Source organism: Leptosomus discolor, chromosome 10, assembly GCF_034619465.1.
Source record: "Leptosomus discolor isolate bLepDis1 chromosome 10, bLepDis1.hap2, whole genome shotgun sequence".
In the NCBI taxonomy this organism is placed as follows: Eukaryota; Metazoa; Chordata; class Aves; order Leptosomiformes; family Leptosomidae; genus Leptosomus; species Leptosomus discolor.
The window spans coordinates 1,454,502-1,518,680 of NC_141400.1; the positions used below are offsets into that span (position 1 = coordinate 1,454,502).

Sequence of the window (64,179 nt, forward strand, 5' to 3'; positions counted from 1 at the left end):
CTAACCACCTTATAATATGTATCTACTCTTAGGGCCATAATCTAGAGGAGTATGTACTGGTCCTTTCAATTCTGCCTTGGGCCATTGTCTTGCATAATGTGTGGAAGATGACATCTGTTATGTTTCTCTGACCTTCCCCTGTGTGCCTCATTGTGACCGGTAACCCTTAAAAATCTCTGATAATTGTTGGGCTGGGGGAACAGTCCATACCATGAAGGTGCACAGCTGCCAAGACAAAGACTTTGATCTCCTTCTGTTCCCATAAAATCTTACTGAATGAAATGCTCTTTTGTCTGTGGTCAAAATACCGATTATCACCTCTGGATATTACTGTGGAGTAACTAAAGGCTGTGAATGCAGATCAAGGAAGGTGAGAGGCTGGCTGTGAGCCAGGAAACTAGGTGGGTCAATGTTATTTTGGCTGAGCAATGTTTTGATGTCATGCCTGTTGCCAAGGCCTGTGCTATTCATGCTGTGACTCTGGTTTCCCTGTACGAAAGGCAATAATGGTCCTCCAGCAATAAAGTATTTGTGCATTAATTATGCCTGTAGATTGATGATGCCTGGGTAGAAAGGCTTATAATTCCTGTGTGAAACTTCCTTTACCCATTTGTATCTCGTTGTGATATTGCAATGCAGAGTTTCTTCGTAGTTGCAATCACAGTTTCTTTCAGGCCTTTGTTTCCTGGAAGCTCATGGTTCATTTTCCCCATTTCTGGACAGTGATTTTTGCATTAGAAAATGTGGGTGTTGTTTTGTGGCACATAGTTGCTTTGGCCACATTAAAGTGCATTTGCTGTGTTAGGAAATTGGAGTGAGAATCTGCTGTAATTTCTCAGAAGACTGAGCTTGAGAAAGAGACCCATGATAAGGTGTTTACACTGATGGCTTCATGTTTGTGGGAGATGAGCAGGCCACAGAGCGGGAAAAAATTGCTGAAAGCTGATGAGTATTTCTTAAAATGAAATCCCTACTATGTAGCGCAGGGGAAAACTTTGGGGCCACACTTACAGCTTGAGATGTGAATGACTTCCAGGTGCTCTCAGGGATGAATTTCAACACCTGCAGTGAAGAGCAGGAAGACTTCCCAGTGAGTCTCTCTGACAAAACTTCGTGTTCTAATGCTTCCTTGCTTTGGTTGTCTGCTTTATGTTTTTTCCTTTCTCAGTTTCCTGTGCATGTAGGTTTACTTGTGATTGTCAGCATAGCTTTGTTTAGCAACGGGTCGTGTATTACTGCATTTTATGCTTGCTATAGTGCATGTGAAAGGCAGGAGATATGAGGGTATCTTTGAGTTCTGTTTTTGTGAGGGGGAATAGAAGTAAACAGGACCTCACAGAAGTGGCATCTCTGCTGAACAGTGCATTGATGAAAGAGGGGAGGAGATTCCCCCTAAGCCGTTAGTTTTATGTCCCATTCTCTGTTGGATGACCACTCCTATTTTCTCAGAAAGGTGGTGAGGAGACAAATGTACCTCCTGTCTTGATGTGATCATGGTGTGTCATCACCTCATGATATGCTTTTGCCAATTATTAGAAGGTCAGAAGCAAACCTGCCAGTTGTGTATGGCAGGAGAGAAGACAAGGGAGCTGTGAGTGTGAGTCTGTAGAAGAGATGGTCATTTCCTTGCTTGTCATAATTAACATATCTAATGTGCCTAGTAGAGTACCATGCAATTTGAGTTGTTTCTGCTCAATATGTTTTGCCTCAGAGTTAGGATTCCACCTGATCTGTTCATTTCTATAGGTTTCTAACTCTTGTCTTGCTTGTTGTCATAAGCTGCAGCTCAGTCTCGGGGTGTCTGATCAGATGGGGAAGGTCCCATCTGTTCCAGGGGTCTGAGTGCAGGGGCCGTTCCCCCCCACACCTTTGATGTTTGCAGCTGTACAGAGGAAGGCTTTCACAGACACACGTGTGCTCATCTATGCACACTTGTCTGTAGAGTAAGAACGCAAAACCACCAATTTTGATTGCAGTTCTCCCAAATGGAGAGTGACAACCCAGCCCAGGCAAGGTTTCCATGAACAGACTGGGGGCCAGTGGGAGAATAAATGCAGGGTGTCCCCCACATAGCCCCCATAACTTGCTGTCTACTCAATTGGAGTGACATGGGTTTGCCAGGTGGCCTGTTAGATGGATAAGGAACTGTCTGGATGGCTGCATTGAAAGAGTTATAGTCAATGGTTCGATATCCAAATGGAATTCACTAAGATGTAGTGTCCCTCAAGGGTCCATTCTCAAGGTCTTTGAGAATCCTGATCTTTTGAGGAATGTCCCTGCCCATGGCAGAGGGGTGGACTTGATGATCTTTAAAGGTCCTTTCCAACCTCAAACATTCTTTGGTTCTATGAAAGGGTCAACTTGGCTTTGCATTTTCTAGTTGTCAACCCCTAAAACATGGAAACACAAATGAACGAACTTCTGTGAATCAGAAAAAAAATGGTGAAGGCTATTCTGCTGTCTTCGTATAGAGCAATTGCTCTTCTCCCTACAGTAAAAATCATCAGTGGGACAAACATCAGAGACTGGCATGAAAGGATTGCAAATTGGTTTATTCTGATTGTGATTACGTATTGATTAGTCCAACACGAATATTTCCTTCTTGATATTTCTGACAGGTAAGGAAAATAGAACTGAAAACAAAGTCCTCGACAACTATAAAACTGTGTATTGCAATTATACTTCTATTTAGATTTTATAACAGTAGCTGAGGTCCTCTCTTTATTACTCTGCCATGAGGATTCACTCCTGACTACTCACTGCAACTCAAGGAGATGACCTAAAAGCACTTGAGAGCGTGTCTGAGTTTTAAACGCCTTTGGAGTCGCATATAAGCAAGTGCCTCTGCGCTTCCCGATTCGAACAACAGAGAGACCCCAAAGGCGGGTGCGGGCAGCGAAGGCCGGGCAGAAGCGCGGCCCCTGTGAGCGCGGCCACGAGGCGGCTGCGGTGGCGTCGCGGCGCCTCCGGGTGCCGCTGTTGGCCGAGGCGGAGCGGCGCTGGAGCCGCAGCCGCCGCCGCCGCGGAGCCGCCGCAGCGTCCTGCCCCCGCGGGCTGCTCGCTCGCCCGGCGGCGGCCAGAGCGGCAGCGGCGCGGGCAGCAGAGGCGAGCGGCGGCGCGGCGCGGGGAGCGGCGGCGTCCGAGGCGGCGGCGGCGAGCTCGCAGCCCTGCGGCGGCCCCTGCGCGGGCTGCGGAGCGCGGCGGAAGGCCGGGCGGAGGGCGGGCAGCGGCGGAAGGAGGAGCGCGGCGCTCGCTGTGCAGAATGGCGGGGAGGCAGAGGCAGAGCCGGCGGCGAGCAGCCGGGCGAGTGCTGCTGTCCGCTCTGGTGCTGGGCTTGTGCTGCCGGGCGGCGCCGGAGCGGCTCCGCTACGCCATCCCCGAGGAGCTGGGCAGAGGCTCGCTGGTGGGGCCGCTGGCGCGGGACCTGGGGCTGAGCCCGGCCGACCTGCCGGCACGCAAGCTGCGGCTCAGCGCCGAGAAGCCATACTTCGGCGTGAGCGAGGAGACCGGGGAGCTGTACGTGAGCGAGAGGCTGGACCGGGAGGAGCTGTGCGGCGAGGCGGTGTCCTGCTCCGTCAGCTTCGAGGCGCTGGTGCAGAACCCGCTCAACGTTTTCCACGTCGAGGTGGCCATCCAGGACGTCAACGACAACGCGCCGACCTTCAGCAGGGCTGCTCTGGACCTCGAGATCGGTGAATGGACACTTCCCGGTGCTCGTTTTCCGCTGGAGATGGCCCGAGACGCGGACGTGGGCAGCAACTCGCAGCTGACTTACGAGCTCACTAGCGACCCATCCTTCACTCTGGCCATGACGGAGAGCCCGGTCGGAAAGAAGCAGCCGGCGTTAGTGCTGGAGAGAGCGTTGGACCGGGAGAAGCAGAGCTCGTTTCAGCTGGTGCTGACGGCGGTAGATGGGGGGGACCCGGTGAGGTCCGGGACTGTGCAGGTTCGCGTCAACGTGACGGACGCCAACGACAACGCGCCCGTGTTCAATAAAAGCGTGTATGAGGCTCGAGTGCGGGAGAATCTGCCGGCGGGGTCGCTGGTGCTGCGGGTGCGGGCCACGGACGCGGACGCGGGCTCCAACGGGCGGGTGTCCTACGGCTTCGGCAACGTCCCGGAGAGCGTCCGCGCGTTGTTCAGTGTGGACAGCGAGAGCGGCGAGGTGAGGACGGCGGCGCCCCTCGATTTCGAGGAGAAGAGCAAATACGGCTTCGGCCTGGAGGCGAGGGACGGCGGCGGGCTCACGGCTCACAGCGAAGTGCAGATAGACGTCACGGACGAGAACGACAACGCGCCCGAAATCACGATGCTGTCGATGTCGAGCCCGGTGTCCGAGGACGCGCCGGTCGGCTCGGTGGTGGCCCTGGTGAAAGTGCGGGACCGGGACTCCGGGGAGAACGGTCAGGTGTGGTGCGAGCTGTCGGGCGAGGCGCCGCTGTCGCTGTTGTCGTCGTCGGGCGGCTCGTACAAGGTGGTGACGGCGAGCTCGCTGGACCGTGAGCAGGCGTCCGAGCACCGCGTGACGGTGGTGGCGCGGGACCGGGGCGCGCCGGCGCTGTCCAGCGTGGCGGCGCTGGTGCTGGAGGTGTCGGACGTGAACGACAACGCGCCGGTGTTCGAGGAGGCGGCCTACAGCGCGTACGTGCCGGAGAACAACGCGGCGGGCGCGGAGGTGGTGCGCGTGCGGGCGCAGGACGCGGACGCGGGCGCCAACGGGCGCGTGAGCTACTGGCTGGCGGGCGGCAGCGCGGGCGCGGCGGCGTACGTGTCGGTGGAGGCGCGGAGCGGCGCGGTGTACGCGCAGCGCTCCTTGGACTACGAGCAGTGCCGCGAGTTCGCGGTGGCGGTGCGGGCGCAGGACGGCGGGGCGCCGGCGCGCAGCTCGACGGCGACGGTGCGCGTCTTCGTGCTGGACCGCAACGACAACGCGCCGCGGGTGCTGTGGCCGGCGGCGGGAGCGGCGCCTGGAGCTGGGGCGTCGTCGTTCGAGGTGGTGCCGCGTTCGGCCGAGGCCGGGTACCTGGTGGCCAAGGTGGTGGCGGTGGACGCGGACGCGGGGCGCAACGCGTGGCTGTCGTACGAGCTGGTGCAGGCGGCGGAGCCGGCGCTGTTCCGCGTGGGGCTGCACAGCGGCGAGGTGCGGACGGCGCGGGCCGTGTCGGAGAGGGACGCGGCGAAGCAGCGGCTGGTGGCCGTGGTGAAGGACCACGGGCAGCCGGCGCTGTCGGCCACGGCCACGCTGCACGTGGTGCTGGCCGAGAGCCTGCAGGAGGCGCTGCCGGCGCTGAGCGAGCGGGCGGCGGGCGCCGAGCCGCCGGCGGAGCTGCAGTTCTACCTGGTGCTGGCGCTGGCGCTGCTGTCGGCGCTGTTCGTGCTGAGCGTGGCGCTGGCCGTGCTGGCGCGGGTGCGGCGGGCCGGGCCGCCCGCCGTGCTGCGCTGCCTGGGCGCGCAGCGCTTCTCCGTGGCCGGCGCCGCCTTCCCGGCCGACTTCTGCGAGGGCACCTTGCCCTACTCCTACAACCTGTGCGTGGCGCCGGGCCGCGCCGCCGCCGCGGCCGCTTGGCTGCCGCCGCCGCTGCCCAGCCTGCCCGCGGAGGAGCTTCTCGGCGCGGAGGCCTGCGGGAAGCGGAGCCCGAGCGGCAGCGCCGACGCGGGAGAGCCGCCGGCGGACCCCGACGCCCCGCAGGTCTGTAAGCCCGCGCAGTCCGTGTCTCTGAGCCTTTCCTAAACCATCGCTGCCGGTAGTGGGGCTTTGTTTGTCTGCTTGAGCGATCTATATATCCATGAACGAAGGAAACAATCTGGTACAGTTTCTTTTCTTGCAAGTGCGAAATGGCGCTCTCTGCGTCGTCAGCTGTCACTCATTTAGAGTCGTGGGGAGGTTCTTGCCATTCCACTTGTGCTGGATAGATGTGTCGTGCACCTCTGAGTTTTAATGAACTCTGCTGACGCTGGACGTCGACAAGGCAAAAATTGTCTAGAAAACCTGTGCTGTCTAAAATGGTGTGTGGTAGTAGCGGTAACCGCGTAGCCTTCCTGTGCTGAACGAGGTACTTTACCGTTGTGAAACTGCGTCCTGTTTCTCCTGGGTTTCCCGGGTGTGTGTGGATGGGAATTGCGGACCCGTGTATTCATGAATGAATACAAGATGAGTGGTCAGTAGGCGTCCTTGTTTCATGGGAGGTCACAGGTACAGGTTCGTCTGAGAAGTTATGACTACGAAGCTTGTGTTGTTGGAATTGTTAGTAACGCTGAAGGCGGATCCTTACTCTGTGTACTGTGTACAGTGAGATCCTGTAATTCTATACGACGGGGTCGGGAAAATCGACGTGACGCTGAGTTCTGGAAATTTTTTCCTTCCTGATCCCTTTTTCCTAAAGTGATGTACCTGGACTTAGCTGACGGCTGAACAAAAATCTGTTGGTTAATGCTGTTTTGGTGTTGGACTGCCCAAGGAGGGTGGGCGTGTAACAGATTAGAAGTTACAATTGCTGCTCCGCCTTTGTCATGTGCACTCCCATCTTTCGAGGGACGGCGGGTGCAGAAATGATAGCACTAATGAGGCTGACTAATATTTCCAGGTAGTATTTCTCTGAGGTTTTTGTGCAGTTATTTTTATTTTTGTTTCCACCCCTCTATTTAGTGTTCCTGATTTGTGTTTTCTACAAAGGTTATGGCGTTGAATGGGATCGCAAAAAAAAAAAAAAAAAAAAAAAAAAGTCGAGACTTGTATTTCAGAGCCTGTTTTCTTCTTGCATCCCCCTTTTCCCAAAGAGATGTTCTTTGTTTATCGTGAAGTTTGCTTTGTGCTAATGTAGTTTTGTGCTTTGCTTTGTTGTTTTGTTTTGGTTTGGTTTTTTAATGACCCCCCCCCCCGGACAGACCATGCACATGCATCACGGCTTGCTGCTGGGTTACTCTAGAATGGAGCACTAAGTCCCAAGTGTAAGCACGGCCTGTAGTGTAAAGTTACAACAAAGAATTTTAAAATGGTGGTTGGAGAAAGGGGAGAAATGGAGGATGATTGAGAGGAGCCTCTGATGTGCCAGTGAAAAGTAACAAAGACAGGAGTGAAAGGCAGCCTTTTGGGAGGACGCTTTTTAATGGACCATCTTCATTGCTCCCTCGTTCTATTGGTCAGGATTTGGAAAATCAATATGGCCAATAACGTTCCAGTATGACGCAGTATTCATCTGCAGAAAGGGTGAGAAAGAAATCATTCAGACTCGAATGATACAAAATGCTCTGCAGTACCTGGTGGAGATTATACTTTCGACTACTAGGGTTAGAATCGCAATATTCTGTATGTCATATTAAGAGAACTTTATATCACCGTTACAAGAAAAAAATCGTGGTATGGAAATAACACAACCACGGGAGCCTTCTTATTTTTTTCTGGTCTTTCTGTGATCTGGAGGATCACAGAAGAGCTGGGCTGGAGAAAAGCCAAGGCAGGAGATCAGCGCTGGCCGGGGACCGGTGTGTCGCTGGCGGCGGTGCCGTCCCCGCGAGCTGCCCGTGGGCAAGGCAGGGCGGGCAGCGGTGGGCAGCGCTCGGTGCCTGCAGTGCCGGGAGGAGGCTGCGGGCGCCGCTGTTGACCGAGGAGGAGCGAGAGGAAGGCCGGAGCTCTGCAGGCAGCCCCGCCCGCTGCAGCCCGGCTCACTCACTCTCTCGCTCGCTATCTGTCTGTCTGTCCGTCTTCCTCGGCTTTCGGGCGGTCTGCGAGCGTCCCCGCGGTGCGGAGCCGTGCTGCAGCGAGGCGGAGGGTCCGGCAGCAGCGGCCGAGAGCGGAGAGCCGGAGCCGTATCGTGGGTGTTCGGCGGGGAGGTGCCGGCCGTGTTGCGGTGGCGGCGGCGCCGCGGCGGCGATGAGCGCGTCGGGGAGGCGCTGGGTCCGGCGGGAGCGAGCCCTGCTGTGGTGCGTCCTGGTGGCGTTGTGGGAGGCGGCGTGTGGGCAGCTGCGCTACTCGGTGCCCGAGGAGCTGCCGAAGGGCTCGTTCGTGGGCGACGTGGCCAAGGACCTAGGGCTGGAGCTGCCGGCGCTCCGCGACCGAGGCATCCGCGTTGTCTCCGAAGGTCGGAGGCAGTATTTGGCCCTGCACGGGAAGACGGGACATTTAGTGACGGCGGAGAGGATAGACAGAGAGCAGCTGTGCCGGCTGGTGGAGAAATGCGTGCTGCGGTGTGAGGTGATAGTGGAGGGGGAAATGCAGGTTTATGAAATCGAAGTGGAGATCACGGACATTAACGATAACGCCCCCATCTTCAAGGACGTTGAGCTCGAGGAGACAATAAGCGAGACAACAGCGCCGGGTTCGCGTTTTCCCCTGGCCGAGGCTCACGACCCGGATTCGGGGTCGAACGGCCTGCAGAGCTACGAGCTGAGCGGCGACGAGCACTTCTCGCTGGCCGTGCAGGCGGGCCCCGGCGGCGCTCGTCGTCCCGAGCTGGTGCTGGCGAAGGCGCTGGACCGGGAGGAGGCGGCGTTTCACGAGCTGGTGCTGAGGGCGAGCGACGGCGGCGATCCGGCGCGGACGGGCACGGCGCGGCTGCGGGTGTCGGTGCTGGACGCGAACGACAACGCGCCCGTGTTCAGGCAGGCGGAGTACCCGGTGCGTGTGCCCGAGGACGTGCCCGTGGGCTCCACCCTCGTCACCGTCACGGCCACCGACGCCGACGAGGGCCTGAACGGGCACGTGAAATACTCGCTGAAGAAAGCGACGGACCTGGCATCGGAGATATTCCTGTTGGATGCCGAGACGGGATCGATCACGCTGTTGCGGAGCCTGGACTTCGAGGAAGGCGACTCGTACGAACTGGAGGTGCAGTCACGGGACGGCGGCGGCCTTTCTGACACGGCAAAAGTCGCGATCACGGTGACAGACGTCAATGACAACGTTCCCGAGATTTCGGTGCGGTCGGCGCTGGACGCAATCTCGGAGGACGCGCCGCCGGGGACGGTGGTGGCCCTGTTACACGTGCAGGACCGGGACTCGGGGGCGAACGGCGAGGTGCGGTGCTGGCTGGACGGGGGCGTCCCGTTCGTGCTGCAGAGCTCGCAGGGCAGCTACTACCGCGTGGTGACGGCGCGGGAGCTGGACCGGGAGGAGGTGTGGGAGTACAACGTGACGGTGCGGGCGGCGGACGGCGGTTCGCCGTCGCTGCGGAGCAGCGCGGTGCTGGCGCTGCGCGTGCTGGACGTGAACGACAACGCGCCGGTGTTCGCGGAGGCGCGGTACAGCGCGCGGCTGGCCGAGAACAACGCGGCGGGCGCGCTGGTGCTGACGGTGCGGGCGACGGACGCGGACTGGGGGGCGAACGCGCGCGTGCGGTACCGGCTGGGGGAGGGTCTTGTGCGGGGCGCGCCGCTGTCGTCGTACGTGTCGGTGCAGGCGGAGACGGGCGCGCTGTACGCGCTGCGCTCGTTCGACTACGAGGAGGTGCGCGAGGTGGGGCTGTGGGTGCGGGCGGAGGACGGCGGCGCGCCGGCGCTGAGCAGCAACGTGTCGGTGCGGCTGGTGATCGTGGACGAGAACGACAACGCGCCGCAGGTGCTGTACCCGCCGGCGTCGTCGTCGTCGGCGAGCGCGGGGTTGGGGTCGCGATCGGGGTCGGTGTGGGGCTGGTCGGGCGTGGAGCTGGCGCCGCGGTCGGCGGAGCCCGGGTCGCTGGTGGCCAAGGTGGTGGCGGTGGACGCGGACGCGGGTCAGAACGCGTGGCTGTCGTACGAGCTGGCCAAGGCGACGGAGCCGGGGCTGTTCCGCGTGGGGCTGCACAGCGGCGAGGTGCGGACGGCGCGGTCGCCGCTGGCCCGCGACGCTTCGCGGCAGAGCCTGGTGGTGGTGGTGAAGGACCACGGGCGGCCGGCGCTGTCGGCCACGGCCACGCTGACGGTGGTGCTGGCCGAGAGCGTGGCCGAGCTGCTGTGGGAGCTGGGCAGCGCGGCGGCGGCGGCGGCGGCGCCGGGCGAGGCGGCCGGCGGGCTGACGCGGTGGCTGGTGGTGGCCGTGGCGGCCGTGTCCTGCCTGTTCGTCGCCTTCCTGCTGCTGCTGCTGGCGCTGCGCCTGCGGCGCTGGCGCCGCTCGCAGCTGCTGGCGGCGGGCAGCGGCGCCCTGCGCGGCGTGCCGGCCTCGACCTTCGTGGGCATCGACGGCGTCCGCGCCTTCCTGCACTCCTACTCGCACGAGGTGTCGCTCACCGCCGACTCGCGCAAGAGCCAGCTCCGCTTGTCGGGCGCCAGCTGCTGCGACACCCTGCCGGCCCGGCCACCGCCCGACGAGCCCGCGCCGCTGCTCGGGGAGGACCCTGCCGGCGCCCGCCGCGCGGACCCGGCCGCTGCCCCGGTGAGTGCCTCTGACCAGGCTTTCCCCGCCACGCTTCCCTCTGCTGCTTCCCGGCCCTTTCCCGGCAGGTTCTGCGTCCTGCGGAGTGAGGTCCCGGTGGTGCCCCTTGCTGCCGGGCAGTGAACGTGGGCTTGTGGTTGAGCGTTGCAGTTGTGGGGGCAGGAGAAATGTGGGGCTGGAGTTTCGTTGGAGCGGGGCTTTGTGGCTTTATCACGTCGTTTCTGTGTTACACGCTTTTCACTGTTCCGGTAACTCCTGGAGGACTGCTGCTGTTTTATTTTCAGAACTTGCAGTTTTCTTCTCTGAAGTGTAGTGAGTGAACAGAAGTATCTTCCATCTGAGTACAGAGATGTAAAGATTTATATGTGAAGTCCGTGATTTGATGGTGCTGCATTTTCTAGAGAAATGGCCTGGTCAGCTGCCCCTTTAAAGAGAAGTGCTTGCAAATGACGAGGGTCAAAGAACACCACGCAAGCTGTGAGTAGCTGGATATGAGACGTGCGTGTACCGTGTTTGATGGGCTGTTGAAGGATAGAAGAGATATAATTAGTTTTCTTCCTGTGTAATGCCTTTCTGTAATATCATGCAGTGTGACTTTTGGCTTCTCGAGTATGTTTGCCAAGTAGACATCTCAGTCCAATTGTATTGGGAGCCCTGGGAGGTTCCTCCTGTGTTTTTGTATGTCACTATCAATGCTTAACTCACAGCTTGCTTAGGAGAAATGCCATAATGGGAGCTTTAGTAAGAAGAAACCATTTATTCAATACCTACTAACCAACTTCACTATCTATCTAGTCTAAGTGCCATAATCTAGAAGGCTTTGCACTGGTCCCTTCATTTTTGCGTGGGATTAACTTCTTGCCTTGCTCGTTGTAATGATCTGTAGTGCGATAAGCAAAGTAGCATTGCGCGGGTCTGTGTTGTGATCTTTGTTCTCAGTAGGGAGTTGTGCGTGCAGCCTTTCTTTCAATGGTGTCTGTCTGCAAATGTAGCTGTCACGTTGCGAAATGTTTGGGCAGGGTGAAGAATTCTGTCTATCCAGAGACAGGGCAGGTGAGAAAATTTGCTCTGGTATAATTGGAAATGTCTAAAAGATGTGAAGATGAAATAAAAGTTCATTCTGTGCTAGTTGTTGGATGAGGCCCACAGTTGTTCCACATATTTTCCCTTTGTTATTTTCCAAAGAAATTACAGTGAGGAACTGTGGCTACGGTCTTTGGTGTGAGTGCCTGTGTGAACCTCCTGTGGAGCTTTACAAACTAGCTATCTTTCTTGTGTGCCTACTACAGTTGACATAATCTGAAACCTTAAGCTACAATTGCTTCACTTCTCTAGGTTTCCCTTTCTAACCTTGTTTGTTAACCAGGTCTGTAGCTTGGCCTCCTTGTGACTGGTAGCCCTTAAAGTACTAAGAATTCTCTTAGAATTGTTGGTCTGGGGGAAGAGTTTCCATCCATACCTTGAAAGTGTTCAGCTACTGTGATAAAGACCTTGCTATTCTTCCTTTTTCTTAAAATGTCACTAAATCACATGCTCTTTTGCCTCTGGTCAACATAAGGCCAAAATACTGGATATTTTCTGTGGTGCCAGTAAAGGCTGTGAATGCAGAATGAGGAATGTGAGCGGCTGCCTGTGAAGCAGGAAAATAATTCGGTCAAATTTGTTTTGGTTGGACAATGGTTTGATGTCATGCCTGGTGCCAAGGCCTGTGCCATTCATGCCCTGATCCTGCTTTCCCTGTCCTGAAATGCAATGACAGTCCTCCAGCAATAAAGTATTTGCACAATAAACGTGCCTGTGAAGCGATGATGCATGGGTAGAATGACTTGTAATTCCTATGTGAAACCTCTTTTACCCATCTGTATCTCCCTGTAACATCGTGATGTAGAGTTTCTTCATAGTTGTAATTACAGTTTCTTTCAGGCCTTTGTTTCCTGGAAGGTTGCAGTTCATTTTCCCTATTTCTGGCCAGTGATTTTTGCATTTGAAACTGTGTGTGCTGTTTTGCACCAAATAGTTATTTCAGCCACGTAAGGCAGAATTTGATGTGTGAGGAAAATGGAGTGAAGGTAAAAGAGAATCTGCTGTAATTTCTCAGAAGACTGAGCTTGAGAAAGAGGCTCATGATAAGCTCTTTACACTGATGGCTTCATGTTTGTGGGAGATGAGCAGGCCACAGAGTAGAAAAAAATTGCTGAGAGTTGGTGACCATGGCTTAAAATGAAACCTCTGTTACATAGTCCAGAGTAAGAGTTGAGGGCCATTCTTGCAGCTTGAGATATGAATGATTCCACATGCCCTCAGGGATGATTTTCAACACCTGCAGTGAAGACCAAGAAGACTTCCTGGTGAGTGTCTCTGACAACACTTTTTTTTCCTAAAGTTTCCTTGCCTTGCTTGTCTGGTTTAAGGTTTTTTTCTGTTTTCTTGGTTTCCTATGTATGTAGCTTTACTTGTAATTACCAGCATCGCTTCGTTTAGCAGTGCATAGGATGTGTCCTGTGCATGCTACAGCGGGTACAGCTGCGAGTGTATCTTTGTGTTCTGTTACTGTTGGGGGGGAATAGATTGAAACATGACCTTAGCAGAAGTGACATCTCTGTGGAACAGTTTGTGTGACAGAAGAGGGGAGGAGGTTCCACCTAAGTGGATAGTTAGGTGGCCCTTTCTCTGCTGGATGACCAGTTGTCTTTTAGTTTGTCTGATTATGATTGGTGTGCTTTAGAATCCTTCTGTTTCTTCTCGGAAGGGTGGTGAGCAGAGAAATGTACCTCCCTTCTTGCTGTGATTGTGGTGCACCATCAAATCATGATATACTTTTGCCTATTATAAGAAGGTTAGAAGCGAATGTGCCGGTTGTGTATAGCTCGAGAGAAGACAGAGGAGCTGTGAGTGTGAGGCTGTAGGTGACAAGGTGGTCATTTCCTTGCTTGTCACAGTAAACACAATCATGTGTCTAATGGAGTATCGTGCAAGTTGAGTTTCTTCTGCTTAATATATTTGGCCTAGGAAATATTATTCCACCTGTTCCTTTCAATATTTTTCTAACTCTGGCCTTGCTTGTTGTCATGAGCTACAGCTCGACCTCAGAGTGTCTGATCATGTGTAGAGGGTCCCATCAGTTCCAATGGTCTGAGTGCAGGGGCAGATCCCGTACACACCTGTGATGTTTACAGCTGTACAGAGGAAGGCTTTCACAGGCACACGTGTGCTCCCAGAGGCACACTTGTCAGTAGTGAAAGAATATAAAACGGTTTGCTGTGTACATAGGTTTACTTGTAATTATCAGCATAGCTTTTTTTAGCAATGTGTTGTGTGCTATTGCCTCTTGCTCTTCCTACAACAGGTGTGAAAGGCCATGGATGTGAGAGTATCTCTGTGTTCTGTTAGGGTTGGGGGAATAGATGTAAACACGACCTTAGCAGAAGTGGCATCTCTGTGGAACAGTGCCTGTGGTACAAGAAGGGAGGACATTCCCCCTAAACGGATAATTTGAGGACCCATTCTCTCTTGGATGACCCCTCCTCTTTTATTTTGGACGTTTATCATTCACGTTCCATAGAATCCTTCTGTTTCTTCTGTAAGAATGCAAAATCTTCTCTACTGAAGTGCCCGAAATGCAGAGTGGCAACCCAGCACAGGCAGGGTTTCCATGAGCAGACTAGGGGGCCAGTGGGACAATGCGTGCAGCCTGTCCTCCACATGGCCCCCACAAGATGTTGCCTGCTGTATTGGAGCAACACGGGGTTTACATATGGACTGCCAGATGGATAAGGAACTGACTGGGTGGCCATGTCCAAAGAATTCTACTCAAAGGCTAAATATCCAAGTAGAAACCAGTAATGTGTGGTGGCCCTCAAGGGTTTGTACTTGGACCAGTTGTGTTTGGTACCTTCACAGGCAGTGGGAAGTGGTCCTACATGAGAACGCCATGAAGTTCAATAAGACCAAGTGCGAAGTCCTGCACCTTTGTTGGGGCAATCCCCAGTTTCCATAGAGAACATGGGATGAATGAATTGAGAGCAGCCTTGTAGAGAAGGACTTGGGGATACTGGCGGGTGACAAATGGGACATGAGCTTACAATGTGCACTTGCTACTCAGAAAGCCAAGCATACTCTGGTCTGCTTAACAACTAGTGTGGGCAACAGCTTGAGGGAGGTGGTTCTCCCCTTTTACTCCGTGTTGTGAGACCACATATGTAGTATTGAGTGCATCTTTGGGGTTCACACTACAAGAAAGACACAAACCTGTTAGAACTTATCCAGAGGAGAGCCTCAAAAGTTGTCAAAGGGCTGGAACATCTCTCCTATGAAGGAATTGAGGTCCTTCAGCTTGGAGAAGAGAAGGATTTGCGGAGACATTATTGTGGCTTTTCAATATATAAAAGAGTTTTAAAAGAAAGGGAGAAGAGGATGGTTTTAAACTGAAAGAGGGTAGGTTTCCATTGGACATGAGGAAGAAATGTTTTAGAATGAGCATGGTGAGACCCTGGAACAGGTTGCCCAGAGAAGTTGTAGATGCATCACCATTCGAAGCGTTGAAGGTCAGGCAGGATGAGGCATTGGGCAACCTGAGGCAGTGAAAAATGTCCCTGCCCATGGCAGAGAACTGGACTCAATGATCCTTACAGGCCCTTCCCAACCCAAACCTTTCTTTGGTGCTATGAAAGAGCTGACGTAGCTTTACACTTTCACATTGCCAGCCCGCCAAGCACACAGTTAAAACAGAAAGAATTTTGTGAAGCAGAAACAAAATGCTGAAGTTTATTCTGCTGTCTTCACATAAAGTAATTGCTCTTCTCCCAAGAAGAAAAATCAACAGTGGGACAAATCAGAGACTAAAATGCGCATTTGGAAGAAAAGCAGGGAGGATGGTAACCCTTTGCAGGCCCACTGTGAAAGGACTGCAATGACTTTTTCTTCATTGTATTTATGGCTTCTTATTGATTACACCACCACAAATATTTCCTTCTTAGTATTTCTCACAGGTAAGGAAAGCAGAATTTAAAATAATGTCTTCCACAACTGTAAAACTGTCTATTCCTCTTATACTAACATTTAGATTATTTAAGAGCAGCAGAAGTCGATTCTTTTTGCTCTGCAATGAAGATTCACTCCAGAGTAGTCATTGTGAACCAAAAGTACCCGACAGCGTATGTCAGTTTTAAACGCCTTTGGAGTCGCATTAAGCAAGTGCCTCTGCGCTTCCCGATTCCAATAACAGAGAGACCCCAAAGGCGGGTGCGGGCAGCGAAGGCCGGGCAGAAGCGCGGCCCCTGTGAGCGCGGCCACGAGGCGGCTGCGGTGGCGTCGCGGCGCCTCCGGGTGCCGCTGTTGGCCGAGGCGGAGCGGCGCTGGAGCCGCAGCCGCAGCCGCAGCCGCCGCCGCCGCGGAGCCGCCGCAGCGTCCTGCCCCCGCGGGCTGCTCGCTCGCCCGGCGGCGGCCAGAGCGGCAGCGGCGCGGGCAGCAGAGGCGAGCGGCGGCGCGGCGCGGGGAGCGGCGGCGTCCGAGGCGGCGGCGGCGAGCTCGCAGCCCTGCGGCGGCCCCTGCGCGGGCTGCGGAGCGCGGCGGAAGGCCGGGCGGAGGGCGGGCAGCGGCGGAAGGAGGAGCGCGGCGCTCGCTGTGGCAGAATGGCGGGGAGGCAGAGGCAGAGCCGGCGGCGAGCAGCCGGGCGAGTGCTGCTGTCCGCTCTGGTGCTGGGCTTGTGCTGCCGGGCGGCGCCGGAGCGGCTCCGCTACGCCATCCCCGAGGAGCTGGGCAGAGGCTCGCTGGTGGGGCCGCTGGCGCGGGACCTGGGGCTGAGCCCGGCCGACCTGCCGGCACGCAAGCTGCGGCTCAGCGCCGAGAAGCCATACTTCGGCGTGAGCGAGGAGACCGGGGAGCTGTACGTGAGCGAGAGGCTGGACCGGGAGGAGCTGTGCGGCGAGGCGGCGACCTGCTCCGTCAGCTTCGAGGCGCTGGTGCAGAACCCGCTCAACGTTTTCCACGTCGAGGTGGCCATCCAGGACGTCAACGACAACGCGCCGCGCTTCCTGCGAGACAATTTCCAGCTGGAGATCAACGAGTTGACTTCTCCCGGCGCCCGGTTTCCTTTGGGCATGGCTGAGGACGCGGACGTGGGCAGCAACTCGCTGCAGGGCTACGAGCTGGAGGCCAACGGGTACTTCGCGGTTGAAGTGAAGGAGAGCCCGGACGGCAGCAAGTTCGCGGAGCTGGTGCTGCGCCGAGCGCTGGACCGGGAGAGCGAGCAGAGCCTGCGGCTGGTGCTGACGGCGGTGGACGGCGGCGACCCTCCGCGGAGCGGCACCGCCCAGCTCTGCATCAACGTCACCGACGCCAACGACAACGCACCCGTGTTCACGCAGGACCGGTACCGCGCGAGCCTGCGGGAGGACGCGCCGCCGGGCTCGCCGGTGCTGAACGTCTCCGCCACTGACGCCGACGGCGGCACCAACGCCCGCATCTCCTATGGCTTCGGGGAAATGCCGTCCAAGGTGCTTCAGAAGTTCGTGGTGAATGCGGAGAGCGGGATGATCACACTGCAGGAGGCGTTGGACTTCGAGGACACGCGTGGGTACACGGTGCTGGTGGAGGCGAGGGACGGTGGCGGTCTGCTGGCGCATTGCGAAGTGGAGGTGGAGGTGCTGGACGTGAACGACAACGCGCCCGAGGTGACGCTGACGTCGGTGTCGAGCCCGGTGCCCGAGGACGCGCCGGTCGGCACGGTGGTGGCCCTGGTGAAAGTGCGGGACCGGGACTCCGGGGAGAACGGTCAGGTGTGGTGCGAGCTGTCGGGCGAGGCGCCGCTGTCGCTGGTGTCGTCGTCGTCGTCGGGCGGCTCGTACAAGGTGGTGACGGCGAGCTCGCTGGACCGTGAGCAGGCGTCCGAGCACCGCGTGACGGTGGTGGCGCGGGACCGGGGCGCGCCGGCGCTGTCCAGCGTGGCGGCGCTGGTGCTGGAGGTGTCGGACGTGAACGACAACGCGCCGGTGTTCGAGGAGGCGGCCTACAGCGCGTACGTGCCGGAGAACAACGCGGCGGGCGCGGAGGTGGTGCGCGTGCGGGCGCGGGACGCGGACGCGGGCGCCAACGGGCGCGTGAGCTACTGGCTGGCGGGCGGCAGCGCGGGCGCGGCGGCGTACGTGTCGGTGGAGGCGCGGAGCGGCGCGGTGTACGCGCAGCGCTCCTTGGACTACGAGCAGTGCCGCGAGTTCGCGGTGGCGGTGCGGGCGCAGGACGGCGGGGCGCCGGCGCGCAGCTCGACGGCGACGGTGCGCGTCTTCGTGCTGGACCGCAACGACAACGCGCCGCGGGTGCTGTGGCCGGCGGCGGGCGCGGGGGCGTCGGCGGGAGCGGCGCCTGGAGCTGGGGCGTCGTCGTTCGAGGTGGTGCCGCGCTCGGCCGAGGCCGGGTACCTGGTGGCCAAGGTGGTGGCGGTGGACGCGGACGCGGGGCGCAACGCGTGGCTGTCGTACGAGCTGGTGCAGGCGGCGGAGCCGGCGCTGTTCCGCGTGGGGCTGCACAGCGGCGAGGTGCGGACGGCGCGGGCCGTGTCGGAGAGGGACGCGGCGAAGCAGCGGCTGGTGGCCGTGGTGAAGGACCACGGGCAGCCGGCGCTGTCGGCCACGGCCACGCTGCACGTGGTGCTGGCCGAGAGCCTGCAGGAGGCGCTGCCGGCGCTGAGCGAGCGGGCGGCGGGCGCCGAGCCGCCGGCGGAGCTGCAGTTCTACCTGGTGCTGGCGCTGGCGCTGCTGTCGGCGCTGTTCGTGCTGAGCGTGGCGCTGGCCGTGCTGGCGCGGGTGCGGCGGGCCGGGCCGCCCGCCGTGCTGCGCTGCCTGGGCGCGCAGCGCTTCTCCGTGGCCGGCGCCGCCTTCCCGGCCGACTTCTGCGAGGGCACCTTGCCCTACTCCTACAACCTGTGCGTGGCGCCGGGCCGCGCCGCCGCCGAGGCCGCTTGGCTGCCGCCGCCGCTGCCCAGCCTGCCCGCGGAGGAGCTTCTCGGCGCGGAGGCCTGCGGGAAGCGGAGCCCGAGCGGCAGCGCCGACGCGGGAGAGCCGCCGGCGGACCCCGACGCCCCGCAGGTCTGTAAGCCCGCGCAGTCCGTGTCTCTGAGCCTTTCCTAAACCATCGCTGCTGGTAGTGGGCTGTTAGCCTTCGTTTCTCTGCTCTTTTGGTAGCACTTAGTGCGAGCTGGACCTTCCCGCATCATCAGCTGTCACAACGTGTAGGGTCAGAGGGGAGGTATTTGCCATTCCACTTGTGCTGGATAAAGTGGTTCAGGTGTGGTGAACCTCTGAGATGTAATGAACTGTGCTGACGCTCGACGTCGTCAAGGCAAAAAAAATGAGTGCAAAACATGTGCTGTCGAAAATGGCGTGCGTTTGTAGCGCTGACCCCGTATCCTTGCTGTGCCGAATGAGATCCTCTACCTTTGTGAACCTCTGTCCTCTTTCTCTTCTTTTTTCCCGGCTTTGTGTGGAGGGGGAGTACTCATCCGTGTGTCCACGAAGGAATGAAGGAAGGTACCCCGGTAACCGCCTTCCACTCAGAGCAGGCAGCGAGCGTCAGGCCTTCTTGTTTCATCGGCGATCACAGGTTCTGATGAGAAGTTTTGCCTTCAAAACTAGTCTAAAACAGTATGCGTTATTTATGGTGAAGACTGGTTCTTACTGTGTAGGAGATCCGCTGATTCTGCATGACAGAGTCAGGAAAACGGGACTGACGCTTGGTGTTGAGACTTTTCTTTCCTGAAATTTTGTTTCCTTGAAAGGAGAAGTTACGCGTTGTTCCTCCCTGATCAAGGAGGATATTGTCGTCTGTGGTTTGGGTAAGGCTTCTGCAGAAATGGTAGCCCAGGTGAGACGGGTTAATTATTCCACGTATAGTTGCTCTGTTCAGTTCCCCCCCGGCCCTCCTTTTTTTTTTTTTTTTTCCTTCTATCGTGAGTGGTAGGTCCTTCTGTCTTATCGTTTCCTACCTGTCGTTCATACACAGGTGAAGGTGTTGAATGAGATCTCAAGGGGGAAAAAATCGTGTTTTGTATTTCACAACCTGTCTTTTTTTCGATCTGTCTATCCTCGATTGAGGGATCGAGCACTCTTTTCCCAAAGAGTGCTTGGACCTGGTAGATGACGTCGGCAGGGGAATAGTAAATCGAGGAATTCGGTTTCTCAGCCTCTTTTTGTGTCTGTCTCTTTACAAAGGGAGGGTTCTACTCATTCGGAGAACATATCTCAAACGAGAAAGGAATACTGCAAATGACAGCAATCAGGCACTTGAAGAAAGCCCATTTGGACATTTACAAATGGTCCCTATAGTTTTGGGTGTGCAGCTGTACATGTCTTCTGCCGTCCTACAGTATTTTGTGGACAAGGTTTCCTACCAACATGAAGATTCAAGGATTAGATGAATACTTTATTAACAAGTCGCAATCCTTTATACTTTGATGTCTGAGAAAATGAAAGCCCCTTCCCAGTCGTCCAAAATGTCAGAATAATCGTTTAAGTGTAAATGTGTATAAGCGATACAAACCAAATTTGTGTGGCCTATTAAGAAGTGAAATCACCTGTTAAAATCCGTTAAATTTCCTTTCTCAGTATGAGCTGCATCTGTAGGTGTTCTGACAGTTTAACGATGTTACCATTATCTTGGTGTCTTCACACAGTTTTCCATTACTCGCGTCCAGTTCGATAGTACTGTGAGAATAGACGTCTATCGGGAATATAGGCGTGTAAGGAAAATTTGGAGCAAACCAAAGCTGTCGTATGGTTGCAATCACTCCCCCCCACACACACTCCCCCCCCCCCCCCCCCCCCCCCCCATTTTTCTAGTATGGGCTACAGAATGGGCACAGGAGACAAGGCAGATGACCCTGATTTTCTTCTTGCTGTACTCGCAAAGCCATTTTCTCTGCAGTTTGTGGGCAGCCGAGGAGCTGATCCTGCCAGGTTCACTGCAGGTCCTCCCTGCCTCCTGTGTACAGTTGTACAGTCAGCACGAAGTGATGAAGTGACCTCCAGCCTGCAGCCGGGGTGGGTGGGAGACAATAATTTTCGAGCAGTAGGGGAACCTCTTGCCGCACTGTGTTCCCAGGAAGGTGTTCTAGGGAGATGTCGCAGAGCCCATGGCAGGTGACTGAGCAACCCCACCTCCTCAGGAGCTGTATGCAGTTGGGGTCGTTATGATCTCAGTTTCAGTGGATTAATCCCATCATCTTCAGCCTTTAAATGTCTGAACGCAGTCAGTGGTCGTGGTGTAGTTAAATTGAAGAGTGTTCTATAGGAAATGAAGTATTTGCCGATTGGGTTAGTGACCATGAAATCTTTACGTCTCCGAGGGGTGGAGGGTGTGTCTGATTATCACGTTTAATATCTCAGAGCCTGTTTTCTTTTACTATCCGTGAAACAGTCATTCGAGCATGACTGCTACAAAAAACTCGTGTTGCAGATTGTGTTTTTGAATTAATGGGATAAGACTAATATTATGCGCGACATATTGCGAAAACGTATTTCAGTTTACATATGTAGCCGTTAGCAAGTCATTTTTGCAATGAGGTAGAGGAACATGGCGTTCATCGGAGACCAATGACATCCTCCGGGTTGTGATCACCTTTGAAAAGGAAGTAGGATATGTCACGGTCAAAGAAGAGATGGGCTGGAGAAAAGCCAAGGCAGGAGATCAGCGCTGGCCGGGGACCGGTGTGTCGGTGGCGGCGGTGCCGTCCCCGCGAGCTGCCCGTGGGCAAGGCAGGGCGGGCAGCGGTGGGCAGCGCTCGGTGCCTGCAGTGCCGGGAGGAGGCTGCGGGCGCCGCTGTTGACCGAGGAGGAGCGAGAGGAAGGCCGGAGCTCTGCAGGCAGCCCCGCCCGCTGCAGCCCGGCTCACTCGCTCGCTCGCTCGCTGTCTGTCTGTCTTTCTCGGCTTTCGGGCGGTCTGCGAGCGTCCCCGCGGTGCGGAGCCGTGCTGCAGCGAGGCGGAGGGTCCGGCGGCAGCGGCCGAGAGCGGAGAGCCGGAGCCGTATCGTGGGTGTTCGGCGGGGAGGTGCCGGCCGTGTTGCGGTGGCGGCGGCGCCGCGGCGGCGATGAGCGCGTCGGGGAGGCGCTGGGTCCGGCGGGATCGAGCCCTGCTGTGGTGCGTCCTGGTGGCGTTGTGGGAGGCGGCGTGTGGGCAGCTGCGCTACTCGGTGCCCGAGGAGCTGCCGAAGGGCTCGTTCGTGGGCGACGTGGCCAAGGACCTGGGGCTGGAGCTGCCGGCGCTCCGCAACCGAGGCATCCGCATCATAGACAGAGGTCGGACGACGCAGTATTTCACCCTGCACGGGCAGACGGGACATTTGGTGACGGCGGAGAGGATAGACAGAGAGCAGCTGTGCCGGCTGGTGGAGAAATGCGTGCTGCGGTGTGAGGTGATAGTGGAGGGAGAAATGCGGGTTTATGAAATCGAGGTGGAGATCACGGACATTAACGATAACGCCCCCAGCTTCCGAGAGGCAGAAAAAGAACTGAGAGTGAGCGAGACGACAGCGCCGGGTTCGCGGTTTCCCCTGGCCGAGGCTCACGACCCGGACTCGGGGACGAACGGCCTGCAGAGCTACGAGCTGAGCGGCGACGAGCACTTCTCGCTGGCCGTGCAGGCGGGCCCCGGCGGCGCTCGTCGTCCCGAGCTGGTGCTGGCGAAGGCGCTGGACCGGGAGGAGGCGGCGTTTCACGAGCTGGTGCTGAGGGCGAGCGACGGCGGCGATCCGGCGCGGACGAGCACGGCGCGGCTGCGGGTGTCGGTGCTGGACGCGAACGACAACGCGCCCGTGTTCAGGCAGGCGGAGTACCCGGTGCGTGTGCCCGAGGACGTGCCCGTGGGCTCCACCCTCGTCACCGTCACGGCCACCGACGCCGACGAGGGGCTGAACGGGCACGTGAAATACTCTCTAAAGAAAGCGACGAACCTGGCATCGGAGATATTCCTGTTGGATGCCGAGACGGGATCGATCACGCTGTTGCGGAGCCTGGACTTCGAGGAAGGCGACTCGTACGAACTGGAGGTGCAGGCACGGGATGGAGGAGAGCTGTCTGATACGGCAAAAGTCGCGATCACCGTAACAGACGTCAACGACAACTCGCCCGAACTGACCGTGATTTCTCAGCTGAATACCATCTCTGAGGACGCGCCGCCGGGGACGGTGGTGGCCCTGCTGCACGTGCAGGACCGGGACTCGGGAGCGAACGGCGAGGTGCGGTGCTGGCTGGACGGGGCCGTCCCGTTCGTGCTGCAGAGCTCGCAGGGCAGCTACTACCGCGTGGTGACGGCGCGGGAGCTGGACCGGGAGGAGGTGTGGGAGTACAACGTGACGGTGCGGGCGGCGGACGGCGGTTCGCCGTCGCTGCGGAGCAGCGCGGTGCTGGCGCTGCGCGTGCTGGACGTGAACGACAACGCGCCGGTGTTCGCGGAGGCGCGGTACAGCGCGCGGCTGGCCGAGAACAACGCGGCGGGCGCGCTGGTGCTGACGGTGCGGGCGACGGACGCGGACTGGGGGGCGAACGCGCGCGTGCGGTACCGGCTGGGGGAGGGTCTTGTGCGGGGCGCGCCGCTGTCGTCGTACGTGTCGGTGCAGGCGGAGACGGGCGCGCTGTACGCGCTGCGCTCGTTCGACTACGAGGAGGTGCGCGAGGTGGGGCTGTGGGTGCGGGCGGAGGACGGCGGCGCGCCGGCGCTGAGCAGCAACGTGTCGGTGCGGCTGGTGATCGTGGACGAGAACGACAACGCGCCGCAGGTGCTGTACCCGCCGGCGTCGGCGTCGTCGGCGAGCGCGGGATTGGGGTCGCGGTCGGGGTCGGTGTGGGGCTGGTCGGGCGTGGAGCTGGCGCCGCGCTCGGCGGAGCCCGGGTCGCTGGTGGCCAAGGTGGTGGCGGTGGACGCGGACGCGGGTCAGAACGCGTGGCTGTCGTACGAGCTGGCCAAGGCGACGGAGCCGGGGCTGTTCCGCGTGGGGCTGCACAGCGGCGAGGTGCGGACGGCGCGGTCGCCGCTGGCCCGCGACGCGTCGCGGCAGAGCCTGGTGGTGGTGGTGAAGGACCACGGGCGGCCGGCGCTGTCGGCCACGGCCACGCTGACGGTGGTGCTGGCCGAGAGCGTGGCCGAGCTGCTGTGGGAGCTGGGCAGCGCGGCGGCGGCGGCGGCGGCGCCGGGCGAGGCGGCCGGCGGGCTGACGCGGTGGCTGGTGGTGGCCGTGGCGGCCGTGTCCTGCTTGTTCGTCGCCTTCCTGCTGCTGCTGCTGGCGCTGCGCCTGCGGCGCTGGCGCCGCTCGCAGCTGCTGGCGGCGGGCAGCGGCGCCCTGCGCGGCGTGCCGGCCTCGACCTTCGTGGGCATCGACGGCGTCCGCGCCTTCCTGCACTCCTACTCGCACGAGGTGTCGCTCACCGCCGACTCGAGCAAGAGCCAGCTCCGCTTGTCGGGCGCCAGCTGCTGCGACACCCTGCCGGCCCGGCCGCCGCCCGACGAGCCCGCGCCGCTGCTCGGGGAGGACCCTGCCGGCGCCCGCCGCGCGGACCCGGCCGCTGCCCCGGTGAGTGCCTCTGACCAGGCTTTCCCCGCCACGCTTCCCTCTGCTGCTTCCCGGCGCTTTCCAAGCGTAGTTCTGCGTCCTGCGGAGGGAGGTTGGGTGCCCAGGAAGGCGGAGCTTCGCTGCGCAACGCGCTGTGCGCTGGTGCCTCTCGCTGCGTGGCAGTGAACGCGGGCTTGTGGCTGATCGTTACGGTTGTTGTGAGGGGCAGGAGAAGTGTGGGGCTGCTGCTGGCTTGAGTTTCGTTGGAGAGGGCCTTTGTGGTTTTATCAGGTCCTTTTTGTATTCCACGCCCTTCACTGACCCAGTTCTTGTGGACAACTGCTGCTGTTTTACTGTCAGAACATCGGTGTTTCTTCTCTGAAGTGTAGTGAGCGGGCAAATGTATCTTCTGTCTGCACAGTGATGTGAATTTTCCTCTGTGAAATCCGTGGTGTGATTGTCGTGCATTTTATAGAGAAACATTCTGGGGAAGTGGCTTTTTGATAAGTGCCTGTAAATGGTGAGGGTCAAAGAACACCGTGCGGGCAGTGAAGGGTTGGAGACAAGGTCCATGGGAGCTGTGTGTGATGTGCTGTTGAAGGGTACAAGAGATATGGATTGCTTCTTTCCCTGTTCAGTGCCTAGCTGTGGTATTGTGCAATGTGAGTTTTTCTTTGAAGTACTTCTGGTGGAACTGGTGTGTATTGGGAGATTGCGAGCCCTAGGAGTTTTCTCCAGTGTATTTGCATGTCATCATCAATGCTTAACTCACAGCTTGCTTAGGAGAAATGCCTTAATGGGAGCTTTAGGAAGATGACACTATGTATTCACTACCTACTAACCACCTTATAATATGTATCTACTCTTAGGGCCATAATCTAGAGGAGTATGTACTGGTCCTTTCAATTCTGCCTTGGGCCATTGTCTTGCATAATGTGTGGAAGATGACATCTGTTATGTTTCTCTGACCTTCCCCTGTGTGCCTCATTGTGACCGGTAACCCTTAAAAATCTCTGATAATTGTTGGGCTGGGGGAACAGTCCATACCGTGAAGGTGCACAGCTGCCAAGACAAAGACTTTGATCTCCTTCTGTTCCCATAAAATCTTACTGAATGAAATGCTCTTTTGCCTGTGGTCAAAATACCGGTTATCACCTCTGGATATTACTGTGGAGTAACTAAAGGCTGTGAATGCAGATCAAGGAAGGTGAGAGGCTGGCTGTGAGCCAGGAAACTAGGTGGGTCAATGTTATTTTGGCTGAGCAATGTTTTGATGTCATGCCTGTTGCCAAGGCCTGTGCTATTCATGCTGTGACTCTGGTTTCCCTGTGCGAAAGGCAGTAATGGTCCTCCAGCAATAAAGTATTTGTGCATTAATTATGCCTGTAGATTGATGATGCCTGGGTAGAAAGGCTTATAATTCCTGTGTGAAACTTCCTTTACCCATTTGTATCTCGTTGTGATATTGCAATGCAGAGTTTCTTCGTAGTTGCAATCACAGTTTCTTTCAGGCCTTTGTTTCCTGGAAGCTCATGGTTCATTTTCCCCATTTCTGGACAGTGATTTTTGCATTAGAAAATGTGGGTGTTGTTTTGTGGCACATAGTTGCTTTGGCCACATTAAAGTGCATTTGCTGTGTTAGGAAATTGGAGTGAGAATCTGCTGTAATTTCTCAGAAGACTGAGCTTGAGAAAGAGACCCATGATAAGGTGTTTACACTGATGGCTTCATGTTTGTGGGAGATGAGCAGGCCACAGAGCGGGAAAAAATTGCTGAAAGCTGATGAGTATTTCTTAAAATGAAATCCCTACTATGTAGCGCAGGGGAAAACTTTGGGGCCACACTTACAGCTTGAGATGTGAATGACTTCCAGGTGCTCTCAGGGATGAATTTCAACACCTGCAGTGAAGAGCAGGAAGACTTCCCAGTGAGTCTCTCTGACAAAACTTCGTGTTCTAATGCTTCCTTGCTTTGGTTGTCTGCTTTATGTTTTTTCCTTTCTCAGTTTCCTGTGCATGTAGGTTTACTTGTGATTGTCAGCATAGCTTTGTTTAGCAACGGGTCGTGTATTACTGCATTTTATGCTTGCTATAGTGCATGTGAAAGGCAGGAGATATGAGGGTATCTTTGAGTTCTGTTTTTGTGAGGGGGAATAGAAGTAAACAGGACCTCACAGAAGTGGCATCTCTGCTGAACAGTGCATTGATGAAAGAGGGGAGGAGATTCCCCCTAAGCCGTTAGTTTTATGTCCCATTCTCTGTTGGATGACCACTCCTATTTTCTCAGAAAGGTGGTGAGGAGACAAATGTACCTCCTGTCTTGATGTGATCATGGTGTGTCATCACCTCATGATATGCTTTTGCCAATTATTAGAAGGTCAGAAGCAAACCTGCCAGTTGTGTATGGCAGGAGAGAAGACAAGGGAGCTGTGAGTGTGAGTCTGTAGAAGAGATGGTCATTTCCTTGCTTGTCATAATTAACATATCTAATGTGCCTAGTAGAGTACCATGCAATTTGAGTTGTTTCTGCTCAATATGTTTTGCCTCAGAGTTAAGATTCCACCTGATCTGTTCATTTCTATAGGTTTCTAACTCTCGTCTTGCTTGTTGTCATAAGCTGCAGCTCAGTCTCGGGGTGTCTGATCAGATGGGGAAGGTCCCATCTGTTCCAGGGGTCTGAGTGCAGGGGCCGTTCCCCCACACACCTTTGATGTTTGCAGCTGTACAGAGGAAGGCTTTCACAGACACACGTGTGCTCATCTATGCACACTTGTCTGTAGAGTAAGAACGCAAAACCACCAATTTTGACTGCAGTTCTCCCAAATGGAGAGTGACAACCCAGCCCAGGCAAGGTTTCCATGAACAGACTGGGGGCCAGTGGGAGAATAAATGCAGGGTGTCCCCCACATAGCCCGCATAACTTGCTGTCTACTCAATTGGAGTGACATGGGTTTGCCAGGTGGCCTGTTAGATGGATAAGGAACTGTCTGGATGGCTGCATTGAAAGAGCTATAGTCAATGGTTCGATATCCAAATGGAATTCACTAACATGTAGTGTCCCTCAAGGGTCCATTCTCAAGGTCTTTGAGAATCCTGATCTTTTGAGGAATGTCCCTGCCCATGGCAGAGGGGTGGACTTGATGATCTTTAAAGGTCCTTTCCAACCTCAAACATTCTTTGGTTCTATGAAAGGGTCAACTTGGCTTTGCATTTTCTAGTTGTCAACCCCTAAAACATGGAAACACAAAAGAACGAACTTCTGTGAATCAGAAAAAAAAATGGTGAAGGCTATTCTGCTGTCTTCGTATAGAGCAATTGCTCTTCTCCCTACAGTAAAAATCATCAGTGGGACAAACATCAGAGACTGGCATGAAAGGATTGCAAATTGGTTTATTCTGATTGTGATTACGTATTGATTAGTCCAACACGAATATTTCCTTCTTGATATTTCTGACAGGTAAGGAAAATAGAACTGAAAACAAAGTCTTCGACAACTATAAAACTGTGTATTGCAATTATACTTCTATTTAGATTTTATAACAGTAGCTGAGGTCCTCTCTTTATTACTCTGCCATGAGGATTCACTCCTGACTACTCACTGCAACTCAAGGAGATGACCTAAAAGCACTTGAGAGCGTGTCTGAGTTTTAAACGCCTTTGGAGTCGCATTAAGCAAGTGCCTCTGCGCTTCCCGATTCCAATTCAGAGAGACCCCAAAGGCGGGTGCAGGCAGCGAAGGCCGGGCAGAAGCGCGGCCCCTGTGAGCGCGGCCACGAGGCGGCTGCGGTGGCGTCGCGGCGCCTCCGGGTGCCGCTGTTGGCCGAGGCGGAGCGGCGCTGGAGCCGCAGCCGCCGCCGCCGCGGAGCCGCCGCAGCGTCCTGCCCCCGCGGGCTGCTCGCTCGCCCGGCGGCGGCCAGAGCGGCAGCGGCGCGGGCAGCAGAGGCGAGCGGCGGCGCGGCGCGGGGAGCGGCGGCGTCCGAGGCGGCGGCGGCGAGCTCGCAGCCCTGCGGCGGCCCCTGCGCGGGCTGCGGAGCGCGGCGGAAGGCCGGGCGGAGGGCGGGCAGCGGCGGAAGGAGGAGCGCGGCGCTCGCTGTGCAGAATGGCGGGGAGGCAGAGGCAGAGCCGGCGGCGAGCAGCCGGGCGAGTGCTGCTGTCCGCTCTGGTGCTGGGCTTGTGCTGCCGGGCGGCGCCGGAGCGGCTCCGCTACGCCATCCCCGAGGAGCTGGGCAGAGGCTCGCTGGTGGGGCCGCTGGCGCGGGACCTGGGGCTGAGCCCGGCCGACCTGCCGGCACGCAAGCTGCGGCTCAGCGCCGAGAAGCCATACTTCGGCGTGAGCGAGGAGACCGGGGAGCTGTACGTGAGCGAGAGGCTGGACCGGGAGGAGCTGTGCGGCGAGGCGGTGTCCTGCTCCGTCAGCTTCGAGGCGCTGGTGCAGAACCCGCTCAACGTTTTCCACGTCGAGGTGGCCATCCAGGACGTCAACGACAACGCGCCGACCTTCAGCAGGGCTGCTCTGGACCTCGAGATCGGAGAATGGACACTTCCCGGTGCTCGTTTTCCGCTGGAGATGGCCCGAGACGCGGACGTGGGCAGCAACTCGCTGCTGACTTACGAGCTCACTAGCGACCCGTCCTTCACTCTGGCCATGACGGAAAGCCCGGTCGGAAAGAAGCAGCCGGCGTTAGTGCTGGAGAGAGCGTTGGACCGGGAGAAGCAGAGCTCGTTTCTGCTGGTGCTAACGGCAGTGGATGGGGGGGACCCGGTGAGGTCCGGGACTGTGCAGGTTCGCGTCAACGTGACGGACGCCAACGACAACGCGCCTGTGTTCAATAAAAGCGTGTACGAGGCTCGAGTGCGGGAAAATCTGCCGGCGGGGTCGCTGGTGCTGCGGGTGCGGGCCACGGACGCGGACGCGGGCTCCAACGGGCGGGTGTCCTACGGCTTCGGCAACGTGCCCGAGAGCGTCCGCGCGTTGTTCAGTGTGGACAGCGAGAGCGGCGAGGTGAGGACGGCGGCGCCCCTCGATTTCGAGGAGAAGAGCAAATACGGCTTCGTCCTGGAGGCGAGGGACGGCGGCGGGCTCACGGCTCAGAGCGAAGTGCAGATAGACGTCACGGACGAGAACGACAACGCGCCCGAAATCACGATGCTGTCGGTGTCGAGCCCGGTGCCCGAGGACGCGCCGGTCGGCACGGTGGTGGCCCTAGTGAAAGTGCGGGACCGGGACTCCGGGGAGAACGGTCAGGTGTGGTGCGAGCTGTCGGGCGAGGCGCCGCTGTCGCTGGTGTCGTCGTCGTCGTCGGGCGGCTCGTACAAGGTGGTGACGGCGAGCTCGCTGGACCGTGAGCAGGCGTCCGAGCACCGCGTGACGGTGGTGGCGCGGGACCGGGGCGCGCCGGCGCTGTCCAGCGTGGCGGCGCTGGTGCTGGAGGTGTCGGACGTGAACGACAACGCGCCGGTGTTCGAGGAGGCGGCCTACAGCGCGTACGTGCCGGAGAACAACGCGGCGGGCGCGGAGGTGGTGCGCGTGCGGGCGCGGGACGCGGACGCGGGCGCCAACGGGCGCGTGAGCTACTGGCTGGCGGGCGGCAGCGCGGGCGCGGCGGCGTACGTGTCGGTGGAGGCGCGGAGCGGCGCGGTGTACGCGCAGCGCTCCTTGGACTACGAGCAGTGCCGCGAGTTCGCGGTGGCGGTGCGGGCGCAGGACGGCGGGGCGCCGGCGCGCAGCTCGACGGCGACGGTGCGCGTCTTCGTGCTGGACCGCAACGACAACGCGCCGCGGGTGCTGTGGCCGGCGGCGGGCGCGGGGGCGTCGGCGGGAGCGGCGCCTGGAGCTGGGGCGTCGTCGTCGTCGTTCGAGGTGGTGCCGCGTTCGGCCGAGGCCGGGTACCTGGTGGCCAAGGTGGTGGCGGTGGACGCGGACGCGGGGCGCAACGCGTGGCTGTCGTACGAGCTGGTGCAGGCGGCGGAGCCGGCGCTGTTCCGCGTGGGGCTGCACAGCGGCGAGGTGCGGACGGCGCGGGCCGTGTCGGAGAGGGACGCGGCGAAGCAGCGGCTGGTGGCCGTGGTGAAGGACCACGGGCAGCCGGCGCTGTCGGCCACGGCCACGCTGCACGTGGTGCTGGCCGAGAGCCTGCAGGAGGCGCTGCCGGCGCTGAGCGAGCGGGCGGCGGGCGCCGAGCCGCCGGCGGAGCTGCAGTTCTACCTGGTGCTGGCGCTGGCGCTGCTGTCGGCGCTGTTCGTGCTGAGCGTGGCGCTGGCCGTGCTGGCGCGGGTGCGGCGGGCCGGGCCGCCCGCCGTGCTGCGCTGCCTGGGCGCGCAGCGCTTCTCCGTGGCCGGCGCCGCCTTCCCGGCCGACTTCTGCGAGGGCACCTTGCCCTACTCCTACAACCTGTGCGTGGCGCCGGGCCGCGCCGCCGCCGAGGCCGCTTGGCTGCCGCCGCCGCTGCCCAGCCTGCCCGCGGAGGAGCTTCTCGGCGCGGAGGCCTGCGGAAAGCGGAGCCCGAGCGGCAGCGCCGACGCGGGAGAGCCGCCGGCGGACCCCGACGCCCCGCAGGTCTGTAAGCCCGCGCAGTCCGTGTCTCTGAGCCTTTCCTAAACCATCGCTGCCGGTAGTGGGGCTTTGTTTGTCTGCTTGAGCGATCTATATATCCATGAACGAAGGAAACAATCTGGTACAGTTTCTTTTCTTGCAAGTGCGAAATGGCGCTCTCTGCGTCGTCAGCTGTCACTCATTTAGAGTCGTGGGGAGGTTCTTGCCATTCCACTTGTGCTGGATAAATGTGTCGTGCACCTCTGAGTTTTAATGAACTCTGCTGACGCTGGACGTCGACAAGGCAAAAATTGTCTAGAAAACCTGTGCTGTCTAAAATGGTGTATGGTAGTAGCGGTAACCGCGTAGCCTTCCTGTGCTGAACGAGGTACTTTACCGTTGTGAAACTGCGTCCTGTTTCTCCTGGGTTTCCCGGGTGTGTGTGGATGGGAATTGCGGATCCGTGGATTCATGAATGAATACAAGATGAGTGGTCAGTAGGCGTCCTTGTTTCATGGGAGGTCACAGGTACAGGTTCGTCTGAGAAGTTATGACTACGAAGCTTGTGTTGTTGGAATTGTTAGTAACGCTGAAGGCGGATCCTTACTCTGTGTACTGTGTACAGTGAGATCCTGTAATTCTATACGACGGGGTCGGGAAAATCGACGTGACGCTGAGTTCTGGAAATTTTTTCCTTCCTGATCCCTTTTTCCTAAAGTGATGTACCTGGACTTAGCTGACGGCTGAACAAAAATCTGTTGGTTAATGCTGTTTTGGTGTTGGACTGCCCAAGGAGGGTGGGCGTGTAACAGATTAGAAGTTACAATTGCTGCTCCGCCTTTGTCATGTGCACTCCCATCTTTCGAGGGACGGCGGGTGCAGAAATGATAGCACTAATGAGGCTGACTAATATTTCCAGGTAGTATTTCTCTGAGGTTTTTGTGCAGTTATTTTTATTTTTGTTTCCACCCCTCTATTTAGTGTTCCTGATTTGTGTTTTCTACAAAGGTTATGGCGTTGAATGGGATCAAAAAAAAAAAAAAAAAAAAAAAAAGAAAGAAAAAAAGTCGAGACTTGTATTTCAGAGCCTGTTTTCTTCTTGCATCCCCCTTTTCCCAAAGAGATGTTCTTTGTTTATCGTGAAGTTTGCTTTGTGCTAATGTAGTTTTGTGCTTTGCTTTGTTGTTTTGTTTTGTTTTGGTTTTTTAATGACCCCCCCCCCCCGGACAGACCATGCACATGCATCACGGCTTGCTGCTGGGTTACTCTAGAATGGAGCACTAAGTCCCAAGTGTAAGCACGGCCTGTAGTGTAAAGTTACAACAAAGAATTTTAAAATGGTGGTTGGAGAAAGGGGAGAAATGGAGGATGATTGAGAGGAGCCTCTGATGTGCCAGTGAAAAGTAACAAAGACAGGAGTGAAGGGCAGCCTTTTGGGAGGACGCTTTTTAATGGACCATCTTCATTGCTCCCTCGTTCTATTGGTCAGGATTTGGAAAATCAATATGGCCAATAACGTTCCAGTATGACGCAGTATTCATCTGCAGAAAGGGTGAGAAAGAAATCATTCAGACTCGAATGATACAAAATGCTCTGCAGTACCTGGTGGAGATTATACTTTCGACTACTAGGGTTAGAATCGCAATATTCTGTATGTCATATTAAGAGAACTTTATATCACCGTTACAAGAAAAAAATCGTGGTATGGAAATAACACAACCACGGGAGCCTTCTTATTTTTTTCTGGTCTTTCTGTGATCTGGAGGATCACAGAAGAGCTGGGCTGGAGAAAAGCCAAGGCAGGAGATCAGCGCTGGCCGGGGACCGGTGTGTCGCTGGCGGCGGTGCCGTCCCCGCGAGCTGCCCGTGGGCAAGGCAGGGCGGGCAGCGGTGGGCAGCGCTCGGTGCCTGCAGTGCCGGGAGGAGGCTGCGGGCGCCGCTGTTGACCGAGGAGGAGCGAGAGGAAGGCCGGAGCTCTGCAGGCAGCCCCGCCCGCTGCAGCCCGGCTCACTCACTCTCTCGCTCGCTATCTGTCTGTCTGTCTATCTTTCTCGGCTTTCGGGCGGTCTGCGAGCGTCCCCGCGGTGCGGAGCCGTGCTGCAGCGAGGCGGAGGGTCCGACAGCAGCGGCCGAGAGCGGAGAGCCGGAGCCGTATCGTGGGTGTTCGGCGGGGAGGTGCCGGCCGTGTTGCGGTGGCGGCGGCGCCGCGGCGGCGATGAGCGCGTCGGGGAGGCGCTGGGTCCAGCGGGAGCGAGCCCTGCTGTGGTGCGTCCTGGTGGCGTTGTGGGAGGCGGCGTGTGGGCAGCTGCGCTACTCGGTGCCCGAGGAGCTGCCGAAGGGCTCGTTCGTGGGCGACGTGGCCAAGGACCTGGGGCTGGAGCTGCCGGCGCTCCGCGATCGCGGCGTCCGCGTTGTCTCCGAAGGTCGGAGGCAGTATTTGGCCCTGCAGGGGAAGACGGGACATTTAGTGACGGCGGAGAGGATAGACAGAGAGCAGCTGTGCCGGCTGGTGGAGAAATGCGTGCTGCGGTGTGAGGTGATAGTGGAGGGGGAAATGCAGGTTTATGAAATCGAAGTGGAGATCACGGACATTAACGATAACGCCCCCATCTTCAAGGACGTTGAGCTCGAGGAGACAATAAGCGAGACAACAGCGCCGGGTTCGCGTTTTCCCCTGGCCGAGGCTCACGACCCGGATTCGGGGTCGAACGGCCTGCAGAGCTACGAGCTGAGCGGCGACGAGCACTTCTCGCTGGCCGTGCAGGCGGGCCCCGGCGGCGCTCGTCGTCCCGAGCTGGTGCTGGCGAAGGCGCTGGACCGGGAGGAGGCGGCGTTTCACGAGCTGGTGCTGAGGGCGAGCGACGGCGGCGATCCGGCGCGGACGGGCACGGCGCGGCTGCGGGTGTCGGTGCTGGACGCGAACGACAACGCGCCCGTGTTCAGGCAGGCGGAGTACCCGGTGCGTGTGCCCGAGGACGTGCCCGTGGGCTCCACCCTCGTCACCGTCACGGCCACCGACGCCGACGAGGGGCTGAACGGGCACGTGAAATACTCGCTGAAGAAAGCGACAGACCTGGCATCGGAGATATTCCTGTTGGATGCCGAGACGGGATCGATCACGCTGTTGCGGAGCCTGGACTTCGAGGAAGGCGACTCGTACGAACTGGAGGTGCAGTCACGGGACGGCGGCGGCCTTTCTGACACGGCAAAAGTCGCGATCACGGTGACAGACGTCAATGACAACGTTCCCGAGATTTCGGTGCGGTCGGCGCTCGACGCAATCTCGGAGGACGCGCCGCCGGGGACGGTGGTGGCCCTGTTACACGTGCAGGACCGGGACTCGGGGGCGAACGGCGAGGTGCGGTGCTGGCTGGACGGGGGCGTCCCATTCGTGCTGCAGAGCTCGCAGGGCAGCTACTACCGCGTGGTGACGGCGCGGGAGCTGGACCGGGAGGAGGTGTGGGAGTACAACGTGACGGTGCGGGCGGCGGACGGCGGTTCGCCGTCGCTGCGGAGCAGCGCGGTGCTGGCGCTGCGCGTGCTGGACGTGAACGACAACGCGCCGGTGTTCGCGGAGGCGCGGTACAGCGCGCGGCTGGCCGAGAACAACGCGGCGGGCGCGCTGGTGCTGACGGTGCGGGCGACGGACGCGGACTGGGGGGCGAACGCGCGCGTGCGGTACCGGCTGGGGGAGGGTCTTGTGCGGGGCGCGCCGCTGTCGTCGTACGTGTCGGTGCAGGCGGAGACGGGCGCGCTGTACGCGCTGCGCTCGTTCGACTACGAGGAGGTGCGCGAGGTGGGGCTGTGGGTGCGGGCGGAGGACGGCGGCGCGCCGGCGCTGAGCAGCAACGTGTCGGTGCGGCTGGTGATCGTGGACGAGAACGACAACGCGCCGCAGGTGCTGTACCCGCCGGCGTCGTCGTCGTCGTCGTCGGCGAGCGCGGGGTCGGGGTCGCGGTCGGGGTCGGTGTGGGGCTGGTCGGGCGTGGAGCTGGCGCCGCGCTCGGCGGAGCCCGGGTCGCTGGTGGCCAAGGTGGTGGCGGTGGACGCGGACGCGGGTCAGAACGCGTGGCTGTCGTACGAGCTGGCCAAGGCGACGGAGCCGGGGCTGTTCCGCGTGGGGCTGCACAGCGGCGAGGTGCGGACGGCGCGGTCGCCGCTGGCCCGCGACGCGTCGCGGCAGAGCCTGGTGGTGGTGGTGAAGGACCACGGGCGGCCGGCGCTGTCGGCCACGGCCACGCTGACGGTGGTGCTGGCCGAGAGCGTGGCCGAGCTGCTGTGGGAGCTGGGCAGCGCGGCGGCGGCGGCGGCGGCGCCGGGCGAGGCGGCCGGCGGGCTGACGCGGTGGCTGGTGGTGGCCGTGGCGGCCGTGTCCTGCCTGTTCGTCGCCTTCCTGCTGCTGCTGCTGGCGCTGCGCCTGCGGCGCTGGCGCCGCTCGCAGCTGCTGGCGGCGGGCAGCGGCGCCCTGCGCGGCGTGCCGGCCTCGACCTTCGTGGGCATCGACGGCGTCCGCGCCTTCCTGCACTCCTACTCGCACGAGGTGTCGCTCACCGCCGACTCGCGCAAGAGCCAGCTCCGCTTGTCGGGCGCCAGCTGCTGCGACACCCTGCCGGCCCGGCCGCCGCCCGACGAGCCCGCGCCGCTGCTCGGGGAGGACCCTGCCGGCGCCCGCCGCGCGGATCCGGCCGCTGCCCCGGTGAGTGCCTCTGACCAGGCTTTCCCCGCCACGCTTCCCTCTGCTGCTTCCCGGCGCTTTCCCGGCGGGTTCTGCGTCCTGCGGAGGGAGGTTCCGCTGGTGCCCCTTGCTGCCGGGCAGTGAACGTGGGCTTGTGGTTGAGCGTTGCAGTTGTGGTGTCAGGAGAAGTGTGGGGCTGGAGTTTCGTTGGAGCGGGGCTTTGTGGCTTTATCACGTCATTTCTGTGTTACACGCTTTTCACTGTTCCGGTAACTCCTGGAGGACTGCTGCTGTTTTATTTTCAGAACTTGCAGTTTTCTTCTCTGAAGTGTAGTGAGTGAACAGAAGTATCTTCCATCTGAGTACAGAGATGTAAAGATTTATATGTGAAGTCCATGATTTGATGGTGCTGCATTTTCTAGAGAAATGGCCTGGTCAGCTGCCCCTTTATAGAGAAGTGCTTGCAAATAATGTGGGTCAAAGAACACCATGCAAGCTGTGAGTAGCTGGATATGAGACGTGCGTGTACCGTGTTTGATGGGCTGTTGAAGGATAGAAGAGATATAATTAGTTTTCTTCCTGTGTAATGCCTTTCTGTAATATCATGCAGTGTGACTTTTGGCTTCTCGAGAATGTTTGCCGAGTAGACATCTCAGTCCAATTGTATTGGGAGCCCTGGGAGGTTCCTCCGGTGGTTTTGTATGTCACTATCAATGCTTAACTCACAGCTTGCTTAGGAGAAATGCCATAATGGGAGCTTTAGTAAGAAGAAACCATTTATTCAATACCTACTAACCAACTTCACTATCTATCTAGTCTAAGTGCTATAATCCAGAAGGCTTTGTACTGGTCCCTTCATTTTTGCATGGGGTTAACTTCTTGCCTTGCTCATTGTAACGATCTGTAGTGCGATAAGCAAAGTACCATTGCACGGGTCTGTGTTGTGATCTTTGTTCTCAGTAGGGAGTTGTGCGTGCAGCCTTTCTTTCAATGGTGTCTGTCTGCAAATGTAGCTGTCACGTTGCGAAATGTTTGGGCAGGGTGAAGAATTCTGTCTATCCAGAGACAGGGCAGGTGAGAAAATTTGCTCTGGTATAATTGGAAATGTCTAAAAGATGTGAAGATGAAATAAAAGTTCATTCTGTGCTAGTTGTTGGATGAGGCCCAGAGTTGTTCCACGTATTTTCCCTTTGTTGTTTTCCAAAGAAATTACAGTGAGGAACTGTGGCTACGGTCTTTGGTGTGAGTGCCTGTGTGAACCTCCTGTGGACTTTTTACAAACTAGCTATCTTTCTTGTGTGCCTACTACAGTTGACATAATCTGAAACCTTAAGCTACGATTGCTTCACTTCTCTAGGTTTCCCTTTCTAACCTTGTTTGTTAACCAGGTCTGTAGCTTGGCCTCCTTGTGACTGGTAGCCCTTGAAGTACTAAGAATTCTCTTAGAATTGTTGGTCTGGGGGAAGAGTTTCCATCCATACCTTGAAAGTGTTCAGCTACTGTGATAAAGACCTTGCTATTCTTCCTTTTTCTTAAAATGTCACTAAATCACATGCTCTTTTGCCTCTGGTCAACATAAGGCCAAAATACTGGATATTTTCTGTGGTGCCAGTAAAGGCTGTGAATGCAGAATGAGGAATGTGAGCGGCTGCCTGTGAAGCAGGAAAATAATTCGGTCAAATTTGTTTTGGTTGGACAATGGCTTGATGTCATGCCTGGTGCCAAGGCCTGTGCCATTCATGCCCTGATCCTGCTTTCCCTGTCCTGAAATGCAATGACAGTCCTCCAGCAACAAAGTATTTGCACAATAAATATGCCTGTGGAATGACGTTGCATGGGTAGAATGACTTGTAATTCCTATGTGAAACCTCTTTTACCCATCTGTATCTCCCTGTAACATCATGATATAGAGTTTCTTCATAGTTGTAATTACAGTTTCTTTCAGGCCTTTGTTTCCTGGAAGGTCGTGGTTCATTTTCCCCATTTCTGGACAGTGATTTTTGCGTTTCAAAAGTCTGAGAGTTGTTTTCAGCCACCTAATGCAGAATTTGCTGTGTGAGGAAAATTGAGCAAAAGCTAACAGAGAATCTGCTGGAACTTCACAGAAGACAGAGCTTGATAATGAGGACAGTGATAAGGCTTTTCCAGTGATGGCTTCATGTTTGTGGGAGATGAGCAGGTCACAGAGTAGGAAAAAATTGCTGAGAGCTGATGAGTATTTCATAAAATGAAACCCCTACTCTGTAGCGCAGAGGAGAACTTTAGGTCCACACTTTCAGCTTGAGATGTGAATGACTTCCAGGTGCTCTTAGGGATGAATTTTAACAGGCGCAGTGAAGACCAAGAAGACTTCCTGGTGAGTGTCTCTGACAACACTTTCTCTTCTAATTCTTCCTTGCCTTGCTTATCTGATAATGGTGTGGCGCTTTTTTTTTCTCATTTTCCTGTGTATGTAGGTTTACTTGTAAATATCAGCATCGCTTTGTTTAACCATGTGTTGTGTGTTTATATAGAGATGCATAGTGTGTTAATGTCTCTTGCTCATGCTACGGTGGGTGTGAAAGGCAGGAGATGTGAAGGTATCTCTGTGTTCTGTTATTGCTGGGGATAATAGATATAAACATGACCTTAGCAGAAGTGGCATCTCCATGGAACAGTGCCTGTGGTAAAAGAGGGGAGGAGATTGCACCGAAGTGGATAGTTTGATGGCCCATTCTCTGTTGGATGACCAGTTGTGTTTTAGTTGGGCTGTTTATCATTGGTGTGCTTTGGAATCCTTCTGTTTCTTCTCAGAACGGTGGTGAGCAGAGAAATGTACCTCCCTTCTTGGTGTGATCGTAGTGCATCATCATCTTGTGATATGCTTTTGCCAATTATGAGAAGGTCAGAAGCAAACCTGCCAGTTGGGAAGGGTTGGGGAAAAGACAAGGGAGCTGTGAGTGTGAGGCTGTAGAAGAGACGGTCGTTTCCTTGCTTGTCATAGTCAACAGCTTTGTGTGTCTAATGGAGTACCATGCAATTGGAGTCGCTTGTGCTCAGTAAGTCTGGCCTAAGAAATAGGATTCCACCTGATTCATTCATTTCTGTATATTTCTAACTCTTCCCTTGCTTGTTGACATGAGGTACAACTCGACCTCAGGATATCAGATCACATGGGAAATGTCCCATCAGTTCCAGTGGTCTGAGTGCAGGGGCAGTTCCCACACACCTTTGATGTTTACAGCTGTACAGAGGAAGGCTTTCACAGACACACGTGTGCTCCCAGAGTCACACTCATCTGTAGGGTAAGAATGGAAACCCATACAGTTTGACTGCAATGCACAAAGTGCAGAGTGACAACCCAGCCCAGGCAAGGTTTCTATGAACAGACTGTGGGCCAGTGAGAAAAAGTGTGCAGGGTGACCCCCAAGGTCCTCAATAACATGCTGGCCTCTAAGTTGGAGAGACATGGGTTTGGGAGCTGGCCTTTTAGATGGATAACAAACTGGCTGGATGGCTGCGTCCAAAGAGCTATAGTCTATGGCTCAATGTCCAAGTGGAAACCAGTAACGCGGTGTCCCTTAAGGGTCTGTACTTGGACCAAAACTATTTTCCGTCTTCATAGAAAGTGGGATTAAATGCACTCTCAGGAAGTGTGCAGACTTGTTGCTCAAGGTGAGTGGTGCAGTTGATTCACTCGAGGGAAGGGATGCCATGAAGAAGGGAGGCCATTCTGCTGTCAAGAAGGGCTGAAGGAGTTAAGGTTCTTCAGCCTGGAGAAGGCTCTGGGGAGACCTTATTGCAGCTTTCCAATACATAAACAGGCTTGAAAGAAAGAATGAGAGAGACTTTTTTACCAGGGCCTGTTCTGACAGGACAAAAGGATGTTTTTAAACTGGAAGAGGGTATGTCCACTTCGATTGAGCATAAGGAAGAAATGTTTTACAAGGTGGGTGGTGAGACCCTGGAACAGGTTGCCCAGAGATGTTGTGGATGCACCAGCGTTAAGAGCGTTCAAGGTCAAGTTGGATGGGTCTTTGAGCAGCCTGGTCTTTTGAGGAATGTCCCTGACATGGTAGAGGGGTGGACTTGATGATGTTTAAATGGCCCTTCCAAACCAAACAGTCCTTTTGTTCTATGAAAGGCTTGTCATGGAGTTGCCCTTTCCAATTTTAAGCCTCTCTAGTATGGCGATGCAAAGAAGGAAGTCTTGTGAATCAGAAAAAAATAGTAAAGCTTATTTTGCCATCGTAGCACAGAGCTGTACACATTGCCTTTGGTGTCATCAATTTCTCAGTGTAATTACTCTTCTCCCTACAAGAAAAAGGAAGCAAAAGGAAGAAATGCAGGGATGACAGAAAATCTTTCTGGGCCTGGCATGACAAAACTACAATGTGTTTCCCTTCATTCTATCTGTCATTACTTCTTGATTACTCCAACACAACTATTTCCTTCTTGGTATTCCCGTGTACGAAAAGCAGACTTGAAAATACCCACCAGAGAGCTAATAAGCTCGGAAAATCTTCCCTAGGTATCATATTGTTTCTTGATCATACAGTTCTGCCTTGATTTCATTAAGAGCAGTTGAGGTCCTTTCTTTATTGCAATGCCATGAGGATTCACTCCTGACTACTCACTGCAACTCAAGGACATGACGTAAAAGCACTTGAGAGCGTGTCTGAGTTTTAAACGCCTTTGGAGTCGCATTAAGCAAGTGCCTCTGCGCTTCCCGATTCCAATAACAGAGAGACCCCCAAGGGGGGTGCGGGCAGCGAAGGCCGGGCAGAAGCGCGGCCCCTGTGAGCGCGGCCACGAGGCGGCTGCGGTGGCGTCGCGGCGCCTCCGGGTGCCGCTGTTGGCCGAGGCGGAGCGGCGCTGGAGCCGCAGCCGCAGCCGCAGCCGCCGCGGAGCCGCCGCAGCGTCCTGCCCCCGCGGGCTGCTCGCTCGCCGGGCGGCGGCCAGAGCGGCAGCGGCGCGGGCAGCAGAGGCGAGCGGCGGCGCGGCGCGGGGAGCGGCGGCGTCCGAGGCGGCGGCGGCGAGCTCGCAGCCCTGCGGCGGCCCCTGCGCGGGCTGCGGAGCGCGGCGGAAGGCCGGGCGGAGGGCGGGCAGCGGCGGAAGGAGGAGCGCGGCGCTCGCTGTTGCAGAATGGCGGGGAGGCAGAGGCAGAGCCGGCGGCGAGCAGCCGGGCGAGTGCTGCTGTCCGCTCTGGTGCTGGGCTTGTGCTGCCGGGCGGCGCCGGAGCGGCTCCGCTACGCCATCCCCGAGGAGCTGGGCAGAGGCTCGCTGGTGGGGCCGCTGGCGCGGGACCTGGGGCTGAGCTCGGCCGACCTGCCGGCACGCAAGCTGCGGCTCAGCGCCGAGAAGCCATACTTCGGCGTGAGCGAGGAGACCGGGGAGCTGTACGTGAGCGAGAGGCTGGACCGGGAGGAGCTGTGCGGCGAGGCGGCGACCTGCTCCGTCAGCTTCGAGGCGCTGGTGCAGAACCCGCTCAACGTTTTCCACGTCGAGGTGGCCATCCAGGACGTCAACGACAACGCGCCGCGCTTCCTGCGAGACAATTTCCAGCTGGAGATCAACGAGTTCACTTCTCCTGGAGCCCGGTTTGCCTTGGGCATGGCCGAGGACGCGGACGTGGGCAGCAACTCGCTGCAGGGCTACGAGCTGGAGGCCAACGGGTACTTCGCGGTGGAAGTGAAGGAGGGGCAGGACGGCAGCAAGTTCGCGGAGCTGGTGCTGCGCCGAGCGATGGACCGGGAGAGCGAGCAGAGCCTGCGGCTGGTGCTGACGGCGGTGGACGGCGGCGACCCTCCGCGGAGCGGCACCGCCCAGCTCTTCATCAACGTCACCGACGCCAACGACAACGCACCCGTGTTCACGCAGGACCGGTACCGCGCGAGCCTGCGGGAGGACGCGCCGCCGGGCTCGCCGGTGCTGAACGTCTCCGCCACCGACGCCGACGCGGGCACCAACGCCCGCATCTCCTACGGCTTCGGGGAAATGCCGTCCAAGGTGCTTCAGAAGTTCGTGGTGGATGCGGAGAGCGGGGCGATCACACTGCAGGAGGCCTTGGACTTCGAGGACACGCGTGGGTACACAGTGCTGGTGGAGGCAAGGGACGGTGGCGGTTTGGTGGCTCATTGCGAAGTGGACGTGGAGGTGTTGGACGTGAACGACAACGCGCCCGAGGTGACGCTGACGTCGGTGTCGAGCCCGGTGCCCGAGGACGCGCCAGTCGGCACGGTGGTGGCCCTGGTGAAAGTGCGGGATCGAGACTCCGGGGAGAACGGTCAGGTGTGGTGCGAGCTGTCGGGCGAGGCGCCGCTGTCGCTGGTGTCGTCGTCGTCGTCGGGCGGCTCGTACAAGGTGGTGACGGCGAGCTCGCTGGACCGTGAGCAGGCGTCCGAGCACCGCGTGACAGTGGTGGCGCGGGACCGGGGCGCGCCGGCGCTGTCCAGCGTGGCGGCGCTGGTGCTGGAGGTGTCGGACGTGAACGACAACGCGCCGGTGTTCGAGGAGGCGGCCTACAGCGCGTACGTGCCGGAGAACAACGCGGCGGGCGCGGAGGTGGTGCGCGTGCGGGCGCGGGACGCGGACGCGGGCGCCAACGGGCGCGTGAGCTACTGGCTGGCGGGCGGCAGCGCGGGCGCGGCGGCGTACGTGTCGGTGGAGGCGCGGAGCGGCGCGGTGTACGCGCAGCGCTCCTTGGACTACGAGCAGTGCCGCGAGTTCGCGGTGGCGGTGCGGGCGCAGGACGGCGGGGCGCCGGCGCGCAGCTCGACGGCGACGGTGCGCGTCTTCGTGCTGGACCGCAACGACAACGCGCCGCGGGTGCTGTGGCCGGCGGCGGGCGCGGGGGCGTCGGCGGGAGCGGCGCCTGGAGCTGGGGCGTCGTCGTCGTCGTTCGAGGTGGTGCCGCGTTCGGCCGAGGCCGGGTACCTGGTGGCCAAGGTGGTGGCGGTGGACGCGGACGCGGGGCGCAACGCGTGGCTGTCGTACGAGCTGGTGCAGGCGGCGGAGCCGGCGCTGTTCCGCGTGGGGCTGCACAGCGGCGAGGTGCGGACGGCGCGGGCCGTGTCGGAGAGGGACGCGGCGAAGCAGCGGCTGGTGGCCGTGGTGAAGGACCACGGGCAGCCGGCGCTGTCGGCCACGGCCACGCTGCACGTGGTGCTGGCCGAGAGCCTGCAGGAGGCGCTGCCGGCGCTGAGCGAGCGGGCGGCGGGCGCCGAGCCGCCGGCGGAGCTGCAGTTCTACCTGGTGCTGGCGCTGGCGCTGCTGTCGGCGCTGTTCGTGCTGAGCGTGGCGCTGGCCGTGCTGGCGCGGGTGCGGCGGGCCGGGCCGCCCGCCGTGCTGCGCTGCCTGGGCGCGCAGCGCTTCTCCGTGGCCGGCGCCGCCTTCCCGGCCGACTTCTGCGAGGGCACCTTGCCCTACTCCTACAACCTGTGCGTGGCGCCGGGCCGCGCCGCCGCCGAGGCCGCTTGGCTGCCGCCGCCGCTGCCCAGCCTGCCCGCGGAGGAGCTTCTCGGCGCGGAGGCCTGCGGGAAGCGGAGCCCGAGCGGCAGCGCCGACGCGGGAGAGCCGCCGGCGGACCCCAACGCACAGCAGGTCTGTAGTCCCCCGCGCTCTTTTTTGTGAACCTTTCTCAACCGTCTTCTCTATTCCCTTGGATTTTCGGCGGCTGGTGTGGATAGGGAGATCTAATCCGTGTCTTCATGAAGGAACGAATGAAGTATTAAGGGTATATCCCCCTTCCACTGAGAGCAAGCAGCTGGCGGCGGCACTTCTTTGTTCTTTCGCGGTCACAGGTTAAGGATCTGCTGAGAGGTTTTGACTACATCTCTCGTTTGAGTTTGTAGCGGTGAACGCGTTAAATTAATGATTGTGCATGACGGAGTTGGGAAAAATTGGCGTACGCTTGTTGTTGGAGATTTTTCCTTCCTGGTCGGTTTTTTCCGTAACTGATGTACTTGGATCTAGGTGATAGCTAAATTGAGATCCGTTGATTACTGCTTTTTGCCAAAGGAAAATGCGTGTGGTTCTGTGAATGGAAAAGTTACAGTTCGTTCCTCCCTAGTGAATGTTGCCCTCTTCCGCCCAGTGCCCTCCAATCTTTTGGAGAAAAGCTGCTGCAGAAATGGTGGCATTAATGAGGTGGATAAATTTTATCTAGGCATGAGTTTTGTGAGTTGTTTGTGCAGTTATTTCTCATTTCTTTGTCCTGGGTGTTAGTTCCCTTTTTTTGCCGTCTCTAATCTGTCTTTCACGCAGAGGTGAAGATGTAGAATGGGATCTGGAAAAAACAAACAAACAAACAAACAAACAAAAACAAACACGAAATTGCCTGTTTTTTTTTCAGAGCCTCCTATCCTCTTTTCCTATCGAGTTTTCCAAAAGAGAGGCGCTTGGACCTTGTATATCGTCTTGATAGTGCAATAGTAATCCTAGGACTTCGATGTCAGCCACTTTTTGCAATAGTTGTTGTATCTTTACAAGGAAGGACCTCTACTTGTTCTCTGAACACATCTGAAAGGAGAAGGCAATACTCGGAATGACAGCAATTAGGCACTTGAATTTGCACATTTACAAATGTTCCGCGTAGTTTAGGGTGTGCGTCTGTACTTGTCTTCTCCTTCTGTCCTACGGTATTTTGTTGAAACGCTGTACTACCAACAAGCATATTCAAGAAATAGATGAATACTTTACTAACGAGCATCTGTCTTTTACACGGTGATTTTTGGCAAGAGGAAAACCCCTTCCTGGTCGTTCAAGCTTTCGAATTACTTGATTAAATGGAAATGTGTATAAAGTACACAAACCGTAAATTTATGTGGCCTATTAATAAACGAAATCAGACGTGGGATTCTTTCAACTCAGCTTTTCCAGTGTTAACTGTATCTTTAGGTGTACTAACATTTTAATGCAAGTCATTTGCTCTTATCCAATTGAAAAATACAGCTGAGAATAGAAGAATATCGGGAAAATAGTTGTATAAGAAAAGTTTGGAGGAAACCAAAGCTGTTGTAGGGCTTCAAACACCCCACATTTTGATAGTGTGGGCCACAAGATGGGTACAGAAGACAAGGCAGTTCCCCCTGCTTTCCTTCCTGCTGTACTCACAAAGTCGTTTTTTATGCAGTGTGGGGCGGAACGGAGCAGGTGATTCTGGCCGGGTTCACTGCAGGTTCCTCCTGGGTTGTTGTAGCTCAATCAGTGTGAAGTGATCTCCATTGGGCAGCCAGGATGGACAGGAGAGGATGATTTTGGAGCAGCAGGTGAGCCTCCTGCTGTACTGGTCTTCTAGGGAGATATCACAGAGCCCATGGTAGGTGGCTGAGCAGCTCCACTTCCTCATGAGTTGTATAGTGTTGGTGTTGTCGGGTCTCGATTTCAGTGGACTGACTCCACCCTCTTCAGCCTTTAAACGTCTGATCTCAGTCAGTGATCAGGGAGTAGTTAAATTGCAGCATATTCTACATGAACAGAAGTATTTAAAGCAAAGTTTCTGCCTGTTGGGTTATTGACCCTGAAATCTCTGTAATTTTGGAGGGCGGGATTCTGTATCTGATTATCCTGTTTTCAATCTCGGAGCCTGTTTTCTATCTGTGAATCAGTGATTCAAGCATGACTACTACGTAAAATAGTGTTGCAGATTGTGCTTTTGGACTACTGGGATAAAGACTAATAATATTCTGCGCGACATATTTGCACGACTTTACACATATAGCTGTTAGTAAGTAATTTTTGCAGTGAGGTAGAAAAAAACGTCCACGAGAAGGCCTCTGACATCGTTCTGGTTGTGGAAGGGTGACATTTCACCGTCAAAGAAGAGTTCGGCTGGAGAAAAGCCAAGGCAGGCGATCAGCGCTGGCCGGGGATCGGTGTCTCGGTGGCGGCGGTGCCGTCCCCGCGAGCTGCCCGTGGGCAAGGCAGGGCGGGCAGCGGTGGGCAGCGCTCGGTGCCTGCAGTGCCGGGAGGAGGCTGCGGGCGCCGCTGTTGACCGAGGAGGAGCGAGAGGAAGGCCGGAGCTCTGCAGGCAGCCCCGCCCGCTGCAGCCCGGCTCACTCGCTCTCTCGCTCGCTGTCTGTCTGTCTGTCTTTCTCGGCATTCGGGCGGTCTGTGAGCGTCCCCGCGGTGCAGAGCCGTGCTGCAGCGAGGCGGAGGGTCCGGCGGCAGCGGCCGAGAGCGGAGAGCCGGAGCCGTATCGTGGGTGTTCGGCGGGAAGGTGCCGGCCGTGTTGCGGTGGCGGCGGCGCCGCGGCGGCGATGAGCGCGTCGGGGAGGCGCTGGGTCCGGCGGGAGCGAGCCCTGCTGTGGTGCGTCCTGGTGGCGTTGTGGGAGGGGGCGTGTGGGCAGCTGCGCTACTCGGTGCCCGAGGAGCTGCCGAAGGGCTCGTTCGTGGGCGACGTGGCCAAGGACCTGGGGCTGGAGCTGCCGGCGCTCCGCGATCGCGGCGTCCGCCTTGTCTCCGATACAGTGATGCAGTATTTGGCCCTGCACGGGAAGACGGGACATTTAGTGACGGCGGAGAAGATAGACAGAGAGCAGCTGTGCGAGAGCGTGCAGCAATGCGTACTTCGGTGTGAGGTGATAGTGGAGGGGGAAATGCAGGTTTACGAAATCGAAGTGGAGATCACGGACATTAATGACAACGCGCCCAGCTTCAAGGATGTTGAGCTGGAGGAGACAATAAGCGAGACGACAGCGCCGGGTTCACGGTTTCCCCTGGCCGAGGCTCACGACCCGGACTCGGGGTCGAACGGCCTGCAGAGCTACGAGCTGAGCGGCGACGAGCACTTCTCGCTGGCCGTGCAGGCGGGCCCCGGCGGCGCTCGTCGTCCCGAGCTGGTGCTGGCGAAGGCGCTGGACCGGGAGGAGGCGGCGTTTCACGAGCTGGTGCTGAGGGCGAGCGACGGCGGCGATCCGGCGCGGACGGGCACGGCGCGGCTGCGGGTGTCGGTGCTGGACGCGAACGACAACGCGCCCGTGTTCAGGCAGGCGGAGTACCCGGTGCGTGTGCCCGAGGACGTGCCCGTGGGCTCCACCCTCGTCACCGTCACGGCCACCGACGCCGACGAGGGGCTGAACGGGCACGTGAAATACTCGCTGAAGAAAATCACCGAGAAAGCCTCCCAGATATTCCTGTTGGATGCCGAGACGGGTTCAATCACGCTGTTGCGGAGCCTGGACTTCGAGGAAGGCGACTCGTACGAACTGGAGGTGCAGGCACGGGACGGCGGTGGCCTTTCTCACACGGCGAAAATCGCGATCACGGTGACAGACGTCAACGACAACGCCCCTGAGATTTCGGTGCGGTCGGCGCTGAACGCGATCTCTGAGGACGCGCCGCCGGGGACGGTGGTGGCCCTGTTACACGTGCAGGACCGGGACTCGGGGGCGAACGGCGAGGTGCGGTGCTGGCTGGACGGGGCCGTCCCGTTCGTGCTGCAGAGCTCGCAGGGCAGCTACTACCGCGTGGTGACGGCGCGGGAGCTGGACCGGGAGGAGGTGTGGGAGTACAACGTGACGGTGCGGGCGGCGGACGGCGGTTCGCCGTCGCTGCGGAGCAGCGCGGTGCTGGCGCTGCGCGTGCTGGACGTGAACGACAACGCGCCGGTGTTCGCGGAGGCGCGGTACAGCGCGCGGCTGGCCGAGAACAACGCGGCGGGCGCGCTGGTGCTGACGGTGCGGGCGACGGACGCGGACTGGGGGGCGAACGCGCGCGTGCGGTACCGGCTGGGGGAGGGTCTTGTGCGGGGCGCGCCGCTGTCGTCGTACGTGTCGGTGCAGGCGGAGACGGGCGCGCTGTACGCGCTGCGCTCGTTCGACTACGAGGAGGTGCGCGAGGTGGGGCTGTGGGTGCGGGCGGAGGACGGCGGCGCGCCGGCGCTGAGCAGCAACGTGTCGGTGCGGCTGGTGATCGTGGACGAGAACGACAACGCGCCGCAGGTGCTGTACCCGCCGCCGGCGGCGTCGGCGAGCGCGGGGTCGGGGTCGCGGTCGGGGTCGGTGTGGGGCTGGTCGGGCGTGGAGCTGGCGCCGCGCTCGGCGGAGCCCGGGTCGCTGGTGGCCAAGGTGGTGGCGGTGGACGCGGACGCGGGTCAGAACGCGTGGCTGTCGTACGAGCTGGCCAAGGCGACGGAGCCGGGGCTGTTCCGCGTGGGGCTGCACAGCGGCGAGGTGCGGACGGCGCGGTCGCCGCTGGCCCGCGACGCGTCGCGGCAGAGCCTGGTGGTGGTGGTGAAGGACCACGGGCGGCCGGCGCTGTCGGCCACGGCCACGCTGACGGTGGTGCTGGCCGAGAGCGTGGCCGAGCTGCTGTGGGAGCTGGGCAGCGCGGCGGCGGCGGCGGCGGCGCCGGGCGAGGCGGCCGGCGGGCTGACGCGGTGGCTGGTGGTGGCCGTGGCGGCCGTGTCCTGCCTGTTCGTCGCCTTCCTGCTGCTGCTGCTGGCGCTGCGCCTGCGGCGCTGGCGCCGCTCGCAGCTGCTGGCGGCGGGCAGCGGCGCCCTGCGCGGCGTGCCGGCCTCGACCTTCGTGGGCATCGACGGCGTCCGCGCCTTCCTGCACTCCTACTCGCACGAGGTGTCGCTCACCGCCGACTCGCGCAAGAGCCAGCTCCGCTTGTCGGGCGCCAGCTGCTGCGACACCCTGCCGGCCCGGCCGCCGCCCGACGAGCCCGCGCCGCTGCTCGGGGAGGACCCTGCCGGCGCCCGCTGCGCGGACCCGGCCGCTGCCCCGGTGAGTGCCTCTGACCAGGCTTTCCCCGCCACGCTTCCCTCTGCTGCTTCCCGGCGCTTTCCCGGCGGGTTCTGCGTCCTGCGGAGGGAGGTTGGGTGCCCAGGAAGGCGGATCTTCGCTGCGCAACGCGCTGTGCCCTGGTGCCTCTCGCTGCGTGGCAGTGAACGCGGGCTTGTGGCTGAGCGTTACAGTTGTTGTGAGGGGCAGGAGAAGTGTGGGGCTGCTGCTGGCTTGAGTTTCGTTGGAGAGGGTCTTTGTGGTTTTATCAGGTCCTTTTTGTATTCCACGCCCTTCACTGACCCAGTTCTTGTGGACAACTGCTGCTGTTTTACTGTCAGAACATCGGTGTTTCTTCTCTGAAGTGTAGTGAGCGGGCAAATGTATCTTCTGTCTGCACAGTGATGTGAATTTTCCTCTGTGAAATCCGTGGTGTGATTGTCGTGCATTTTATAGAGAAACATTCTGGGGAAGTGGCTTTTTGATAAGTGCCTGTAAATGGTGAGGGTCAAAGAACACCGTGCGGGCAGTGAAGGGTTGGAGACAAGGTCCATGGGAGCTGTGTGTGATGGGCTGTTGAAGGGTACAAGAGATATGGATTGCTTCTTTCCCTGTTCAGTGCCTAGCTGTGGTATTGTGCAATGTGAGTTTTTCTTTGAAGTACTTCTGGCGGAACTGGTGTGTATTGGGAGATTGCGAGCCCTAGGAGTTTTCTCCAGTGTATTTGCATGTCATCATCAATGCTTAACTCACAGCTTGCTTAGGAGAAATGCCTTAATGGGAGCTTTAGGAAGATGACACTATGTATTCACTACCTACTAACCACCTTATAATATGTATCTACTCTTAGGGCCATAATCTAGAGGAGTATGTACTGGTCCTTTCAATTCTGCCTTGGGCCATTGTCTTGCATAATGTGTGGAAGATGACATCTGTTATGTTTCTCTGACTTTCCCCTGTGTGCCTCATTGTGACCGGTAACCCTTAAAAATCTCTGATAATTGGTGGGCTGGGGGAACAGTCCATACCGTGAAGGTGCACAGCTGCCAAGACAAAGACTTTGATCTCCTTCTGTTCCCATAAAATCTTACTGAATGAAATGCTCTTTTGCCTGTGGTCAAAATACCGGTTATCACCTCTGGATATTACTGTGGAGTAACTAAAGGCCGTGAATGCAGATCAAGGAAGGTGAGAGGCTGGCTGTGAGCCAGGAAACTAGGTGGGTCAATGTTATTTTGGCTGAGCAATGGTTTGATGTCATGCCTGTTGCCAAGGCCTGTGCTATTCATGCTGTGACTCTGGTTTCCCTGTGCGAAAGGCAATAATGGTCCTCCAGCAATAAAGTATTTGTGCATTAATTGTGCCTGTAGATTGATGATGCCTGGGTAGAAAGGCTTATAATTCCTGTCCGAAACTTCCTTTACCCATTTGTATCTCGTTGTGATATTGCAATGCAGAGTTTCTTTGTAGTTGCAATCACAGTTTCTTTCAGGCCTTTGTTTCCTGGAAGCTCATGGTTCATTTTCCCCATTTCTGGACAGTGATTTTTGCATTAGAAAATGTGGGTGTTGTTTTGTGGCACATAGTTGCTTTGGCCACATTAAAGTGCATTTGCTGTGTTAGGAAATTGGAGTGAGAATCTGCTGTAATTTCTCAGAAGACTGAGCTTGAGAAAGAGACCCATGATAAGGTGTTTACACTGATGGCTTCATGTTTGTGGGAGATGAGCAGGCCACAGAGCGGGAAAAAATTGCTGAAAGCTGATGAGTATTTCTTAAAATGAAATCCCTACTATGTAGCGCAGGGGAAAACTTTGGGGCCACACTTACAGCTTGAGATGTGAATGACTTCCAGGTGCTCTCAGGGATGAATTTCAACACCTGCAGTGAAGAGCAGGAAGACTTCCCAGTGAGTCTCTCTGACAAAACTTCGTGTTCTAATGCTTCCTTGCTTTGGTTGTCTGCTTTATGTTTTTTCCTTTCTCAGTTTCCTGTGCATGTAGGTTTACTTGTGATTGTCAGCATAGCTTTGTTTAGCAATGGGTCGTGTATTACTGCATTTTATGCTTGCTATAGTGCATGTGAAAAGCAGGAGATATGAGGGTATCTTTGAGTTCTGTTTTTGTGAGGGGGAATAGAAGTAAACAGGACCTCACAGAAGTGGCATCTCTGCTGAACAGTGCATTGATGAAAGAGGGGAGGAGATTCCCCCTAAGCCATTAGTTTTATGTCCCATTCTCTGTTGGATGACCACTCCTATTTTCTCAGAAAGGTGGTGAGGAGACAAATGTACCTCCTGTCTTGATGTGATCATGGTGTGTCATCATCTCATGATATGCTTTTGCCAATTATTAGAAGGTCAGAAGCAAACCTGCCAGTTGTGTATGGCAGGAGAGAAGACAAGGGAGCTGTGAGTGTGAGTCTGTAGAAGAGATGGTCATTTCCTTGCTTGTCATAATTAACATATCTAATGTGCCTAGTAGAGTACCATGCAATTTGAGTTGTTTCTGCTCAATATGTTTTGCCTCAGAGTTAAGATTCCACCTGATCTGTTCATTTCTATAGGTTTCTAACTCTCGTCTTGCTTGTTGTCATAAGCTGCAGCTCAGTCTCGGGGTGTCTGATCAGATGGGGAAGGTCCCATCTGTTCCAGGGGTCTGAGTGCAGGGGCCGTTCCCCCACACACCTTTGATGTTTGCAGCTGTACAGAGGAAGGCTTTCACAGACACACGTGTGCTCATCTATGCACACTTGTCTGTAGAGTAAGAACGCAAAACCACCAATTTTGATTGCAGTTCTCCCAAATGGAGAGTGACAACCCAGCCCAGGCAAGGTTTCCATGAACAGACTGGGGGCCAGTGGGAGAATAAATGCAGGGTGTCCCCCACATAGCCCGCATAACTTGCTGTCTACTCAATTGGAGTGACATGGGTTTGCCAGGTGGCCTGTTAGATGGATAAGGAACTGTCTGGATGGCTGCATTGAAAGAGCTATAGTCAATGGTTCGATATCCAAATGGAATTCACTAACATGTAGTGTCCCTCAAGGGTCCATTCTCAAGGTCTTTGAGAATCCTGATCTTTTGAGGAATGTCCCTGCCCATGGCAGAGGGGTGGACTTGATGATCTTTAAAGGTCCTTTCCAACCTCAAACATTCTTTGGTTCTATGAAAGGGTCAACTTGGCTTTGCATTTTCTAGTTGTCAACCCCTAAAACATGGAAACAAAAATGAACGAACTTCTGTGAATCAGAAAAAAAATGGTGAAGGCTATTCTGCTGTCTTCGTATAGAGCAATTGCTCTTCTCCCTACAGTAAAAATCATCAGTGGGACAAACATCAGAGACTGGCATGAAAGGATTGCAAATTGGTTTATTCTGATTGTGATTACGTATTGATTAGTCCAACACGAATATTTCCTTCTTGATATTTCTGACAGGTAAGGAAAATAGAACTGAAAACAAAGTCCTCGACAACTATAAAACTGTGTATTGCAATTATACTTCTATTTAGATTTTATAACAGTAGCTGAGGTCCTCTCTTTATTACTCTGCCATGAGGATTCACTCCTGACTACTCACTGCAACTCAAGGAGATGACCTAAAAGCACTTGAGAGCGTGTCTGAGTTTTAAACGCCTTTGGAGTCGCATTAAGCAAGTGCCTCTGCGCTTCCCGATTCGAACAACAGAGAGACCCCAAAGGCGGGTGCGGGCAGCGAAGGCCGGGCAGAAGCGCGGCCCCTGTGAGCGCGGCCACGAGGCGGCTGCGGTGGCGTCGCGGCGCCTCCGGGTGCCGCTGTTGGCCGAGGCGGAGCGGCGCTGGAGCCGCAGCCGCAGCCGCCGCGGAGCCGCCGCAGCGTCCTGCCCCCGCGGGCTGCTCGCTCGCCGGGCGGCGGCCAGAGCGGCAGCGGCGCGGGCAGCAGAGGCGAGCGGCGGCGCGGCGCGGGGAGCGGCGGCGTCCGAGGCGGCGGCGGCGAGCTCGCAGCCCTGCGGCGGCCCCTGCGCGGGCTGCGGAGCGCGGCGGAAGGCCGGGCGGAGGGCGGTCAGCGGCGGAAGGAATAGCGCGGCGCTCGCTTTGCAGAATGGCGGGGAGGCAGAGGCAGAGCCGGCGGCGAGCAGCCGGGCGAGTGCTGCTGTCCGCTCTGGTGCTGGGCTTGTGCTGCCGGGCGGCGCCGGAGCGGCTCCGCTACGCCATCCCCGAGGAGCTGGGCAGAGGCTCGCTGGTGGGGCCGCTGGCGCGGGACCTGGGGCTGAGCCCGGCCGACCTGCCGGCACGCAAGCTGCGGCTCAGCGCCGAGAAGCCATACTTCGGCGTGAGCGAGGAGACCGGGGAGCTGTACGTGAGCGAGAGGCTGGACCGGGAGGAGCTGTGCGGCGAGGCGGTGTCCTGCTCCGTCAGCTTCGAGGCGCTGGTGCAGAACCCGCTCAACGTTTTCCACGTCGAGGTGGCCATCCAGGACGTCAACGACAACGCGCCGACCTTCAGCAGGGCTGCTCTGGACCTCGAGATCGCAGAGTTGACACTTCCCGGTGCTCTTTTTCCGCTGGAGATGGCCCGAGACGCGGACGTGGGCAGCAACTCGCAGCTGACTTACGAGCTCACTAGCGACCCGTCCTTCACTCTGGCCATGACGAAGAGTCCGGATGGAAGCAAGCAGCCGGCGTTAGTGCTGGAGAGAGCGTTGGACCGGGAGAAGCAGAGCTCGTTTCTGCTGGTGCTGACGGCAGTAGATGGGGGGGACCCGGTGAGGTCCGGGACTGTGCAGGTTCGCGTTAACGTGACGGACGCCAACGACAACGCGCCCGTGTTCAATAAAAGCGTGTACGAGGCTCGAGTGCGGGAGAATCTGCCGGCGGGGTCGCTGGTGCTGCGGGTGCGGGCCACGGACGCGGACGCGGGCTCCAACGGGCGGGTGTCCTACGGCTTCGGCAACGTCCCCGAGAGCGTCCGCGCGTTGTTCAGTGTGGACAGCGAGAGCGGCGAGGTGAGGACGGCGGCGCCCCTCGATTTCGAGGAGAAGAGCAAATACGGCTTCGGCCTGGAGGCGAGGGACGGGGGCGGTCTGGTGGCGCACTGCAAGTTGCAGATAGACGTCACGGACGAGAACGACAACGCGCCCGAAATCACGATGCTGTCGGTGTCGAGCCCGGTGTCCGAGGACGCGCCGGTCGGCACAGTGGTGGCCCTGATGAAAGTGCGGGACCGGGACTCCGGGGAGAACGGTCAGGTGTGGTGCGAGCTGTCGGGCGAGGCGCCGCTGTCGCTGGTGTCGTCGTCGTCGTCGGGCGGCTCGTACAAGGTGGTGACGGCGAGCTCGCTGGACCGTGAGCAGGCGTCCGAGCACCGCGTGACGGTGGTGGCGCGGGACCGGGGCGCGCCGGCGCTGTCCAGCGTGGCGGCGCTGGTGCTGGAGGTGTCGGACGTGAACGACAACGCGCCGGTGTTCGAGGAGGCGGCCTACAGCGCGTACGTGCCGGAGAACAACGCGGCGGGCGCGGAGGTGGTGCGCGTGCGGGCGCGGGACGCGGACGCGGGCGCCAACGGGCGCGTGAGCTACTGGCTGGCGGGCGGCAGCGCGGGCGCGGCGGCGTACGTGTCGGTGGAGGCGCGGAGCGGCGCGGTGTACGCGCAGCGCTCCTTGGACTACGAGCAGTGCCGCGAGTTCGCGGTGGCGGTGCGGGCGCAGGACGGCGGGGCGCCGGCGCGCAGCTCGACGGCGACGGTGCGCGTCTTCGTGCTGGACCGCAACGACAACGCGCCGCGGGTGCTGTGGCCGGCGGCGGGAGCGGCGCCTGGAGCTGGGGCGTCGTCGTCGTCGTTCGAGGTGGTGCCGCGTTCGGCCGAGGCCGGGTACCTGGTGGCCAAGGTGGTGGCGGTGGACGCGGACGCGGGGCGCAACGCGTGGCTGTCGTACGAGCTGGTGCAGGCGGCGGAGCCGGCGCTGTTCCGCGTGGGGCTGCACAGCGGCGAGGTGCGGACGGCGCGGGCCGTGTCGGAGAGGGACGCGGCGAAGCAGCGGCTGGTGGCCGTGGTGAAGGACCACGGGCAGCCGGCGCTGTCGGCCACGGCCACGCTGCACGTGGTGCTGGCCGAGAGCCTGCAGGAGGCGCTGCCGGCGCTGAGCGAGCGGGCGGCGGGCGCCGAGCCGCCGGCGGAGCTGCAGTTCTACCTGGTGCTGGCGCTGGCGCTGCTGTCGGCGCTGTTCGTGCTGAGCGTGGCGCTGGCCGTGCTGGCGCGGGTGCGGCGGGCCGGGCCGCCCGCCGTGCTGCGCTGCCTGGGCGCGCAGCGCTTCTCCGTGGCCGGCGCCGCCTTCCCGGCCGACTTCTGCGAGGGCACCTTGCCCTACTCCTACAACCTGTGCGTGGCGCCGGGCCGCGCCGCCGCCGAGGCCGCTTGGCTGCCGCCGCCGCTGCCCAGCCTGCCCGCGGAGGAGCTTCTCGGCGCGGAGGCCTGCGGGAAGCGGAGCCCGAGCGGCAGCGCCGACGCGGGAGAGCCGCCGGCGGACCCCGACGAACCGCAGGTCTGTAGTCTCCCGCGCTCTTTTTTGTGAACCTTTCTCAACCGTCTTCTCTATTCCCTTGGATTTTCGGCGGCTGGTGTGGATAGGGAGATCTAATCCGTGTCTTCATGAAGGAACGAATGAAGTATTAAGGGTATATCCCCCTTCCACTGAGAGCAAGCAGCTGGCGGCGGCACTTCTTTGTTCTTTCGCGGTCACAGGTTAAGGGTCTGCTGAGAGGTTTTGACTACATCTCTCGTTTGAGTTTGTAGCGGTGAACGCGGTAAATTAATGATTGTGCATGACGGAGTTGGGAAAAATTGGCGTACGCTTGTTGTTGGAGTTTTTTCCTTCCTGGTCGTTTTTTTCCGTAACTGATTGAGTTCCGTTGATTACTGCTTTTTGCCAAAGGAAAATGCGTGTGGTTCCGTGAATGGAAAAGTTACAGTTCGTTCCTCCCTAGTGAATGTTGCCCTCTTCCGCCCAGTGCCCTCCAATCTTTTGGAGAAAAGCTGCTGCAGAAATGGTGGCATTAATGAGGTGGATAAATTTTATCTAGGCATGAGTTTTGTGAGTTGTTTGTGCAGTTATTTCTCATTTCTTTGTCCTGGGTGTTAGTTCCCCTTTTTTTGCCGTCTCTAATCTGTCTTTCACGCAGAGGTGAAGATGTAGAATGGGATCTGGAAAAAACAAACAAACAAACAAACAAACAAAAACAAACACGAAATTGCCTATTTTTTTTTCAGAGCCTCCTATCCTCTTTTCCTATCGAGTTTTCCAAAAGAGAGGCGCTTGGACCTTGTATATTGTCTTGATAGTGGAATAGTAATCCTGGGACTTCGGTGTCAGCCACTTTTTGCAATAGTTGTTGTATCTTTACAAGGAAGGACCTCTACTTGTTCTCTGAACACATCTGAAAGGAGAAGGCAATACTCGGAATGACAGCAATTAGGCACTTGAATTTGCACATTTACAAATGTTCCGCGTAGTTTAGGGTGTGCGTCTGTACTTGTCTTCTCCTTCTGTCCTACGGTATTTTGTTGAAACGCTGTACTACCAACAAGCATATTCAAGAAATAGATGAATACTTTACTAACGAGCATCTGTCTTTTACACGGTGATTTTTGGCAAGAGGAAAACCCCTTCCTGGTCGTTCAAGCTTTCGAATTACTTGATTAAATGGAAATGTGTATAAAGTACACAAACCGTAAATTTATGTGGCCTATTAATAAACGAAATCAGACGTGGGATTCTTTCAACTCAGCTTTTCCAGTGTTAACTGTATCTTTAGGTGTACTAACATTTTAATGCAAGTCATTTGCTCTTATCCAATTGAAAAATACAGCTGAGAATAGAAGAATATCGAGGAAATAGGTGTATAAAAAAAGTTTGGAGAAAACCAAAGCTGTCGTAGGGCTCCAAACTCCTCACATTTTGATAGTGTGGGCCACAAGATGGGTACAGAAGACAAGGCAGTTCCCCCTGCTTTCCTTCCTGCTGTACTCATAAAGTCGTTTTCTCTGCAGTGTGGGGCGGAACGGAGCAGGTGATTCTGGCCGGGTTCACTGCAGGTTCCTCCTGGGTTGTTGTAGCTCAATCAGTGCGAAGTGATGAAGTGATCTCCATCGTGCAGCCGGGATGGACAGGAGAGGATGATTTTGGAGCAGCAGGTGAGCCTCCTGCTGTACTGGTCTTCTAGGGAGATATCACAGAGCCCATGGTAGGTGGCTGAGCAGCTCCACCTCCTCAGGAGTTGTATAGTGTTGGTGTTGTCAGGTCTCGATTTCAGTGGACTGACTCCACCCTCTTCAGCCTTTAAACGTCTGATCTCAGTCAGTGATCGGGGAGTAGTTAAATTGAAGCGTGATCTGCATGAACTGAAGTATTTAAAGCAAAGTTTCTGCCTGTTGGGTTATTGACCCTGAAATCTCTGTAATTTTGGAGGGCGGGATTCTGTATCTGATTAACCTGCTTTCTATCTCGGAGCCTGTTTTCTTATGATATCTGTGAATCAGTGATTCAAGCATGACTACTACATAAAAATAGTGTTGCAGATTGTGCTTTTGGACTACTGGGATAAAGACTAATAATAATCTGCTCGACATATTTGCACGACTTTACACATATAGCTGTTAGTAAGTAATTTTTGCAATGAGGTAGAAAAACACGTCCACGAGAAGGCCTCTGACATCGTTCAGGTTGTGGAAGGGTGACATTTCACCGTCAAAGAAGAGTTCGGCTGGAGAAGAGCGAAGGCAGGAGATCAGCGCTGGCCGGGGACCGGTGTCTCGGTGGCGGCGGTGCCGTCCCCGCGAGCTGCCCGTGGGCAAGGCAGGGCGGGCAGCGGTGGGCAGCGCTCGGTGCCTGCAGTGCCGGGAGGAGGCTGCGGGCGCCGCTGTTGACCGAGGAGGAGCGAGAGGAAGGCCGGAGCTCTGCAGGCAGCCCCGCCCGCTGCAGCCCGGCTCGCTCGCTCGCTCGCTGTCTGTCTGTCCGTCTTTCTCGGCTTTCGGGCGGTCTGCGAGCGTCCCCGTGGTGCGGAGCCGTACTGCAGCGAGGCGGAGGATCCGGCAGCAGCGGCCGAGAGCGGAGAGCCGGAGCCGTATCGTGGGTGTTCGGCGGGGAGGTGCCGGCCGTGTTGCGGTGGCGGCGGCGCCGCGGCGGCGATGAGCGCGTCGGGGAGGCGCTGGGTCCGGCGGGAGCGAGCCTTGCTGTGGTGCGTCCTGGTGGCGTTGAGGGAGGCGGCGTGTGGGCAGCTGCGCTACTCGGTGCCCGAGGAGCTGCCAAAAGGCTCGTTCGTGGGCGACGTGGCCAAGGACTTGGGGCTGGAGCTGCCGGCGCTCCGCGACCACGGCGCGCGCATCACAGAGAGAGGTCGGACGACGCAGTATTTGGCCCTGCACGGGAAGACGGGACATTTAGTGACGGCGGAGAGGATAGACAGAGAGCAGCTTTGCGAGAGTGCGCAGCAATGCGTGCTTCGGTATGAAGTGATAGTGGAGGGGCAAATGCAGGTTTACGAAATCGAAGTGGAGATCACGGACATTAACGACAACGCGCCCAGCTTCCGACAGGAGGAAACGGAGCTGAGAGTGAGCGAGACGACAGCGCCGGGTTCGCGTTTTCCCCTGGCCGAGGCTCACGACCCGGACTCGGGGACGAACGGCCTGCAGAGCTACGAGCTGAGCGGCGACGAGCACTTCTCGCTGGCCGTGCAGGCGGGCCCCGGCGGCGCTCGTCGTCCCGAGCTGGTGCTGGCGAAGGCGCTGGACCGGGAGGAGGCGGCGTTTCACGAGCTGGTGCTGAGGGCGAGCGACGGCGGCGATCCGGCGCGGACGGGCACGGCGCGGCTGCGGGTGTCGGTGCTGGACGCGAACGACAACGCGCCCGTGTTCAGGCAGGCGGAGTACCCGGTGCGTGTGCCCGAGGACGTGCCCGTGGGCTCCACCCTCGTCACCGTCACGGCCACCGACGCCGACGAGGGGCTGAACGGGCACGTGAAATACTCGCTGAAGAAAATCACCGAGAAAGCCTCCCAGATATTCCTGTTGGATGCCGAGACGGGATCGATCACGCTGTTGCGGAGCCTGGACTTCGAGGAAGGCGACTCGTACGAACTGGAGGTGCAGGCTCATGACGGCGGGGGACTTTTCGACACGACGAAAGTCGCGATCACGGTGACAGACGTCAACGACAACTCGCCCGAACTGATAGTGTCGTCGGCGCTGAGCGCGATCTCTGAGGACGCGCCGCCGGGGACGGTGGTGGCCCTGCTGCATGTGCAGGACCGGGACTCGGGGGCGAACGGCGAGGTGCGGTGCTGGCTGGACGGGGCCGTCCCGTTCGTGCTGCAGAGCTCGCAGGGCAGCTACTACCGCGTGGTGACGGCGCGGGAGCTGGACCGGGAGGAGGTGTGGGAGTACAACGTGACGGTGCGGGCGGCGGACGGCGGTTCGCCGTCGCTGCGGAGCAGCGCGGTGCTGGCGCTGCGCGTGCTGGACGTGAACGACAACGCGCCGGTGTTCGCGGAGGCGCGGTACAGCGCGCGGCTGGCCGAGAACAACGCGGCGGGCGCGCTGGTGCTGACGGTGCGGGCGACGGACGCGGACTGGGGGGCGAACGCGCGCGTGCGGTACCGGCTGGGGGAGGGTCTTGTGCGGGGCGCGCCGCTGTCGTCGTACGTGTCGGTGCAGGCGGAGACGGGCGCGCTGTACGCGCTGCGCTCGTTCGACTACGAGGAGGTGCGCGAGGTGGGGCTGTGGGTGCGGGCGGAGGACGGCGGCGCGCCGGCGCTGAGCAGCAACGTGTCGGTGCGGCTGGTGATCGTGGACGAGAACGACAACGCGCCGCAGGTGCTGTACCCGCCGCCGGCGGCGTCGGCGAGCGCGGGGTCGGGGTCGCGGTCGGTGTGGGGCTGGTCGGGCGTGGAGCTGGCGCCGCGCTCGGCGGAGCCCGGGTCGCTGGTGGCCAAGGTGGTGGCGGTGGACGCGGACGCGGGTCAGAACGCGTGGCTGTCGTACGAGCTGGCCAAGGCGACGGAGCCGGGGCTGTTCCGCGTGGGGCTGCACAGCGGCGAGGTGCGGACGGCGCGGTCGCCGCTGGCCCGCGACGCGTCGCGGCAGAGCCTGGTGGTGGTGGTGAAGGACCACGGGCGGCCGGCGCTGTCGGCCACGGCCACGCTGACGGTGGTGCTGGCCGAGAGCGTGGCCGAGCTGCTGTGGGAGCTGGGCAGCGCGGCGGCGGCGGCGGCGGCGCCGGGCGAGGCGGCCGGCGGGCTGACGCGGTGGCTGGTGGTGGCCGTGGCGGCCGTGTCCTGCCTGTTCGTCGCCTTCCTGCTGCTGCTGCTGGCGCTGCGCCTGCGGCGCTGGCGCCGCTCGCAGCTGCTGGCGGCGGGCAGCGGCGCCCTGCGCGGCGTGCCGGCCTCGACCTTCGTGGGCATCGACGGCGTCCGCGCCTTCCTGCACTCCTACTCGCACGAGGTGTCGCTCACCGCCGACTCGCGCAAGAGCCAGCTCCGCTTGTCGGGCGCCAGCTGCTGCGACACCCTGCCGGCCCGGCCGCCGCCCGACGAGCCCGCGCCGCTGCTCGGGGAGGACCCTGCCGGCGCCCGCCGCGCGGACCCGGCCGCTGCCCCGGTGAGTGCCTCTGACCAGGCTTTCCCCGCCACGCTTCCCTCTGCTGCTTCCCGGCGCTTTCCCGGCGGGTTCTGCGTCCTGCGGAGGGAGGTTGGGTGCCCAGGAAGGCGGAGCTTCGCTGCGCAACGCGCTGTGCCCTGGTGCCTCTCGCTGCGTGGCGGTGAACGCGGGCTTGTGGCTGAGCGTTACGGTTGTTGTGAGGGGCAGGAGAAGTGTGGGGCTGCTGCTGGCTTGAGTTTCGTTGGAGAGGGGCTTTGTGGTTTTATCAGGTCCTTTTTGTATTCCACACCCTTCACTGACCCGGTTCTCGTTGCGGACGACTGCTCTTTTACTTTCAGAACCTCGTTCTTTCTTCTCTGAAATGTAGAGATTGGAGAAATGTATCTTCTGTCTCTACAGTAATGTGAATTTTTCTCTTTGAAATCTGTGGTGTGATGGTGGTGCATTTTCTAGAGAAATTGCCTGGGCAAGCAGCCTTGTGAAGAGAAGTGCTTGCAAATGGTGGGGGTCAAAGAACACCATGCAGGGTGTGAAGGGTTGGAGACAGGATACGTCGTTACTGTGCATGATGGGCTGTTGAAGGGTAAAAGAGATATGGTTTGAATCTTTCCCTCTTCAGTGCCTAGCTCTGGTATCGTGCAATGTGAGTTTTGGCTTCCCAAGTACTTCTGGCTGAACTGGTGTGTATTGGGAGAGTGTGAGCCCTAGGAGTTTTCTCCTGTGTATTTGCATGTCATCATCAATGCTTAACTCACAGCTTGCTTAGGAGAAATGCCTTAATGGGAGCTTTGGGAAGAGAGGACACTATGTATTCACTACCTACTAATCACCTTCATTATGTATCTTCTCTAAGTGCCATAATGTAGAGGAGTATGTAGTGGTCCTTTCAATTCTGCCTTGGGCCATTGTCTTGCATAATGTGTGGAAGATGACATCTGTTACGTTTCTCTGACTTTCGCCTGTGTGCCTTTCATGTTTACAGCTGTAAAGGGAAAGGCTTTCATAGGTGTGTTTCTTTAAAACGTGACTAGAAGACTAGAGGAAATGTGCTCTTTTTTGTCACATCCACTTGGTGAGAAGTCAAACGCTATCCATGATAAGGAGAAGTTGTGTGTGTAGCTCTTCTTTGGGTGGAGTCTTTCTGCATATGATGAACACCAGTGACAACAATAGGGACAGTGAAGGGTTGGAGAAGAGTCTTGGGGGTGCTGTGTGTGAGGAGGTACTGGTGGAGACAAAGCGTGTGCTTTGTTAATTCCCAGGCTTCCTTGCTGGCCTAGAAAAATGAAGGTGTCATGTTTTCGGATATTCCACTGTTCAGAATGCCCCCTGGCCAAGCGGTGAGTTCATCCGTTTGCTTTCCCTTTGCACGATGTTCCCTGTGAATGGCAGTTACTGAGCATAGACATACACTTTAAGTTAACATTTGAGCATCGTGAATCTTCCCAGTTGTCCATGTGCTGAAGTAGGATGCTGGTGTGTTTGAGCTAATCCTTTGACACCTGGGTTTTTATGGGAGCTGCATATCACTTGAGAACATTTTACATTTCTTCGAAGCAGTATGATGAGCAGAGGAATCTCCTTGCATGTGTCCTTGTTTTCAGTAGGGAGGAGTTGTGTGTGCAACTTCTCTTTCAATGGTGTCTGTCTGCAAAGTTCCAAAAGATGTAAAGATGGTGTAAAAGTTCAGTTTCTCCTAGAGGTTAGATGAGGCCCACAGTTGTGGTTTCCATGCATTTTCCCCTTGTTATTATCCAAAGAAATTATACTGAGGAACTGTGGCTGTGGTCTGTCATGTGAGTGTCTGTGTGAATCTGCTGTGGACTTTCCACAAACTAGCTATCTTTCCTGTGTAGCTACTACAGTGGACACAATCTGAAACGTTAAGTTATGATTTCTTCATTTCTGCAGGTTTCCCTTTCTAGCTTGGTTTGTTAACAGTTCTAAAGCTGGGCCTCATTGTGACCGGTAACCCTTAAAACATTAAAAGGTCTCTGATAATTGTTGGGCTGGGGGAACAGTCCATACCGTGAAGGTGCACAGCTGCCAAGACAAAGACTTTGATCTCCTTCTGTTCCCATAAAATCTTACTGAATGAAATGCTCTTTTGTCTGTGGTCAAAATACTGGTTATCACCTGTGGATATTACTGTGGAGTAACTAAAGGCTGTGAATGCAGATCAAGGAAGGTGAGAGGCTGGCTGTGAGCCAGGAAACTAGGTGGGTCAATGTTATTTTGGCTGAGCAATGGTTTGATGTCATGCCTGGTGCCCAGGCCTGTGCTATTCATGCTGTGACTCTGGTTTCCCTGTGCGAAAGGCAATGATGGTCCTCCAGCAATAAAGTATTTGTACAATAGCTGTGCCTGTAGAATGATGACGCCTGGGTAGAAAAGCTTATAATTCCTGTGTGAACCCTCCTTTACCCATCTGTATCTCCCCTGTGAGATTGCGATGTAGAGTTTCTTCATAGTTGTAATTACAGCTTCTTTCAGGCCTTTGTTTCCTGGAAGGTCGTGGTTCATTTTCCCCATTTCTGGACAGTGATTTTTGCGTTTGAAAAGTGTGAGAGTTGTTTTCAGCCACCTAACGCAGAATTTGCTGCGTGAGGAAAATTGAGCAAAAGCTAACAGAGAATCTGCTGGAACTTCACAGAAGACAGAGCTTGATAATGAGGACAGTGATAAGGCTTTTCCAGTGATGGCTTCATGTTTGTGGGAGATGAGCAGGCCACAGTGTAGGAAAAAATTGCTGAGAGCTGATGAGTATTTCATAAAATGAAACCCCTACTCTGTAGAGCAGAGGAGAACTTTAGGTCCACACTTTCAGCTTGAGATGTGAATGACTTCCAGGTGCTCTCAGGGATGAATTTATACAGCCGCAGTGAAGACCAAGAAGACTTCCCGGTGAGTGTCTCTGACAACGCTTTCTCTTCTAATTCTTCCTTGCCTTGCTTATCTGATAATGGTGTGGCGCTTTTTTTTTCTCATTTTCCTGTGTATGTAGGTTTACTTGTAAATATCAGCATCGCTTTGTTTAACCATGTGTTGTGTGTTTATATAGAGATGCATAGTGTGTTAATGTCTCTTGCTCATGCTACGGTGGGTGTGAAAGGCAGGAGATGTGAAGGTATCTCTGTGTTCTGTTATTGCTGGGGATAATAGATATAAACATGACTTTAGCAGAAGTGGCATCTCCATGGAACAGTGCCTGTGGTAAAAGAGGGGAGGAGATTGCACCGAAGTGGATAGTTTGATGGCCCATTCTCTGTTGGATGACCAGTTGTGTTTTAGTTGGGCTGTTTATCATTGGTGTGCTTTGGAATCCTTCTGTTTCTTCTCAGAACGGTGGTGAGCAGAGAAATGTACCTCCCTTCTTGGTGTGATCGTAGTGCATCATCATCTTGTGATATGCTTTTGCCAATTATGAGAAGGTCAGAAGCAAACCTGCCAGTTGGGAAGGGTTGGGGAAAAGACAAGGGAGCTGTGAGTGTGAGGCTGTAGAAGAGACGGTCGTTTCCTTGCTTGTCATAGTCAACAGCTTTGTGTGTCTAATGGAGTACCATGCAATTGGAGTCGCTTGTGCTCAGTAAGTCTGGCCTAAGAAATAGGATTCCACCTGATTCATTCATTTCTGTATATTTCTAACTCTTCCCTTGCTTGTTGACATGAGGTATAACTCGACCTCAGGATATCAGATCACATGGGAAATGTCCCATCAGTTTCAGTGGTCTGAGTGCAGGGGCAGTTCCCACACACCTGTGATGTTTACAGCTGTACAGAGGAAGGCTTTCACAGACACACGTGTGCTCCCAGGGGCACACTCGTCTGTGGGGTAAGAATGCAAACCCATACAGTTTGACTGCAATGCACAAAGTGCAGAGTGACAACACAGCCCAGGCAAGGTTTCCATGAACAGACTGGGGGCCAGTGGGAGAATGCGTGCAGGGTGACCCCCAAGGTCCCACTGAATTGGAGAGACACAGGTTTGGTAGTTGGACTGTTAGATGGATAACGAACTGGCTGGATGGCCACGTCTGAAGAGTTATAGTCAATGGCTCAATGTCCAGGTGGAAACCAGTAACGTGATGTCTCTCAAGGGTCCATACTTGGACCAAAACTATTTATCATCTTCATAGACAGTGCGATTAAATGCACTCTCAGGAAGTGTGCAGACTTATTGCTCAAGGTGAGTGGTGCAGTTGATTCACTCGAGGGAAGGGATGCCATGAAGAAGGGAGGAGATTCCGCTATGAAGAAGGGCTGAAGGAGTTGAGGTTCTTCAGCCTGGAGAAGAGAAGGCTCTGGGGAGACCTTATTGCAGCTTTCCCATTCATAAACAGGACTTAAAAGAAAGATGGAGAGAGACTTTTTACCAGATTTTGTTGTGACAGGACAAAGGGATGTTTTTAAACTGGAAGAGGGTATGTCCACTTCTATTGGACATAAGGAAGAAATGTTTTACAGTGAGGGTGATGAGACCCTGGGACAGGTTGCCCAGAGATGTTGTGGATGCACCGCTGCTATAAGAGTTTAAGGTCAAGTTGGATGGGTCTTTGAGCAGCCTGATCATTTGAGGAATGTCCCTGACATGGTAGAGGAGTGGACTCAATGATCTTTAAATGACCCTTCCAATCCAAACTATTCTTCGGTTCTAAGAAAGGCTTGACATGAAGTTATGCTTTCCAGTTGTCAGCCTCTCTAGTACAATGATGCAAAAGAAGAAAGTCTTGTGAATCAGAAAGAAAATAGTTAATGTTA

At 57.3% G+C, this 64,179-nt stretch overlaps 4 protein-coding genes and 6 pseudogenes across 4 annotated transcripts; all 10 read left to right on the forward strand.

Annotated features, from left to right (window-relative positions):
- Positions 1 to 3,262: 3,262 nt before the first annotated feature.
- LOC147414761 (protocadherin gamma-B5 pseudogene) lies at positions 3,263 to 5,731 on the forward strand (annotated as a pseudogene).
- A 1,449-nt stretch (positions 5,732 to 7,180) lies between these two features.
- LOC147414762 (protocadherin gamma-A2 pseudogene) lies at positions 7,181 to 10,468 on the forward strand (annotated as a pseudogene).
- A 5,507-nt stretch (positions 10,469 to 15,975) lies between these two features.
- On the forward strand, positions 15,976 to 18,468 carry LOC147414763 (protocadherin gamma-B5 pseudogene; annotated as a pseudogene).
- Positions 18,469 to 19,189: 721 nt separating this feature from the next.
- On the forward strand, positions 19,190 to 24,136 carry LOC147414764 (protocadherin gamma-A6-like). The gene is made up of 5 exons (XM_086471223.1): positions 19,190 to 19,201; positions 20,010 to 20,075; positions 21,282 to 23,228; positions 23,646 to 23,900; positions 23,966 to 24,136. Exons 1-5 carry the CDS (start codon positions 19,190 to 19,192, stop codon positions 24,134 to 24,136), a joined length of 2,451 nt encoding a protein of 816 aa, XP_086327349.1.
- A 3,841-nt stretch (positions 24,137 to 27,977) lies between these two features.
- LOC147414765 (protocadherin gamma-B5 pseudogene) lies at positions 27,978 to 30,476 on the forward strand (annotated as a pseudogene).
- A 1,459-nt stretch (positions 30,477 to 31,935) lies between these two features.
- Positions 31,936 to 35,110, forward strand: LOC147414766 (protocadherin gamma-A2 pseudogene; annotated as a pseudogene).
- A 5,099-nt stretch (positions 35,111 to 40,209) lies between these two features.
- Positions 40,210 to 42,696, forward strand: LOC147414767 (protocadherin gamma-B5-like). The gene has a single exon (XM_086471224.1). It carries the CDS (start codon positions 40,210 to 40,212, stop codon positions 42,694 to 42,696), a length of 2,487 nt encoding a protein of 828 aa, XP_086327350.1.
- Positions 42,697 to 44,315: 1,619 nt separating this feature from the next.
- LOC147414768 (protocadherin gamma-A6-like) lies at positions 44,316 to 48,030 on the forward strand. The gene is given in 5 exon segments (XM_086471225.1): positions 44,316 to 44,333; positions 44,865 to 47,123; positions 47,541 to 47,761; positions 47,763 to 47,795; positions 47,886 to 48,030. Coding segments are annotated over 5 exon segments (2,676 nt in total).
- A 3,841-nt stretch (positions 48,031 to 51,871) lies between these two features.
- Positions 51,872 to 54,953, forward strand: LOC147414769 (protocadherin gamma-B5 pseudogene; annotated as a pseudogene).
- Positions 54,954 to 55,743: 790 nt separating this feature from the next.
- Positions 55,744 to 59,656, forward strand: LOC147414770 (protocadherin gamma-A6-like). The gene is made up of 4 exons (XM_086471227.1): positions 55,744 to 55,747; positions 55,861 to 55,959; positions 56,747 to 59,421; positions 59,525 to 59,656. Exons 1-4 carry the CDS (start codon positions 55,744 to 55,746, stop codon positions 59,654 to 59,656), a joined length of 2,910 nt encoding a protein of 969 aa, XP_086327353.1.
- The last annotated feature ends 4,523 nt before the right edge of the window (positions 59,657 to 64,179 follow it).

Excerpts from the sequence above, each read along its gene's own strand:
- LOC147414764 (XM_086471223.1), top strand. Across the intron at positions 23,229-23,645 it reads CGGCGGAGCCCGGGTCGCTG|CTGCTGGCGGCGGGCAGCGG; the intron begins GTGGCCAAGGTG and ends CGCCGCTCGCAG. Across the intron at positions 23,901-23,965 it reads CGGACCCGGCCGCTGCCCCG|CGTAGTTCTGCGTCCTGCGG; the intron begins GTGAGTGCCTCT and ends GCGCTTTCCAAG.
- LOC147414767 (XM_086471224.1), top strand. The coding sequence starts at position 40,210 with ATGGCGGGGAGGCAGAGGCAGAGCCGGCGGCGAGCAGCCGGGCGAGTG.
- LOC147414770 (XM_086471227.1), top strand. Across the intron at positions 55,960-56,746 it reads GGATGATTTTGGAGCAGCAG|CCCGGCTCGCTCGCTCGCTC; the intron begins GTGAGCCTCCTG and ends CGCCCGCTGCAG. Across the intron at positions 59,422-59,524 it reads CGGACCCGGCCGCTGCCCCG|GAAGGCGGAGCTTCGCTGCG; the intron begins GTGAGTGCCTCT and ends TTGGGTGCCCAG.